Genomic DNA, 50,580 nt, shown 5'->3' on the forward strand with positions numbered 1-50,580 from the left:
TTAATTTATCCTGATGAAGTAATTCCACTTAGTCTCGCTTGCAAAGTGCCCACAGTTGGATGTTGCACCCATGTCAGCTGCAGAATAATTTTTCAGCAGTTTTTCATCAGAAAAACACCACTTTACACAGAACACCATCTGTGGGTCTTACTCTGTTTGCACTCAGTGCCCACAGGCATACATGACACTTTCTGTAACCAGCTTCCCACTTCTACCATCCCTCAGTCAACCACTCATGGGCATCACTGGAAAGAAATTACGTCATCAGAAGGACCTGATAGGAAAAAAACCACTTAGGAAAGAATCAATTAAAATTAAACAAGGACTTCAGCCTCAGGATTGTAAAGAGAGAAACAGGCTTTCAATACAAACGTAAATAATTTTATAACAGCTTTTTTTGTTTTGATTTTTAATGCTAGTGGAAAAAAAGGGTGTTATTTCTGCCAAGATCTCTTCTACTTTGAGCCCTCTGAAGATATTTTAGGAGTCTCCTCCAGCAGGTCCATGCTGTCAGACTGGTGCCACTGGAAACAATCCTTATGGATATATCGCATTCCTTTATCACATTCCCAATTTTTGGAGGTGTCACAAGTGACACGTGAATTTGTGTCAAGCTTTGGGTTTATTCCTTCTTGTGGAAGAGGCTTGGTGAGGTCTCATTGCTGGGTTCAGGCATGACTTGAATCTTTTGGTTTTTGAGGGCAGCTTCCCTCATCTTGTAATACATGAACTCATTCTGCTGGAACATACGCAGCTCCATCTCGGTCTGGACACGCATGACCTGAGGGACACAACATGTTACAAAGCCTGTGATGCAGGGGGATCTTGAAGCAAGTGAATAACGTGCTGCCTGAAAATGGGGCCTGTCCTTCAGGGATGCCCTAGGCTGTGTAATGACTGATGCACCTTGCTCTGGGTGTCCAAGCAGCAGGACCAAAGCTGACTGGACACAGACATCCAGTTACTTCCTCAAACCTGGTTGCCTGTGTACTGTGAAGGTGAAGAACACATCAGCCCTTCCTTCACCCAGTGCCGCAGCACAAGCAAACCAGTAGGCTGCAACAAGGCTTTACTGTTGGTCAGATTCTACTGTCTGTGCTGTATCTCCTTCCTCCAGAGGTCAGACCACACTGCACCTCCTCCATCCAACCACGTAACAGAACCAGGCACAGCTGCACCATGTCTACATCAGCCAACCCACTGCCCCTGAAGCCAGCCCACACCTGTATGTTATCAATGTTAATTAACCCAGCTTCATTCCTCTACAATTCCCTCCTTTTTTTTCTTTTTTTTCTTAACATTTCATACCTTATGTTTTTAACAATCATCACAACCTTTTTACAAATAAATTTTTCATACAGTCCTCTATAATTCCTCTACAACCCAGCTCTTCTGCAGGCTGCTGGGAAGCCTCGTGCTCCCAAACCTGATGCAGGACCTAGAGGTAATGCTGTGCAGAGCCACGGAGCGAGTGTGCTTCCCACCCACAGCCTGGGCCTGACCCTTGGTGTGACTCATCACCAGGATGGGGGTCACCTCATGGGGGAGGAGGCAGGGAGCAGGAGAGGGATGCTCAGCTCCTCTTCAACCACATCACAGTTGCACTCCCTGCACCCCCGGATTCACCACAAGCAGAGTCATTCCTAGTGCTGCATTATAGCAGAGGCTCAGAAGGGATTTTAGAAAATCTTTTTACACCTGTCTGTGTGTTTATTCAACCCTGGTTCAGGAGCACAGAGATAAGCATGTGCCATATATCCATTAATTTCCTCCTAAAGTAAGTGGGAAGGAAAACACAGAAATGGAAGTGTTGGGGTCTCGACCTCTGCTAGGTACTAGGTACTCATTTTTCTGATGATATAAAATTGCGCTAATAAAGGTTATAGCTCTGCTATAGTGAGGACTAAGACATCAATAAAGATTTCATTTGGTATTGTGTAAATGTCTTGGCTAACAAAGGAGAATGCTGTAAAGCCAACAGGTCACATCAAGTGAATTAATGACTAAAGAAATTATAGGCCCCCAGCCACAACTGTAAATAGTTCATTGTATCTGAGTAGATGTAATTCCCTGGGATCTGCAACTCTTGACCCAAAGTTAGCAAAAAAAGTGAGGAAAAAACACATTGCAGTTTAGAGGGACTGGGGAGTGGTAAAGAAGAATGGACACCGATAAAGAAAATAAGTTGGTAAACTGGGAACGTCCGCCTCATGTAATTTGACATAGCCAAATGGTAATACCATCCACCCAAAAGCATGAGATCAGGCTGTTCGAAGAATGGCAGGCTCTGTCCTTGGGCACAGCAGTTTCCAAGAAGATTCAGGGGCTCAAAGGCTATTTTTATTGTCTATCCTGGTGCAGGATAAAAGCTATTTTTCAGTGATGAAATTTCCCATGGGAAGGGACATGCATTTCCCAGGAGACTGTAACATAGAGAAAACCACAACACTAGTAAGAAGCAGTCAGCTTCTTACACCTGTCAGCTGTTACAGATGGGTTGTTTCTACAGCTTGAATGTAATTTTGCCCAGACAGACAGCAAAGACAACACAGGAGACGACACCTACCTCTAGGTCTTTGGTAATTGGGTGGGAAGGTCCATGGGTTATCAGGAGAATGGCATAGGCTTTACAGATCAAGCCATGCCCGGCTTCAATGAGACCAGCATGCCAGTGAGTCACGCCTGCCCGCATCACAGCCATGCCCAGCTGTGCATTGTTAGGATGGTATATTTTCCTGGAAAAACATTGAGTAATTTTAGTTCAGAAAAGATCTGGGTTCCTAAATGTTTGTCAGTGACATAATATGTTTTCCAAAGAGCAGACTGTTTACTCAAGTGAAAAGCCTATTGCGTGCGGTGCCACCGAAATGTGCAGGTCTGCTTGGAGAGGGGCAGGCATGAGTTACACAAGGACATGAGTTATATGAGGACATGAGTTGTTGTGAAAGAGGATGAACAACTTGCAAACAGAAAGTTGCACACCTGGGCTGGAGAATGCCAAGCTCTGTCATTCCACATTATTTTGGCACAAACAAAACCCAGATCTCACCCTACAGCCCAGACAGCACCAACTTAACTTCAGACGCTTGATGCCATGCCTAAATTGAGAATGCAACAGCTTCTCATTCAAAGTGGGGAGAGAAACAGGTGGTTCCAGAAACTCCAGAAATGTTCATCTCATCCCCTGGAGATGCATCCCTGCCTCAGGGGACTGGCAGATCACTCCCCTATGGTCAGTACCTGAGGTGGGAAAAATGAAACCTGGCCTCTACATCCAACTTTAGAAGCTGAGGCAGCTAGAACTTGCTTGGACTTACTCAAAAAGGTGCCTTCAAGAGTTTATTTGGCCTATTGAATTGGCAGACCTCAAAGCAAGGAGGGAAATCACTGCAGTCCTCACCCTGGCCTCAAAAACCGAGAAACGGGGAGGGGAAGCAATTTCCTCCGTGTCATTCGATTAGCTCGGTGACAAGGCTGGGACATGAAGTGGTTTGTCAGGCTTGCAAGCTAGGGAGGTCACAGTCACTCTGCTGAAAAAAAAATAAAATATCGCAGGCTTTTTGGGGTAGAACTGGCCAAAAAGACAAGTAATAGGTATGAGGTGCTCTCAGCAGAAGGGTGACGCAGTGGGCTTTTCTCTCTGCTCTGTGGTTTCCTTTTTTTTTTCTTTTTTTTTTTTTTCTACTTAATACTCATCAGTCCTGTAGTAAAACCTCAGTAGTAATAAAGCACATAATTTTTACTGTGAGGTTTGCCCTGGATCTATGTGAACTAAACCTGAATTTCTTTGTTCTCACAGAGCTTTTACCACAAGACTTGCGTACACTAATCAGCCAATACAAAAATCCATGTGTTATTCAAGAATGAAGGGATATCTTGAGCGACAGCCATTTGACACAGTTTGCCTTTTCTCTGCAACTTCTCCTTCCTGCAGGGTGCAGAGGACCAGACCACTTCCTGCAGCCACAGCCTCTCTGCCCTGCACCCAGGCTGTGCCTTGCTTCCAGGGCAGCCCTGAGATGCTTCTGAAACAAAACCAAAAGCCTAATGAATGATGTACCCTAACCATTTGCCAGTTACAGTTCAGTAAACCAAGGTGTTAGGGAGCTCTTGTGCATTTAAGAAGGGGTGCCTCTGGCTGGTGATATAATCAGGTCCCAATCTGAATGGTGATATATATCAGGTCCCAATGCTGAATGCCAGCACCGCTAAGAATATTATTCTTAAACACACTGCCTAAAGTTGCATAATAACAGAAAGCTGCCAAAAATACAGCACAGACATACAGGTAGCCATCCACCATCTTCTTGGCATAGTCAGCTGCTTCCTCAAACATCTGGAGGTAGGAAAGCACCTCGGAGGCAATGCTGAGGATCCTCAGGAGGTAGATGTTTGTGTCCCCCAGCACAGGCTCCTGTTTCTTCAGGCACTCACGGCACAGCTTCACGACCTGTGCCCGGAGGAAACAGGGAGAGGAAGGGCAAGTCAGGGCACCTTTGGCCCCAAAGCTGCCACACCAAAACCCTGTGAGCTGCATGGTCTGTACCAGTCCTAGAAGCCAAGTGAGCCTCCATGAAAGTTGGGGAAGATAGGATATGCTTTGACTTGTTGGGAAACATCAGCCTAGTAAATGGTTAGTGCTCAAAGCTTTCTCTCCCAGGGTTACTTTCATAAAACTGGTGAGGAAAAAGTGATGTCTACTGTTCAGGAGAAGGAAGACTCCAGGAGGTTGGGTTTTCTCAGATACCAAGTGACTACAGGGCTTTTATACCGCAATGCCATCCAGCCAACCTCCTACAAGCACCTGATGCAACGAATGCTCTTAACGACCCCCTGGGGCTAGAGACATGGAGCTGTACTGTCCCACGTCTGCCTCATACCTGCCTGCACAGCTGTGTCACATCTGCACCTAGCCATGACCTGACCTCCCGATTTCTTCTCGGAGGGGTTTCAGCCTTTCCCAAAGTAAGTTCAAACCCAGAGGCTGTTGCTCAACCTGGAGTGTTTCCCTGAAGCTGTTACACTCTGAAGAGAACAAATATTTCCTGGGTCAGCAAAAGAGGGAGAAAGGAAGAAGTAGCTTGAGCTCTCTCACCCTTTGTCCTTATGGTCTGCTCCAGGCGGGATGTGGGTCTCCCACATCACACCCCCATGCTCAGCACCCGACATGAACAACATGTAGGAGCCAGGAGGTGAAGAGGAGATCAGCACAGGCAAACATAGCCCACAGCGTGATGTGGCAACTCTCCTGACTGTGCCACCCCTCTCCCTGGGACTACCTGAGGCTACTTGGCCAAGCTGACTCATTACACTTGCCCATGTTTTTTGCCAAGGAAGCCCTTGGTTCAACACCTGTGCCAATCAGTGGAAGTCACTTGAATGTCCCTGTATCATCATTATGAAGGAAATCAGTCTGGGATGTTGTCTTAGACAGTGTCATGCTCTACAGAGGCAGAAACCAGTGTCAGACTTTGCCATTTGATCTGCCAAGAGGGCAGAACTCACATGGTGACATTCAGGTTACAGCAGTGGGGGTTTGTTTCATCCTTATACCATTGACATAGAGACTGACAAGACCTGTTTTCCCTGGCAGTGCGTATACAGCAAGAGAGCAAAAGTACTGGGACTCACTTCATGGTAAAGTCCCTCCATGCGGGCCTTGCTGATCTTCTCCAGAGTGTCCTTGGAGAACTGGATTACCTCCTTCACCGTCTCTGCAGAGGGCTGGGGACAAGAGGAAAACCAGTGAGGAAAATGCACTGCTTGACTACATGCCAAAATACCCTGGTTGAAGGGATGCTTGGTCCACAGTCTAGGAACCCAAATCAGCTCAGCAGGATGCTTCCCACATCACCTGCTACCTTCCTACCACTGGCTGTACATACCAGCGTGCCTCTCAGACCTGCCTGAGACTGGCCTGAAATGGCCCTGCTATCAAGCGGAGAAGTGAAGCTCCTCCTGACTTCAGCAGGAGTGTTGCTCATCAGGGTAGCAGCTATGTACATCTGACATGCAAAACTGGGTTCCACGACTCTTCCCCCCACTTCTCTGGATATGGGACAAAATCGACTCTGCAACTGGGAGGTCTCACAAGATGCCAAAGAGGCTGTGAAAGCCACCAGTTGGTGTGTGTCAGGTGCTCATAGCACAGCTGCTTGAGAGAGATGAGGCTCTTGAATGAGAGATGGGTGGAATAAGGATAGGAAAGATCACTAGATTTTACCCACTCTAAGAAATGCTGTTATTAAGTCCAGCCACCATAAGAGGGTTGACGTCAGATTTCAGCCGCATCCAGAGTGTGAAATGGGTTTTCCCACAAACCTCAAAGGAGTTTGGATTTCACTGTGTATTTGAAGCCGTGATGCACGTGTAGGCATGCCTGGCAAAACACTAACCAGCTCACAGTTAGCTGCCTCCTCTTCCTTCATTTAATGCTGAAATATAACATTATGATATCCAGCACCATCATTCATCTTCAGCTTTTCTGAGCCTTTCAAATTTGCATTTTCAAATGACTCTAGCTATCATGACCTTCCTTTTTGTAAATGGGAAATCTAAAATCAGCCCACGATCACGTGGCTCCAGGATCTTGCAGGAAGAGCCTGGTCTGGAGACATACAACAGAGCCAGAGCACGGGCATGTGCCCAGCAGCCAAGAAGGACCTCTGGCTGTGGATCAAAAGCGAAGACCCAATGCCATGAAGTACACAGATACGGAGTTAGGACCACAGGACACTCCCACTGTCTTTCCCACATCTGGTCAATCAGATTTTTGAGGAATCTGTGACATTCAACTAGTTGGGAAAAGCTCTTGAAAGTTTACTATGGAAGGAAAACCAATAATTTTTCAGAGCCATATGATGCCCATCTATTTATGGATATATAAGTATGTCTAATGATTTATTATTCTATATTATTAGACTGAAACTATCATAGCTACTCAGGTTTTGGCAGCTGTTTGAGCAGCACACACGGTGTCCTAGTGTGAAGAGTACATTCAAAGGCCACGTTAACATCACTGCAAATCACATTGTTATGCTGTCTGAGTAAAGACTATCAGAACAGTTACTTTAAACAGCATTTCCACGGTGGCTTTATCTAATAAAAATACTCTCTTGCATTTACTAAATCCCTAAGTCTGTTGCCATTATAAACAATGGGAACTTTGCTACTATTTGGAAGGGGTGAAGGACTGGAGGTCGGAGCAGCTGTTGAGGATGTAAACTGTCAATCTTGCATATATTCATAATGCTTTTTCCACGCAGCTGTGAACGTTACTGCTCTCAGGCAAGTGAGCCTGAATTCAGAAAATGCGATACAGCTGGCAGCAAGCACACGTGCTCTGCTGGTGAGGTCAGTCTGGATACTTATTGTCTGTGGATGGAGTGTATTTTTAATAGCTGAAATCATGCACCTTGCACAGTTGCAGGCTTTTACTATAAAAGCCCTTTGGATTACGGAGGACATTTACCCAAAAGCACATGTCTTCCCACTGTGTGCTGCAGAGCACCTCTAATGCTCACAGAAAGGGGATGGTGTATCCACTGCTCAGTCAAGGCTTGATAGCAAGTGTTGAATGAGAGTTCAGATTTTTTTTATGCTGTCCACTGGAGGAGGTGTTTGAAAATACTTCTACAGAAAGTCAGATAAAAATGCTTCTGCATCAGGGGACTGAGCTCTGGGACAGATTTGTGTCAGAAGTGGTGAGTTTCAGTAGTCAGGATTAGCTTTAAAATGAAGCTTGATAAGTTAGCAATGAGATTATATAGCAGGGTCTTTTGCATTAGGGGAGAACCTGACACAGGTAGATCGATGCCTTGATAATACATTAAATTGCCCTGCCTTGCTTTGCCTTCCCTTATACACTTTGTAAAGCTTGCAGGAGTAAAAATCCCCTAAGCTAACGCTGTCACAGAGGACAAAAAATATGAACAATTATACCATTGGGCAGAAGAACCAAAAAGAAACTCTTAGAGCTACTAGCATGCTCATGAACTGGAGCTGTTGGCCAAGCAGCACATCCTACCGCTGACAGCAAGACACAGCCTTACACCCTCCCACTCATGACTTGTGAGACCTCCAAGGAAAACACAGACTACTTAAAAATGAACAGTCAAATATGTTAATTATTCACAGCCAGTCTGCCCACAGCAAGCATGCACAGATGCCAAGCGATGGTACAAACGCCCTGTGACAGATCTTTGCAAGGAAGGATGGGAAATTCAGGCTTCCTTCATCCCTGGAGCCAGTGGGATGCTACACGCTTTACAAACCATACAGCTTCAGCAGCGCTCCTTAGTCCTGTCACCACAAATCACCTGCAACAACTTTTCCTTTCTGCTGTTCAGAACTTTGATTCCCTCTCAGTTCCTCCAAAAAAACCCCGCAATCTAAATGCCAGCATTTTTCTCAGCTCTAGATCTAATTTTCCAATATTTTAGCATTTTGCCTGAGGATGGACTTTTAGGTTAGAGTTAAAGGCAACTTTTGTGGGCTTTTTGTAATTAAAAACTTCACTTACATTACATAGTGGGGATTAAATTGGCCTTGCATGGTGGGCTTGAATTGGTGGTGTGCTCAATCAAGGTTCAGTTCTGTTCTCATTTTTCACATTGGTCCTAGTCAGGCTTCAGCCAAAATCTGAATCTGTTCTTACTGAGTGTTTGCAGGCTGACAAACCATGGTCACAGAGACACACAGTTGTCGTGGTGGAGGAGATGCAGCCGCCTCTGGGTTTGGACCCAGCAGGACAAACCATACCTTGCTTTCCCCCGCCTTCACTGCCAGCATCAGGTCATCCTTGATCTGTTTCTTGCAGTGTTCACAGGTGCAGTCGAAGTAATACTGCTTCTTCAGCTGCTTCCGCCGCTCCTCACTCAGGTTGAGGAAATCCACGTAGGAAACAGTCAGCTCATCCCCTGGAGAAATCTTGCTCAGTGCCCGCAGCTCAATCCTGAGTGCAAAGGAGATGAGATGTGGACTTGCAAGAAGCAGCAGAAGCAAATGTGCAGCCATAAAGCGATCATCAGGAACAAATCCTGCGACCTGCCCCTGCCTTGCAGAGGTGAGCCCTTGCCCTAAGGTGCTGCTTTAGCTCTTCAGGGAGGTCATACAGAGATGCGCAGCAGCCTGGTTAACTGAATACAGAGAAAAAGCATGGTCACATCAGTTTCTCCTGCCCCTCTGCAAGTCCCTGGTAGGGATATATAGAGTTTGAGCTATAAACAGATTACAGCTCCATTATTTTATCTGGATGGGGGCTGAATCTAGACATAAAATTTTATTATGTTGCAGGAGATGTAGCCAGAAGAAAACCCTGAGATCAGAAATACTCAACTAGCCTTGCAAAATGCTGAGTTTGAACTTTAGGGCTTTTTTTAAGTACTGCTTTGCATGCTACCCGCACATCCTTGGCTAGACTCCCAGATCCTGAGCAGTGCTGCTTTCAGTATCATTTTCACTCAGAAAAGTTAAGATAAATTCCCTCTAGGTGCTGGATAAGAGATGTCCTCACCCTGTTCATGCATCTCTACCTAAAGGCTCAGCAACAATTCTCTGGAAATAGTCTATTTTTTTAATAGTTAATTTGATCTGAGCTATTTTTTAATAGATCATTTATATTAGTAATCTGCCTAATGCTGATATAAACCACAATTCAATTCCCAGGCCTTGATGACAGGCTTTTGGAAAGCCAGACCTTTGCACCTGCCTTTCTCTCATGTCGTTCCCTGCAAAAGGTCTTAGGTAATGCGGGTACTCAAAATTATTCCCTTGCTATTTCACTCTACACGCTAAATCCCACAGTTACTCTGGGCCATCTCTCATTTCCAGGGGCTGGACAAGCACAACTGGCTGAAGAATTTGGCCAGAACGGAAAAAGCTTCATCAAACACCATCTGCGAGGTGGTGCTTCTGTATCCACCTGCTCCCCCACCTACTAGTGACTCTAACCATGGTGAGAAATAATTCACTGCACTTGAGACCAGTGACCTTGGGCTCTCCACTCAGAACAGTTGGTTAAAGATATTTTTGCACCAGCCATACTTACAGGTTATCCCAACGAAGCCAGCCCCATGGTCTGAGCTCCCACCCTGCCACTGCACCGCAGTGTGGTGCATCAGTGCTGGGATTCCCTCACCATGAGCAGCGTGCCTTGATATCCTCCTGCTGAGCTCAAAGGTGTGTTTGATGTAAGTGCCTGCTATGAGATGGACCTGGGGGGGGACGGACACGACGACCTGCTGGCTCCCACCTGAACACAAGGTGCTGTAGATGGGACCCAATGAAGGTCTCACCAAAGGTATAGGTGTCATGGGACTCAAAGGTCTCACCAAGCGCATTAAAAATAAATCTTCTGGGGAGGACACAACTTTTTCTGTGTGATCATATTACTGCAAAGGGAGTGTCATTCTCTTGTAATTCCCTTTTAAATTCCTTGTAATTCCTGCTACAAGCTCTGAGTGCCGAGGGCGTAGCTAAGTATTCTAGCTGTGCCAAAGCTGCTGTGAAAACTACTCTCAGGCTGATCTGGACCTTCTCTGGGTGTTAGATCGTATCAACAATATATATAATACAAAATTCATCACTAAACATGCCATCATCACAAAGGGCAGCTATTAGTTATGTTGCAACCCCAGGACACCACCAGCCAGAGAAAGGTGCAACCTGCTACTCCAGGAAAAAGTGCGTGAAAAAGAGTAATTGCCACCAGAAAGGCCTACATATCTGAACATTCCTGTTCACACTTAATGGGATCCTCATTAAAGTGAGTCATGCAACCAGAGAAGCAAAATCAAGCCTCTGACTTTCATGATGCCCCTGATAGCCTAAGCACCATAGGTATACTTTAAGCAGCCATCCCTTGTGTGGAGGGGATTGATAGCATTTGGGATAAGCCTGGAAACACATGGCTTATTTTAAATGCTATAGTTAAAGAGACACTGTCAGCCAAGTGTACCCACCAAGCTTGTCCCATGCTCTTTCCCCAGTGTCTGCCCCAAGCAGACAGCCCCCAAGGACCGTGAAAGATGCACACACAGGCACAATGAGGGCCTGATACCTCAAAACTCAAATTGCCCCAAAATAGCAACTATTATGAGAAGCGAAACTCATTTGCCCCTTTTTATGGTCCTATCTATAATGTACCAAGGGTCAGTGTTGAAGAAAAGTACTTCAAAAGCATTTCATGTCTTATTTGAGGAGACTGCATGTTTGCTTGAAATTAAAGTTTAAAGACAACAGTGTCCCTTTAACAGGACTGACTATAATATACCAAGTGCAGTGAGCTAAGCAAAGAACTTTTTTTTGGCATATATTTTGGTGATTTCTTTAGTTTGGATCAGGTAACAGTGGCATCATTAACAGGTAAGACATTAATTAGGTATTATGAGAAAAAAGAATGAAACCTACATTTCATGGTACAGCTACTGTAGGCAACACGTTCAACGGGCACTACTTGTTGCAAAAGAAACATGGACTATTTAGTATGTCAGTAACGCAGTCATTTCTCATCTCCTAATACGTAAGGTTTTATTTTGGGCTGCACAAGATTAGTGAGACCTTGTCCTGACTTTCATGCTCTTGCCGTAGTCAGGGGAGGAGAAATGAGAAGTGAAGGAGGGAAATACTGACAGGGAGGAAGCCAAGGTTGGGAAAGCAGAGCGGGAATTTGCTATGGGGGGAGACAGTCACAGTATTACCACTATTGTTTTAATTTACTACAAAATGCAGAGTTAAGTGAGGTGTGGGTTTAGTGGGGCTTTACACGGGAGAGGAGTGGAAGTTCAGAAAATGGGGAAAGTGAAATTTTCTGCAGAGAGAGCCCCTTGGGCTGTCTGCAGCTTTTCCATTAACACCAGGCATGAGGGGTATGGGGCAAGGGGGGAGGATAATGCTTTCAAGACTGACCCACCTCATCTGTGTGTGGAACATTGATCTTACAGCCTCATGACTGAAAGACAAAACAAACATCTGCAGTTTACACAGGTACAAGTACAACCAAAAAAAACCCACATGAGTAGACGGCGTAGGGCATATGGAAGACAAGGGGGTTCCCTGTGGCTGGCACATGTTTCACTGCATGAGAGCTTCACTTTTGCTATGCAGCTGCCATAACCAAATTGCCCATCACTGGGCCAGGGAGAACTTGGCAGAGAACTGTCCTGGCACTGTGATTTTAGGAGCATTCTTGGCTAGGGGGTGTGCAAAACATGTTTGGCAGGCACAAGGGGGCTAGTTGTCCTGCACAGAAATGTCTCCACTGACATCAGTAGCCGTGCTCTCTAAAACACAGTTTGAAATAGAAATCAGACCAGGATATCATCAACGAGGACTGTGCTCTGTATGATGAGTTTAGTGGGTCCTCAAGTCCAGTATTTGCCTTGAGTGGCTTATAGAGAGTTCAGTTCCCACAACAGGGGATTACCATCAGGTTTCCACAGAAAGACAAGAAACCTTTATAATTTTCCTGGCCAGTAACCAGATGGTCAAGTTTAAAGTCAGTAACAGGATACATGTGGGAGCTTTGACAAGCTGCCAGGCAAACAAAATGCCATTCCTCTACTTACCACCCAGAAACTCAGACTTCAGGTTTGCTACCCACTGCTAGTTACCTCCTCCACTTCCCAGGCTGGTTGGAGAGGCTATGGATCTGATCCAGGGCAACTGGATATCAGGGTACAGACTCAAATCTGACTTTGGATCAGACCCTATTTCCCACCAAGGCAATCATTCTAGTGTAGTTTTGTTTTCTGTTTGCTCGTTTACCAGCTGCTTGATAAATGCTGGTATAGTTTTATCAGGTAAAAGCAGCAGCAGTAACTGGAGTGCACAAACAATGCGTTAGTTAAAGAAGGGAGGCTGGGGGTTAACTTGCAGCTCTAAAGTTCGGTGAACACAGGAATTTGTAAAACCTTAGCAGAAAATTTGGATGAAATACGGTGGCTGTGCAGTTTGTGGCAAGCAGTTTCCCACAGTTAATGTCTTGCAGATGATGCAACTTGCTGCATCAGCAGCAGTTCCTATCTGTTCTGGCCTGGAGGCTGGGGAGAGCAGAGCAGCCCTCCTGTGGGCTGCCCCAGGCACTGAGAGCAGCAGCCTCTGCTCCCAGCTCTGTTCAAACAACCCTCCATTTCCCACTTAATCTTTTTCAATTTCACAAGTCCCACAGAAGTTTTTTCTTACAGGATTTGGGTGGGAATGGGGAATGCCCAGCAGCTTAGGGCATCCCGCACTCACACATGACTCAGTTTGCAAATAACAGTCATAATTCTCATTAAGATCCCTTTGCTAAAGAGTTAATTGGTGATTAATAGAGATGGTACACTTCCACAAAATGAGGGTTGTATTAGGAATGGTTATAAACACATCAGCAAATAGTGATATAGGGATGATTGCAAGCTTCTGTTATGAAAAATTTTTGGACTGTGGACTCCGTATAATCTTTAATAATTAACCGCAATTGTTCCTTAACTATTTATAAATAAAGCCTCAATATAAGGGGTGATCTGGGCAGCTGCTTAGTACTTTATCTACACACTTTGAGTCTGGTTTCAAAACTCACAGAAACCAGGGGAAAATTATTTGCTGGTTCACTGGATTTGGGGTCAAATTTGTATATTTGTTTAGTGCATCAGACAACAATTTTTAAAGTAAAAATAATGAGAGAGAAAACAGTTCATTTTTAGAAAGAAAATCCCAATTATTTTTTTTCCTGAGCTAGAGAAGGAAACAAGAATGAGTAGATTTGCTGGGGCAGAGATCTGACACTGTGGGGTTAGCACACTCTGCTGAGTTGCCCATTAAGATGCATCCCCACTGCACCTGAGGAAAGAAATCCACTTACTTGCCGTTGTTGAAGATGACAGTACAGTTGGGCCAGCAGTCATGGTTGGCCTGGCAGAGGTTGGGGAAGATTCCCACACCAACAGCCTGCAGTCCTCTTTGGTCACTGAGGGTAAAGCCATTGCAGCTGATCTAATCCCAAAACAGGCAGGAAGAAGCATTAAAGGAGAAAAAGCTGAACTCGGCTATATTCAGGATTTCTGAATTCCTGCTGATGCTTCAGAAGTGGTGTATCTCCAGCATCCCATCTCCCAGCTTCAAGGAGAAAGGAGTGCCTACATGACCACTGCAGAAGGCAGTTGTAGAAACAACAACTTTAGCTGGGATAAAACATCAGAAGAGAAGCAATGCAGGACTCATGCAGATGGACCAGCCCAGAGCAGAGCTGAGTAAATGTTGCAGATTATTTGCTGTTAATATTCATTTGGGATGTCTAAGATAAATTTGGGTTGACCATACATTGGTTTCCTTTATTTGCTTCCTGCCAGTAATTCAGAAAAAGGTCACAGGAAAATTAATTTGAGGCAATTCAAGCAGAGCATTGGCAGAAAGCAAAGTTCACACATATTAAAACAGGTATAAGATAGAAATTAACCTTGAGAGCTGCACTCAACCTGGTCACATTTTCTGGGTGGCCCACAGAGCTTATAAAAACCAATTGCTATTGTTTGTTATGAGTTCCAAACAAATTTCAGAATGACTACTTTTGCATGACATACATGCCAAGAATTAATTATTACACTTTCCAACACAGTACCTTACTATCACATATGAATGGAACAGGTTTTAGTCACAAATATAAACAAAGGAACTATTTGCAAAGAGAAAATGTGATAGGATATACCAAAGGAAATTATTAACTCAGCTGCTAATTATTTTACCCTGTTAATTGTTTTATTTCCTTTCTTAACTGATTCTGTACTTTATCTGTACTTCCTTACTTCTGCATGGGCAAGCTATGCTGGTCACTAGTATACAGGTCCCCCTGCACCCAGTGGACTGGATTTCCTTTGTGGGGTGGGTACCAAGGGATGCTGTGTCCCCTTCCCATGCTAGGGCTGGCAAAGCCGGCTTCTCTGTGACACCAACCATCTGCAGAGCTAGGAGCAGAGCATGTGTCTCGTCTCAGCTCACCCTGGCCCCTTTGGCAGTGTTGCTAGCTGAGGGGTTAGTGCAGCCCAGGATACTCTGACTTGTACCAGGACTGGTGGCAGAGTAGCTCAGCCTGAACTGGCTTCTGGGAATTTCCCTCTCTGCTACACTGAGAACAAAAATTTGGAGTTAACAAGTTAGTAGATATTATTAAATACATTTAGTATAGTTTACCTATTTTTATTATAGATATACAATATATATATTTATATCATACATGTAAAAATCTAATGCTCATAATATATAATAGGCATTAATGTATATACTAAAACAGATCTGCTATATTCAAATATATTCTACGTATATCTAATAAAATATATTTAACTAGATTTTCTCAGTTCTCCCAAGTGCAGGGAGATGCCCAGTGGGATTTGTGATGACAATGCAGCACCTAAGGTTGAGCAAGCCACTTGCCTGCATGTTTAGACAAGTAAAATGTTTCAGACCTTGCCCTTGCTGTGCCTCAGTTTCCCCATGTCAGTGCAGAAGTGGTGCAGATGGAAATGGGCAATATTCAAACCACCTGCAGCAAATGCTGGTCTCAGCTATCCCAATCGCTACAGCCTCTTAAGAGCAAGAGAGGGATGAACTCAGCCATCCCCAACTCAGGCCAGCTGGAATCTCTCTCTGGGAAGCTGTCATTAAAAGCAGCCCCCCATTTATTCTCCCACCCATCTGACATACCACTCCGAATATGTGGGAGATATTCTGCATGCCAAACTGCTGGCTCTGGGGCGGCCAAAACTCCAGGAAGCTCTCCATGTCAGCACGGAGCTCCTTTTTCTCCTCCTCGCCAAAGCTGTCCACATGGTTCTGCAGGTCATCGATGGAGACCAGGCAGCCCTCTGCCAGCCCACTGCCTTCCCTCTCGATCTTCCACATGATGCGGGCAGCCAGCCTGGCCAGGAGAGAGCCCCAGATGTTAGCACCACCACCACCCGCCACAAGGAGAGGGACCAAAGGGCCATCAAAATTCATTTTATGGGTGGGAAACTGCACAGGCAAACAGACCAAGACAGGCTCAGCATTGGATGGCTGAGGGCTGGTTACTATTCATGGGCTTTTGAAGGAAGGGGAGATGCAGGGCTTTGCCCCAGCATCTACGTTCTCATCTGGAGAAGTTCTACAGACCACCCAGGTCCCCAGCCCTCCACAACAGCTCTCATTTCCCTGGGGATTCCTCTCATTTTCTTATGACAGAGCTGGGATGTGAAGCCAAATCAAAGACAAATTGGGGAAGAGCTCATCTCCTCTTCCACTCTTCCACCTACTCCACACTTTCCCACACCTCCTAAGCTATCCCACATGGGTTTTCCTCACCACGTTCAGTTGCAGAGTTTTTGGAGCCCAGCACCAAAATAACACCAACCAGGAGCACAACTCCCTTGCACCCCAGATGCTCCTCCAGATCCCCATCCCTTCAGCTCAGGAATGCTTCTGGCCTTTCCCAAATGGTCTCCCACTTCCACCCTGCCCAAATCAGGCCATCCAGCTCTTCCTTGCCACCCTCTGGAGGGATGCCTTGTCCTCTCCCACTGTCCCCAGGCTGCCAGCTCAGCCCCTAGGGGTCAGCTCTCACCTGATGTTTTCGGTGGGTGCTTTGCCATGCCTCTTGATGGCAGAGCACTCGTTTTTGTGGTTCAGCCAAGCCGCTCTCTGGCAGGTCCGGTCGCAGTAGTAGGCAAACTTGCACTGGCCACAGCGGTGGAGCCTCTCCTGCCGTTTGAAGCAGGTGTGACAGACAAGGTGCGTCAGGCTGGAAGGACAGAAGGACCCGTTGGCTCATACCTGAGTGAAGGGCCGGCTTCACCCAGCGAGGGTCCTGCCCTCTTCGTGTCCCTTGGCTCCCCCCAGTCACTAAGGATGGACCTCTCAAGATTTTTTGGGAGAATGAAGATATATGCCACCCAGCTTAATCCTCGTGCACTTGTCCGGTGCTGTTACTTTTCTGTTTGGCTACGTCAAAAAGACAAATGTTTTGTTTCAAGAAGGACAGTAATAAAGCATTCCCCAGCTCTTGTCTGCAGCTCATCTGCTCCTCCTCAGCATTGCCACTGTTAATAGGATCTACAGTCTGTTTTCATTTTCTGTCTGGCCAGCGCTGAAACACCAGCCACCCATTTGCTGAGCAGAAAGGAGATGCCTGATGAGTTTGTGGCTCAGGCAAGCATGAAGAAGAATGCGAAGACAAAGAGCCAGCCTGAGAGCTTCCCCTGCCTGCAAAGCCTATGAAGTTGGCTGAAGTGAACACCTCCCTGAGCACTAAGGCTCTCCTGGGCCGCACATGGACTAGGTCACAAAATGGAGCAGCAGCCACCACCATGCCCAAGAGACTTAAGAAAACATTGGGTAAGAGGGACAAAACAGGAGCACAGCTTTGAGCCATCCTAACTGCTCTCCCAAGTTTTCCTTAGGCACAGGCACACTGTAGGGATAAAAACATACATCAGAAATGAAGAACAATAGATTGAAGTGGTTGCATAGGGAAACTCTGTTTTGTGCTGCTTGAAACCAAGATATGTTTCCATGGATTAAAAAGCAGCTTTACTTGTCACTTCTTTTTGCCTCCAGGCTAAATGCGTTGCTGTAATGGAGTCATTACACTTGGCAATTGTGGCATTCTGTTGGAAATGGCATGAAGAAGCCAACAGAACATCCTCCATCGAGGTAGATCTCACCACAGAGTGTTTTACATCTCTTCCTCCTTCCTTCAGTTATGGCACATATCTCATGGCTGTCCACCATCAGCAGACAGCAGCACAGGGCCCCAGGCTGGGTGGTTTTGGGACTATCCTGGTCCCAGTGACTCCAGACAGATGCGCAACATGGATTAGTGAAGGTCTGAGTGACCAGGACAGGCTTCCAGCCACTCAGCAGATCCCCAGGCATGACTGCTGAGGGACAAGTGGATTTTCAGCTACTTGGGGATGGACACCAAACACCAAACAGCTGAACACAGAGGAAAGACAAACTCTCAAGAGCTCACAGGTGCACTGGCCAGGGAGTAATTTAAAATATTACAGGCTGGCTGTAATACCACATTTAGAGAGCAGTACTTGCGTTTATGAACACCATAAGATTTTACTAATAAATCCAGGTGATCTTTTGTCTTCACAAGGCTGTTATGTTGCTGAGCTGAGAACATCAATGATTTAGTGCTGGCCAGTGGTGCAGAATACACCACCGATGGGGGTGTCGTTAAGCATTGAAGATAATAAGCACAGTGCCTAATGTGAGAATGTGCTCTGCTCTCAGGGCATGAAGACCTCCCTGTTTAGTCCTGTGTCAGCTTTAGCAATGTGCTGTTTAGGCCACTTAAAGCTTTCCTGCAGATGGGCTAGTGACACACATTTCACCTCCAGATCCAAAAGTCTGACACGTTTTCCTCTGGTGCGGCAGCAGTAAGTGCTGCTCAGGAGTTATTCCTGCTCCTGGCTCTGCGGTTTAACTAGCTGAGAGGTTACTGTGAGTTAAGTGGTCATGGGATAACTGGGAAACATCTTCCAAAATGGGCAGGTTTCTTCTTTGTGGGGGTCAGAACAGGATTTCCAAGAAGCATCCTACAATTGTATGTATATAACCATAACAAAGGCCAGGGGAGGAATACATCAGAGGATGCTGATTGAAGAAGTCTAACTTCATGTCCCTGCCCTGAGTGCCCAGGGTCCCAGACCAAGGGGAAACCTCCCCCATGTGCCCCTTTCACATGTCCAGCTGCTTGCTCCTAGGACTTCATTCATTGGGAGAGGCTGAGACACTTTGATCTCCTGCCCAAACAACTCTGGGACTTTACCCTTCCTGCTAGAGAAGGATTTTCACTGCCTCATTTGGTGTCCCCAGCTGTCTGATTCTCCAGGCAACGGCCCACTTTACCTCTGCCTCCAGCCAGGCTCGACAGTACAGGAGAATTTAAATTTCCATTGCTTAGACACTGCTGGTCCCAGGAGGAAGGTTCTTCTCATTGCAAAAGCTCACTGACCACAGAGGCATCATTACCAAGGGAACATTATCATTTCCCACAGCTCATAGTGGGGAAATTGAGACACAAGGTAATAAAAAAATTATTGATGATGACATGAGGAAGATGTGCCACAGGCAGGAATCAGACCCACAGCCCCAGAGTCCCCAGACCCAAGACTGTCCTGCCTCTCCACTATACACATATATATATAAACATATGTATGCATATTTATATCTATCACAGTACATTTAAAATGCACTTTCATTCCTCTGGCAGTATTGTATGAGCTGCTGACACAATCCACCCTATGTCTTGGCTCTTGCAGGATGAAAAGGGCCATTGATTTAAAGCAGGACGACCTGCAGCAGCCAAAAACGAGGTTTGGAAAACAACAGTGAGCAGTGCTGGTGCAAGCCTGACACAAGCCAAGAACCTGGGATGGGGCAGGGGGGAGCCTGTGTCCGGGAAGGGGGATTGCATTCAGCTTCATTATATCAAATGAAAGAGCTAGGAGCTGGTGAGAAATGCAAGGCTGTGCTCTGTCAGCTGTCAGGGCAGGGGGGCAGAAAGATTAAACTCCTTGTAAGGCAAAGGAGAGCCAGAGCGCTGATAAAACCTGCACTGTTACATCGTACCAGGAAGCACGGGGAGATTATCTTCCACAGGGAATAGGGCTCCCTCCTGCTGCCTGCAGTTAGACACTTCATTGTAGAGAGGAATGACAGGTCAGAAGGGAATACAGTGCAGCAAAACCCAAATCCTCAAACAGGCGCTTGTCTCCCCTCAGCTTGCTCTCACAACAGAAAAATACTGAAATGGTGGCTTTGCATTTTGCTGTTTATCACATAGGGTGTCCAGAGTTTCCAAAGCAAATCCAGCTAGCAGAACTTACCGACAGCCCTAGAAAGCCCTCATTTCTGAGGAGATGCAGAAATGCACAAAAAAAAAGTTAAACAAGACTTTCCGAGAAAGCAAAGGAACAGTTCATGTGTATTAAAACTGCAGACACAATTACTCATAGGTAATCTGACTGGTAGATATAAAACATACTTCATCTCTCACAAAACCCTCACGGGATCCTTCATGCTCAGAAATGGTTTAAAAGAAGACTGGATTTATTGATTATGTGCATCACCAGGACTGCAGAGGCCTGGGCTCAACTCTTGGTGCAGTAAAGAAATTAGGAGACACAGGTATTTGAGATCTGTTGCCTAAATCTTCAACTAACACTGCCTAGGCACTGTCTCACCCTGCAAGCACCTAAATCCCCCATGTGCTCCTAGGCGGTTGTGCAAACTCTTGCTGTCTCAGAGGAGCTCAGAGCCGGACACCCCGAAAGGGCATGGCAAAGTGGGGCTCTCCCTTGGCCGCAGGGCTGGACCTTACACCAGGCTCTGATACCAACTGTCCTGGAGGTAAACAACACCAAGGACCAAAGGCTTGCAGTGGTCCACAGTGTCCCCTCTCACACGCTCTGCAATCGTTAAGGTCCCCCAAGGAGAGAGGGAGCAGCCTGAGGTTAAACCTCACAGGATAAGCCTGTGGAAATCACTGGTCTATAAAAACTTCTCTGTCTGTCTGAGACAGTGTATAACACAACCCAGAATGGCTCCGGACAGCCCAGACTCCCCCTCCCTGTAGAGACAGCAGCCCATGCCCATGTATCCGGGCACTGCACGGCCAGGCAGCACTGAAAGTTTATGGAACGAAACCTGGGTAGGTACCTTCTGGTGTGGCACCCACCCAGGAGCCCTGGGGGTTTGAACCCTCAGAGACTCATTGCTCAGCTTTCTTCGCTTTAACATGGACAATACTGCTGCTTTCTGCTGTGCCTGCGTGCACCACAGCCTCTGGGGTGATCTCTGGCCACCCATTCACTGCTAAATTCCACAGACAATGTGAACTTCTTTTTTTCACCCTGCCCAAAAGCAGGATCTTCATTAGCACAGTGATGACCTCAGCCTCTTAAAGCCTTGCTAAGTCCGGGATTTAAGACTGACTTGAAGGCGGGTACCAGTGACTGACTTTCTGGGGAGCCTCAGGTTTCCTTGGCCTCTCCAAGTATCAGCAGAGCTGAACTCTCAGCTTCTCATGAGCAGTGATGTTACATAGATGAGATACACAGCTCCTGCTAATCCTGGACGTAGCTACAGTCACAAAAGCAATGATTCAATGTGCCAGCCAACAAATGCAAGAGGTGACAGAGCACTGTCAACTAAACCATGGCTCCCGCAAGCACAGCTCTCAGTGAAAAAAAGAAAGCTCTTGTGACTTCTTGGATTGGATTCAGATGGATTAAGATCTGTTGGACCTGCCAGGACAGAGGGCTGAGCACTGCCCCAGGAAATGTATTAACCTCATCTCTGAGACATGCACAATCCAAATATCTGCCAATCATTTCCCATCCAGCACCCACAGCATCTCATTCACTGATCTGGAAAAGGCACTTGAGATGGCTATAGTGCAAAGGAACAGAGGATTTAATCGAATAGATAATGAACATGGTGAGAAGCTCACAAACTATTTAATGTGAGTGTATTCTATTCTGTACATCATAGATGATACACCCTGGTGACCTAACTTACAGCTAAGTCCACCTGCTTCATTTTTATTGTTTGCTGGCTAGGCATCTCTCTCCTCAACATCCTACAGAGAACAGCATAAGAATAGCCTAAGATGTAGGCAAAGTCTACTTGGCTTTCAAAGCAGAGACTATAACACTTAATTAAATACAACAACCTAATGCACCTATTCTTTCAGCAGTGAAAGGAAAAGGAAGGTATTCAATAGCTGGCTTCTACTGAGGATACCTATAATGGTGAATTATTAGCACAAGAATAGTTTTGGTCCTTTAAAAGGGAGTTGGAGCTTAGTACTTTTATCTTTAAAATGTCAGGGATGACACATCCTAGTTTGCCTGATTTGAGTGGAGGATTTATTTCAGACTAATTTTAGACTATTTTATTTTTAGTCTTTCATTATAAGATTCCTCAGCCCCTTTTTAGAGTTGTGAGTGTGATTTTCTTTTAAAAAGGTAGGTTTTCTCCCAGTTTTATTTAAGCTTTTGAACAAATGAGATAATAATAAAAAAATCAAACCCCAGAAAATTTTAAACAACGAGAATATGATCACATTAGCTCCCAGGTTTTATTGGTATCAACTCAAAGAATTTGTTTCCATAATCTTTTCAGAGTCATACTGTTACAGAAAAATACGTGTTTCTTATATCCCTTGGTTGTCCCAGCTACAATAATGGAGCTCCCCCCATTTCCCTTGGAAAATGTTTAGGGCCTGCTTTATACATCAAAAAGAAGTGCAAAAATTGCATAATCTCAGGTTTTGAGCAATTTGCAGATCACTGATCAAGCAGATTTTCCTGTGATCTTGTCTTTCTACCACACGACACTGCCTTGACTACTGTCTCTCAAACCCCACGGGTTAAAGAGCAAACCTTCTTTTGATGAAGGTTGACAGGGATATATCAGGCATCCCCATGCCCGTAGGAAATGTAAACTCTTACAGGCTTGACAGCCAACTGACATGCCAGAGGAAAATGTCACATACTGTACATAGAGCCCAGGCAATAGGAACGCCATCACCCTGAAGGTGGCAGTGAGGAAAGGAGAACTGGGATTTTCAAGGGAAGAGGGAAGAGAGGATTAAACCCCAGCACGTAAGCAGAGCACTAGAGAAAGCTTCAGTGAGAGGTAAGGTCAACAGGGAATGCACAGGGGCTTTGCAAATCAGAAAACGACCCCAATGAAAGCAAAGAATCCCTTGAGAAGGTCTATTTCCAACCTTCTGCATCTATTTTAGGGCAAAGCAGGCCTGACACTGGTGTTTTCTGAGTGTTATTTCAGCTGATAACAGCAAGGCTGACTCACAGATCAGAGTGTGTCTGTACTTTATCCCAAGAACAAAAAAACAGAGATCATACCGGGTTCTGCACCACTCTTCCATTAGTATTCACTGTCTCTCTGATCAGCTCGCTCTAGTTCAGGTAGAAGTAGCAGGCCTGATGCAGGAGTCAACTCCAGGTAACCACTGTGTTAAGCAAAAGGTCTATATTTGGGTTGGAAGAGACCTTTAAAGGTCAGCTAGTCCAAACCCCCTGCAATAAGCAGGGTTATCTTTGTGAGTCATACCCTGGGCTTAAAATCTAAGAAACCATGAGCCAGCTGATGTCTGTAGGAAGCTTCTCTAGCTTCGCTTTGAGTTCTGTGTACTTCTGGACTAAAAGTCTCTGGCACTGGGTAAGAAACTGCCTCCCAGATGGCTATCATTGGGTTGAAGAGTACAAGCCCTCACCAGCCTTAATGACTTCAGGGACCTTCAGGGTCCCTGTGACCTTCAGGGGCTTCCAGTCTGCAGAATTAGACACCAAGATGTGCTCCTTTGTACTCTCAGTGTCTAAGCAGAGATTCTAACAAAACGGTGGGATCTGGAAAGTCATTCAGCTCACAAAGGTAGATGTCTGTATTCAGTGCTCGTTACTTATAAGGGGCACTTAGGACTTGATTCACTTGCCTGGACATAGGAGCCTAGTGTTATTTTAGACTCTGCAGGGACATGCATCTGTTCTGAGAGGAGCCCTGATTCTCATAAATCCTGTTTTGTACCTGTCAGCCCTAAGAGGATGCCTCAGACACCCTGGGGCATCTCAAATGACACTAAACACCTATGGCAACTGAATCCTGCCCTTAGCGCTACACAGACACTTATACCAGACCTTAGCTTTGGGTATCTTAATTTGCAAGCTGAGTCTCAAAGCATATTGCCAGACAAGCTACCACATCACCCTGTAGGCTGACCCAGTTAAATTAATGGGTCTTACTTGCTCAGAGTATGATGGCTGATTATAGATTTTTGTCAAAGAAAACATTTCTTCTTTTCCTAGCAAAATAAAATTCCCAATGCCTCATCAAACTCATCCTCCTTCTGAAAAACAGCAATTCACACACTGCTGCTGGGTGACAGTGCCTAAAGAAAGGCCTTTGCATCGTTTCAGTCCAAAACGTGGCATATCCACATTCCTGCTGTGAGCACCTAACACCAGGTGCCAAGGTGAGTTGTTCAGGCTCCCTAGGTCCCTGTACAGTTGGGGCAAAGAGGTTTGTTCTGATAGTTTCTCAGTCGGAAAAATAGGTTTCTGCTATGCAACAGCCCTCTGGTGGGGTTTCTCACTTACACGCCTGAAGTTAAACACCTAGAGCAGACAATGCAAATTTTTCATTTCGTAACTATGTTCTTTACTAGGTCGAATGATGATCAGTTTTTATGGGGCTCCCCCCTTTTCTGAACAGTAGGACCTCCCATCTCTTGACAGCTTTGTGCCCAGGCACAAACACAAGCTGCTTTCCATCCTGTAGTACGACCAAACCAACAAAACCATATTGTATCTTTGGAAAGCAGCTCCTACTAATCTGAAAAAGAGACCCTCGCTTCACCTGCTGTGTTGCCATATCACATGCAGTCATGCAGAAGATCGCAGTGTGGCCACTTACAGTACGATTGCTATCCATATACATAACATACAGAACTTGATTTCAACAGCAAAATCAGGGGCAGGATTTCAGGGGCTCAGCATCCACACTGGGCCCAGACTTCCCAAAGGACTGAGCTCTTCGAAGGGCTGCAAGTACAGACCAACTCTGCAATCTAGCGCTTCTATGGTTGCCTTTATAAACAAAGCTGAGCTTTGTGGAAAATCTGGTCACATATTTAATAGGACCTGAGCTAAAAAATTAAACCCACCAATCATTCATACTTGAATCCACTCTCCATAGCACACATATACGCTGCTTTCAGCAAGTGATGAAGATGCTGAGTTGAATTTGGATGAGGGACTCTGGACTTCAGGTTTCCCAATGCAGGGTGAGACCCTTTCTAAGAATGTAGACTCAACACCAATTTTAGGACATACACATATGTGTTTGTGGGCAAGGAAACACAAAAACTTCTTCACTGGACTACATCCACGCAGAGGCAATAGCAGTGTGGATTTGTTCTTGCAGGTTCTACAAGGATCCACGCTACCCTTCTTCGATAACTATCAGTTCAGTGGGGCTTTATACAATTGAATGCTCTGGGATAGTGGTAGAAGGTACCTTCAAAAACAAAGCACTGTGTGTGTAGGAAAAACATCAGGGCAGTTTTCAAAAGAAAAATGTATGTTTCCATTACATCTCAGGCCAGCCAAGCACTAACCAACAAGCATTTAGTTGCCACCACCTGCTTCAGAGATTTTCGGAATGTATTTTTCCAAATGTGTGATGTGTATGAAGTGCTTTGGGGTGAAATCTGTCACGGGAGCATCAGAGTTCATTATCATTGCAAAGCAGCGTGAAGAAGAATCAGAGAAACAAGAATGACTGAAGCCATCCCCGTCCTCTCTGGTCGCAGAGAAGGGATGCATTTATCTTCCGTACTTGCTGCTTAATGTCTGGACCTGCCCTCTGGGACCTAAACAAATCCAGCCTGGGGAGGGAGGGAAGTACATCTCTCCCCATCCGAGTTTTTCCGTTGGAAGCCTAAGCCTAAGACACAGTCTGCAGTCTAAGAGCCAAGTGGTGGTGATAGTTTCTCCCCTTATCTCACATTACACAAATGACATTTGAAAATGCAGTGAAGTTGTAGCTCTTCAACACAGGCAGCTCTACTCTATGCATGATGCTCACAACATTTTACATAGAAGAAAAAATAAATTCTCAACCAGCAAACAAAAGTCAAAATGTTTGCAATGGCTTAAAAGATAATTAGTATTTTTAATAAGGCATATGGGAGAAATAATTGTCCATAGCTAGTTCTGCAGCAAACAGTATTACAGCAAGATTCCAGCTAGTGACACAAGTGAAAGTTAAGTAAGAGCTAAAAGGACATATCAAGGAGAGATGGTTTTGTCACTAGCTACAGTAACTGAGCTCAGGATCAAGAATTCAAGAAATTAAAATTTTAGAATTAAATTACATTTTTAATGTGAGCTTTTGTGATGACATATTAAAATAAAAACTAAAAAGTGTCATTGCTGCTATTGTGAAGACTCATAAACACATTTACCCACTGACAGTATAAGGGCACCGAAAAAGTGAAAGAAAGACACAAAACCCCCTTATTTCCTGCTCTGTCCATTTAATCCCCAATTCTCTGCTATTGCCACATCACACACTAGCACAACAGCTTCAGCTACAAAATGACCAAGATTAAAACAGCAGCATGAGCTCTGCTTGTGTCCCAGGCTTTGTAAAGGGAGCTGATTTGATCAGAGAAAGCTCAGCTAAGCAGAATCACTCACCACCTTATTTAGTGTGCAGAATATTCCCTAAAGTCACTGGCAGTTTGGGGCAAAAAATTCAGTCTCGGGACTCACCATGATGCCGTTGAAGAGTGCTCACAAATTTCCTAAGCCCAGAATGAAACCTTCAGCTGGCATCTAACTCCTCGGTCTAAAGTTATGGGCCAAATTCTGTTCTCAGCACATTGTAAGACTAAAAAAATAATAATCCATTAATATCTGAAGGCTTTCTTCTAGATTTATCCCATAGCAGATTAACATAGAAATTGGTTCTTTATGTCCTTTAGCTATTGGGGTATTTAAGTGAAACTTCCACTGATTTGAAGGGCAGAAGTGGGCACCTACCAGCCTCACTGGTAGCACAAGTTGATCGGATGTTGCTCATCGTTGAAACAAGCAGCAGAAAAGAAAAATGCATTTGCACCAGAATTCAGTTTCTGGCTACATCAGTGTGAACAAAAATTTAAACCCAGTCTCATGCAACAGTGAAAGCTGAAATTCTCCTTCAGTTAACTGTGCTAGCTATAAATACATGATCTCTTTAACAGAGACAGTAGCGCTCGCAGATCCCCACCAGCTTCTAGTTTGAAGGCAGCGGGCAATGAAGCTGTGTGTACAGCTGGGAGGTGGTACACATCAGCAGAGCACAAAGTAACTCACTTTTATCACACATTATACATTGGAGGCTTCGGCAAAGTCAGTTTGAGATTGCTGTACCTTAATTACACTAATTCTTGGCAGTTCATCAGAGTGTAACATGGGTCCAGTATTGTGAGGCATGGAATACACACAACTTTCACCGCATTTGGTGAAAGCTGGCAGCACCGAGCACCTTGCAAGAGCACATCCTGGAAGCAGATTGCACCATATTAAAAGTAAAAAAATGATTTGAGCCCTGGGAAGCACATTCATTGTAAGTTGTGAATGTGTCTTTACAGAAGTGCTTCTGACTTCCCTTCGCACCCTTCTCTGACGTTGTCCAGATGTTTTCAAACTTCTACCCACCCAGCCAGATGAAATTTTGCATCAAGACTACTTCTGGTCTGTGTTTTAAAAGTGCTTTTCTCTTACCTATCAAAAACCACGGCTGCATAGGCTGGCTCTGCAAAGATGACATCCCCAGGCAAGAATTCCTTCCGGGCTTTCAAGCCCCTGCCTTTGCCTTCAGACGTGAACACTTCGACTGACTCCATTTCCCCTTTGGTCATCCCAGGGACCCCAAGGCTTGGGAGGTGGGTATCTCAGAGCGAGCCAAATCTCCCGTCACTCCTGTCAACTTCGACTTGCTGCAAGACCACGCTTATAAAAGGGTTGGCCTCCCTCCACCCCCCGGAGCACTGTTTCCCATAGGAGGGCCAGGGGGTGGGAGCAGGAGAGGCAGGAGGCTCTGCTCGGTATTGCCGACCCATGCAGGGAAGGCACAGGGCTGGGACTTCTGCTTCAGACTCGATGATCTTAAAGGTCTTTTCCAACCTAAATGGTTCTATGATCCTATGGTTAAGAAACTCCACTCCAAAAGGCACTTTTGGAATTGTTTCTCCCAGCCACAAGCAGTTGTATATGTTATGACTTGGATTAATTTATACTCTCCCGCTGGAGAGAGAATGTATTCTTTTTGCAGGGTATTTTTAGCAACCACATGCTTCTGTCTCTCAGGAAGCAACAGCTGAGACAGTGGGACAGGGAAGGCTGGTATGCATATTTCTGACCCCTTCCACTGTCATCTGTTTTTTTCCAGAAATTAAACAATGCTGCTTTATTTTTACCCTCTAGGAGATGGACAGCATATTTAGAGGCAGAGATAACAGTGAAACACATGCCTTGAAATTCTCAGCATCCCCTGTCACCACTGGAGCCTGAAAAACTGGGGTCAGTTCCCAAATGCCAGCAGCAGCGTGTGCACGGAGCAGCATAGGAGGAGTTGGAAGGACAGCACTGGTTCAGCACAGGCTACAGAAGCAAGCAGGACATTTTGGATACTCATACTGTTTTGGATGCACTAAACATCTTTGAAACAGCACTGCATTTGAGGAGAAGATGACAACACAGGACTGCTCAGCATCTTCTGCTAAAAGCTTCTGGCAATATTCCTTGCGTGCTAATGAAGTATGGTATCATGCTTCAGCACAAATATCCTGCGTTATAGTTTGCTCGCGTGTGCCAAGCACAAACAGTATCAATCCACAACTCCATAAATTCAGTGTGATCCAGGTGCTCATGTGATTATGAACAATCTTCCCCAAACAACCAGACACTTCCACTTGTCCTGAAGCAGGCCAGAGCCATCACAGAGCCATCAGCACAAACCTCCCAGTGTTTACACTGCGCAGCATAGAAAAGTCACTACAGGAAATTAGCCTCTGTAGTGGGACCTTATTACAATTTTATTACAATATTACTACTACAATCAATCACAATTTTAATTGCAATGCTCTGCTGCTGTGATCCATGATGTCAGGATGCTCTGATCTCACCTGTTACGCATTAAGTGCCTTTTAGATACATATATTTGCCAGCAGTACTTCAGCACCTCAAAATTAAGTGCTAATTTTTTTAGGAAAAAAAAGACACAATTTGGACTGTCATTAATCACACTAAACACTGTTTCTGATCCCCAGATAACAAAGACTATAGAACAGAATAGGATAACAAATAATGTAATTATAACAAGTATCTCTTTTCCTAGTAGCCAACTAAAACCAACAGATCAAAGTCCTTCTAGGACAGAGTTACAAGAGACCAGGTCTCTGCATGGGCAGGCAGCTGTGGTATACCCACTACAATCCACTCCTCACCCTTTCAGGTCACAAACACACACCCCCCACCCCACCCCCGGCATTTTGGCTGATAAGAGTGTAACAACAGTCTCACTTCTCCCCTTCCAGCCTGGTGGATGCCACAGTGGTGTGTGCTCAGCCGAGCAGCACAGGAGGAGCTGAGCCATCCGACTGCGTATCACATCCCTGGTACCACCGGACCACGGTCTCAGACCCAGCTGTGTGTCAAAATACAGTGGTAAGCCCGTCGATTTGGGAAAAAAAGATAAAACCCCCTGGGAAAGTTGGAAAGGACCAAGAGAGGCTGGGCGAGAGAGATTCCTGCTTTTTAAGTATGTATTTGGAGCAGTAAACCTACTTTCAAACCTCGGGAACACTGAATTTCAAAGCCAGCTGGAGAGGTACCAGTTGTGGAGCGGGGAGCAAGGCTGACCCCGACACAGCAGGCGATTCTGTGCTCGGGGCCTGCCTGGACACTGGGCTGGAAGGGCCGGTGGCCCCATCCTCCGCACAGGAGAACAAACAGCACCCTCTACTGCCCTCTAAATAATTATCCAAAGCAGAATTTAATCAAATTTAATCGCCGCAGCGCTGGACTGTGGGGAGCAGTACTCAGATGAGACGTGAATTAGAGAGAAAAAAGGAAAAGAAGAGTAGTAAGAGCCCTGTCCTAGGCAGGTGCTCCTCAGACTGTCATTATAAATGTTAATTATAATCACCTGCAGGGTGAGGGTGGGCCCTGCCTCCGGATGAAACCCCTTTCTGGGGTGACAGCGGGGAAAATCTGGGGCAAATGGGAGTGTTGGCTCTCCTGGGGGTGGGTGTGAGGGGGGCTGAGGGGAGCTGGGCCCTGGGGAGGGGGGATGTGTGGGGCTGGTTTGTGCTCCAGCAGCAGCGGGGGGGGGGGGGGGGGGGGGGGGGCAGTGCTGGGGCCAGCCAGGGTGAGGGGAGAGGTCTGCAGCTACCGGTAGTTAGCTACTAGGTAGACACAAAGCTGTTACTAGTAGTTACCAGGCAGTTACTACAGTGCTGCTAGGCTCTTCCTAGTAGTTACTGGGCAGTTATTAGGCACCAGCAGTTGCGCAGCAGACCTGTGATGTGGAGCCCTGGAATTGAATCTTAAGGTTGTGGCTGAGAAATGGGAACTTTCCAGGGCCTCTCCTTCCCAGGTAACCTCTCCTGAGAGACATCACGCTCCTGATGTCTGGCAAATAGCACCCAGAAAACCCACTGAGCTAGGGACACCAAGCCATCCAAAATGGGTGTAAAATACTCGCATGTTGAAAAGCTTTGGTCAGTGGTTTGTAAGCATTGACTATTCAGTTGTAGAATTAAAATCATGTTAAAAAAAAAAAAAAGCCCCACACTTGCAATGCATAAACATGGGCTTTTTTCTTAAATATGTGAAACATCCATTAAGGGCAGATTTGCCCATTGTCAATTGCATTTACTAGTATTCTTGAAGAGAAATAACTGGTGGAATTAATGACTTAAAAAAGCTGACAGCTATTTTAAGCAGTCAGCTTAAGATAGCTGTCAACTTTCTGGAGAAAAAAAATATCAACGCAAGTATGTATGTTCTTCAAAGGAATATAGTTGGGGAAAGTTAGGAATGCAGTCTCAATATCTTTAGGTTTAAAATCTGGTTTTCGCATGTATTTCTTGAACTGAATTGGCATGTTCCTGAACTCCAAAATGTGTTTTGGTGCATTAGCAGCAAAGCCTTTAACTTTAGAAGTACTTTGACCCCCTGAGAATTTCAAGGGATTTTAAGGGTCTGAAGTTTGTGTTTCATAAATTCTCAGTGTTCAGATGTAGCTCACATGATTATTTTTAGTACAGAGCTGATACAGGTTTTGTCGTGAGCCAGATGCAGCAAGGATTGCTGGTTATGCTTGTTGATTCATAGCTGTGCCAAGCAGAGCTGTGGAACTGAATATTATGGGTAGTTTCTGGTTCAACAGGCTGTTGAAGGAGGGTATCCTTTATTTAAATACAAAATTAGCAGTACTTTTGCTTTGGAAACTTTCTGTGGCAGTAGTTCTTGGCAGTTGATTCACTCACACACACACACACCTTGGGGTTTGTTGTTTATTTTAGCCTAAGGGAGTTATTTTGACTCAGTGGTAACAAGATAGAAAGCCTTGGTACCTGTAAAGAGTGTAGTTAATCTGTAGTTACAACCATGCATCCTTTTTTCAAGATTATATAGTGCTGTCGTGTTATAAATGACTAATTTCCCCTCCCCCTCCTTTTCTATCCTACATATTTTCTTCACTTACTGGAGGGGGGTAAAAAAAGAGTTGGGTACCAATTCACTGACTATGTTTCTCACCAGCGTTCCACAAGCCTGTCTTAAGTAGCACTGAGAGTAGCCAGAGAAATAACATTGCACAAATTGCTATCATACCATCATGTTTATGTGAAAGCATTTATATGTCAGGAGAGAGCCAGGCAGAAGGGTAAGTAACCTGTCTTAACCTACCTCAGAGGGTTTACAAAGTGGGGACTGGGAGGTGTATTTCTTACGTGTTTTTAAGACACAAGGAGGGCTAAACCATGACAGAGTGAAAGGGGAAAAGGGTCTTTTATCCTAAGGAAATAACTCAATGCCTGGCAAGGAAACTTAACAGCTTATCCTGCAGCGTTTGAGAAGTCTAATGCATTAGATTCTTCTTCAGAAGGAATCAACCACCCAGCACAGATTAAATCAGCCTTCTGTTGCACCCTGTTCACATTTTGCCTGTATGTTTCAAAAAGTAAAGTACAGCTGGATCCAGCTATGCTCAGAGAAATTTAAAAATATCAGACTTGTTTTCTGAAATCCTGAGAAATTTGTTGCAGTAAAAATGATGACACTTCAAAAAAATTTGCAACTTTTTTGCTGGTAAATGCAGAATAGCTGATTCCAGTCTGCTTCAGCTGTGACGGGCTGGCCCAGCTCATCCAGCTAGGATGCAGGGAGCAGAGGTCAGTGTGATGTTAAGCAGAGGCAGGGAAGTGGAAACAAGAGGCCATCAGGGAGAGAAATTAAGAGAATGCAGGAACTGTATTGCAAGAAGTGGACACATTAATTTTATTAGTAGTGATTGATGTATTGTACTTCAGTCTTAGCGCTTTAAAATATTTTCTGTGTCCTGGCTGAGTTCAGCACTAAGAGAGCAGGTGAAGTGTCTTGTTACCTGCTCACCCTGAGCAACAGGGAGGGCATTGTTTCACATCAATTGCAAGCTTCTGCTGTTGTGTGTCAGGGCAGATCACAGATACATCTCGCCATCAGGGCTTTTAGCACTGTTTTGGCTTAGTTTGTGCATTTGAGAAGGTTTGGGCAAGGCTAGGTTTAACCTCTGTTTTGGTAGGGTAGTTGCACACTTCAAAGGCCTCCTGTGTGTGTACAGGCTTAGCCATGTGTCTTAGTCAAATCTGTGATAACATGTGATATTCAAAGATGCATATAAATGCTTGTAAATTAACTTGTTACAGTATTCTGTGGGGAAAAATCTTACAGTTTGAGTGATGAAACTAGTTTATAGAAACATGAAGTGCTGGCACTAACAGCATTTGTTTCCAAAGAACAGGGTCTAGTTTGGCATTTAAATTTTATGATCACCTGAGCTTTGGAAATGAAACAAAACAAAAAAAAATCATTTGAAAAGATACCAGTGACTAAACTCACTAAGAAAGTTAAAATTTAGTGCTACTACAGTATTGTTTCCTTGGAGAAACATCCTTCATCTAACTGCAGATATCAAAATCTGCCTGGTTCAGCCTCCATTCCTCATATGGGAATACAGTGCTGTAATAATACTGCAGTTCAGTATATTTGATAAGGGTTTTAAAGTTTGTTATCTTTGCCTGCCTGTTCTAGATTCAATGTGTATTGATATGTGAGCTTATGTCAAAGGTTGCTTTCTGACTCCTACTGTACAGTGACCGTGCTTTCCTGCTGTACTACAACTAAAAGTTCCTGGATTTCAGTGATGCTGTTTGCCTGCAGGTTTGGACAGCTGATAATCTAAGCATTCAAGCTTTTGTTCATCTTTTATCCTTTTACGGAGTAGGGATATAGTTGCCTGATCACCAGCAATAGAGTTTGCACATCTTGTAAAGCTACAGCCAGTCAGCTGAAATAACTGACTGTGCACAGGCTCCTGCCATTCTTTCTTGCAGAGTATAGCAAATTAATGTAGTGCACGTGATGTAAATTAACCTGTTTTACTTTGCAGCTGGGACAAGCTTCAGCATGCACACTCAGTTACTGTGAGGCTGGCAGGTGGTAACCTGGTAAGATGTGCTAACTCCATGGTTTGTGCAGATGTGCCTTGGAGACAGCCATGTGAAAGGACTTGTAAAATGAGAAAACGTGGGTCAGTATTTGCTCTTGAGAACTTGCAGTTGTTGAACTTGGTTCGTGTATATCCATCTATTTCTCATTAAAATGCTGTTTGCTGTTGGCATTTGAGGGCAGAATTTAGCTATGTCATTTTGTGGGTTTAGTATATTGAACTTGAAAGTTTATGCCTTTGCCTTAAGGGATTTTCTAGCCTAGACTTTTTCTTTACCACATTATTCTGCTTTCTGTCTTCTTTGCCCTCAAGAATTGGGAAAGAAAAATTAATAATAGACTAAAGCTGGGAGCATTTTCTTTTTAATCAAGTGGTAGAAAATCCTGGGCTGAGCAGGCTTTTTAAAATTACCTGGTTTCTGATGCTTTAATTAATGTTAGTATTTTTCCTAGCACATTTATACTGCGCTGAGGGAATACTTTTTTCCTTGGCCTTTCCCACATGGATGCCACTAAGATTCCTCTACAATTAACCTAGCAAAAGTGAGGAAACAGCAAAGGTTTAAAGTTGAAAAGACATCCTCTAACTTTTCTCAAGTAGTAAAATATGCAAGGACAAGAATATTAAAATGTTCCTAAGCTTTCTCACATCAGTGTTTTAATGGCTTTATTGAATTGCTTTCAATTTCAAAATTTATAAAAAAAAAAATAAAATGCTGGGTGCACTTCTAAGGTCATCACTGAGAATCGAGAAGCAGTAAGCAAATCATTGTATCTTTCAGTTCAGACAGTAAGAGCCTGACTTATTAGGTAACCTCTTTGGTTCCAGATTTCAAAATCCACCTCTTGTGTTTTTGTTGTTTTTTTAAAAATGTGTTTAAATTGCTTCAGCTTTCTTGTTAAGAGAGCCTGCAGTTCCCGTTGCCTTCTCAATGTCCCCGTATTTCAGTGTTTGAACATTAAAACAATCAAGTTGATCTTGTTTTAAGAATGTATTCCACATTGCCTCTTGATTGCTTCTCATTGTCTATTGATTTAGGCTGGCTTTATTCTCTATATTGAAAGAATAATTGTATAAAACACATCCCTAGAGAAGTATTTTTGTAAACACTAAATGAATAAGCAAGACTGTAAGTATATTTGATATCACCTGGATATTCAGGTGGTACTTGATGTTGTCTGTCTTCACCAGTGTTAGTCACTGTTATGTCAGACAGCTTTTAACTTCACTTCATATGAAGTTTGTAGCTTCTGTGTCTTCTGAAGGCTCTCAGAAGATGCAAGTCAGAAAATGATACCAATAAAAAGTATGTTGTGTTTTAAGCATATATTTATTGTTATGGTCTAAATCTGCTCTAATAACAGATTTTTCTATTGACTCGGACATTTTTGTAAGTCACCTTGGAGATAAGAATGTGAAGTCATTTTTACAAGAGTTAAAGTGGGTATGTTTAAGAAACCTCTTGCACTGGTCCTTGTAAAGTTTGAGTGGGTTTTGGTAATTAATAACTCTCCAGTGATTCATGGCTTGTCTTAATGGTGGAGGGAGGACTTCTAAGGGTGAGACCAACTCACTAAAACACTAGATTTTAATGAAATTATTAGCTTAAATCTTAATCTTAAACTTAGAAGGTGGCATCATAAAAAAATAGAATTATGAAGCAGAACTCCAAGTGCAACTTAAACAGAACATTGACTTAGAAGGAACAGTAATGCAGCAAATACGCTGACTATTTCTTTGAAGAGGAGTAGAAGACACAAGTGTTTTGGCTTGTGGCTTGCCTCTCCAGCCTTTGCAAACATCTAAAGCTGTACTTTTTTTTTTTTTCTTTCCTGTGGAACTGTATCGCTTTCTTTGATTAGTGGCTATGAATTAAAACTGCATGCTTTTTTGCCCCTTTTGTGTTTGCCATCTGGAATGTGAAGATCATGACTCTTCGCTGGCTGGATTGACCTGTCTTGACTATGTGTGCTCAGGGGTGGCTTGTAAATAGCTCTCTACATGCTGCAGCTCACCAGGCTTGAGGTTCCCATGTACTCTGATCCCTGCAAAGTTGAGCTACTGTTATTAACTTTGACCAGGACCAGTCTGCTGAGGCCACAGCACCATGAGAAAAAGGAAAACTTCCCTCTCTTACACAATTCCCTCTCTTACATGAGTGTGGAGCAGCCATCACAGTGAGAAACTATGGTGGAGTGTTTTATCGGCAATAACTCACTGAGTGCTTTTCAAAAGGTAACTTGTAAAAAGTAACTTGTAAAATGCAGCTGAAGTGGGAAGGAGGCATTGTGTCCTTCTCTGATAGTTACTACTTATTTCATACTTAAATAGCAAGCTGTTGGCATCTGGAGTCACTTACAAAACCATTTGGCTTGAAAAGCTTGGTTTTTAAACCAAGATTGTTCATGCCCTAACAGAAAACAGTAATTTAGAGTGATGCTGTTTATGCCAGTTATGTTGTTTAGGATAATATAGAAAGTGAGGAACATTAAAGTGAGGAACAGTTGAATTAATTTTGGCCCTTCCCTTTGCAGTAGGTAACTAATTTCTCCCATGATACTGTTGCAGAAATCAGATGGACAGAAAGGGAAACCAGAGTTTTCAAGCTTCAGTGCCTAAATACAAACGTACCTGCGTTTGAGAATGTAGGTTTAACGGTGTTGACCAAGTTTAACAAGCAGGCAGCAGAGCTGAGAGTAGACCCAGGATCCCCCAGTCAGGGATAAACGTATGTGTACGCAGGCACATGCATTTCCCTGGCATACAGTGCTTGAAGACAGACAGTGATGCTGCTGTCTGGTTTCAGGTAGGTTTCTCAAACGTTTTCAGTGTGGAAATAACAACCAGTCATTAGCATCTCAAATGAACTTACCTTGTTCCATTTCTCTGGGCAGAGGCATAAGCTATATTTCCAGCCTCGTCCTCTCTTACCTCCTCCCACCTCAGCCTTCCTTCTCTGTTAGGGCTCCATGGTGTCTGCTTGCATTGAATCTGATTGTAAAGCAGACCTTTGTTAAAATGCCCAAGTATCTCAGATGACTACTATAAATTAATAGTGATACAAAACTGACAAGTGATACAGATTGACTTCTGTGTATGTGTGCGTGGTTTGCTTTTTGATTGATAAAAAAAATCTTTTTGGCACCTATTATGTGTCCTAGACTTTAAGGTCTTGAATCATAATAAGAGTCAAAGTAATCACAAGAAATACTATAATGACTGCTGAGAATTAGTAGTCAAAAGAATGAAAAATATTTTATTCCTTTCTTTGAAAAAAAAATATGGAAAACTTCACCTGTTTTTCTAGTTTTCCCTTTGGGAACTATGTTAATTCTAACATGGATCATCACTAAGGATAGTAGTTGTCTCCAAGGTCTGCTTTTTTTTGGCCTTGACAGCCCAACAACAATAATTTTTTCTCTCTTCTTTTTGTGTGCGTATCTGTTTTGGTTTTTTTTTAAGGACAGCCTATAGGTACTACATTCATGGAAGTCTAGACTGTCTTTCATGTTTTCTTCCTGGGCACGCGAGTGAAGTATGATGAAACAGGAAGATGTTGCCTGTTCCATTGCTGGAATTTTGCCCTTTCTGCCTGTGTGGTACTTGAATGCTCATTTCCCATTCTGTCTAATCAACTTTGACAGGTACATTTCTCAACCCAGTTCCCTCTGAAAAGAAATACTTCTTAAAGAGTTTAGGAAGGGTAATGGGACAAAGCAAATGATACAGGTGGGGTAGGTGGTGTGTTGGCGAGCGGATAATTATGTTTGCTTGAACTAAGAAATCTATAAATACACATGGTTAATATCTGCAGCCTCATGTTTCTGTAATTGTTCATTGTCACCCAGGCTGCTTTCCCTTTCAGTGCATCCTTTTGCTGTGGTCAATGCCACCTTAGATCAGTGCAGTAGGTCAGGGGGGTGAGGTTTGTGCTTGCACTATGCCCACTAGAAATGGGCTCTAATCCTTCTTGGTGCTTCTAGACACTTGCAAATCAAGAACTGCACTCTTGTTTTCAGCCCTGTGTGGTCACGTACCTTCATGTAAACAACGCACCCTCAAGACTACCAAAGCCCCAGAGCTAATTATTTTAATCTACCATATGAGACCCTGTGTCTTTTAGTGACAGCCTTACCTGATGTTAACATCTGTAAGCACCAACACATTGTGGATCACCTATGCATTCAGAAGGTATGCTGCTCAGGACTAGTCCTTGCAATCTCATTGTTGTGAGGTGACACTGAAAGAGGGGCCATTACTGAAGAGGTACCAGTCTGGTCTGAAGGATTTCTGAGCCCAGAAGCCAGAGGAAACTGTTAGAGTCTTCCATGCTTCCCATGAACATGGAGTTAAGTCTTTGAGGGATCTTTGCACTTCCTTTATTGGGACCTTATGAGTATCTGAGGTTAATTGGCTGTGCTAAAGTCACTTGCAATGCTCTTAGCATTTCAGTAGGATCAGATTCATCCTTTGATTGCCAGCAGCTCCATACATGTGCTGCTTCACTTTGTGCATCCTTTTACATACGTGAACTGCTGTTAGGATTTGCAGTTGCTATATTATGTCTTTTCTTAGGATGTCAGTGGCCTTCACAAAACATGAAATCTCACAGCATGTCTGTGGCAGTACCAGGCACCGTAGGTTTCATAATACAGCTGAGCAAACTGTGGCAAGGACAAACCATAAGACCTGCTAAGAATCACATGAGAAAATTGCTATTGGGTCATTAGCAAATAGGTGTGGGCTGGATTAATGTCTACAGTCCAGATAGTCAAGAGACCTGGTTTTTCTCCAAAGTATGGGCTGTTGACAAACATTAACAGTTTTTTGGGGACTAGCCTAAAAATAAAGGAAAAGCTGCAGGGAAAATTACTAGTTGACTTCATCATGTGGCATGAATGTTTGTCTTTTATTAAAAAATAAATAATTAATTTCATGTCTTACATTTCTAAAACATTTTTGTCCATATCCTTTTATTAAGGAGCAGTCCCTTTGTGACAAACAGCAGTTGGGTGGTTCTGCAGTGAACCACTTCTTAATGACAGAAAGTAGATTTGTACAATTGCTCCGAATTTGTGATAATGGTACCTTTATTTAAACATAAAAGTTTAAAACATAAAGGCATAAAAATTACAAGGCCAGTATGGCAGTTCTGCAAGGCTACTGCTTTTGATTGATTCTCTGAAAAGTTTCTGATGGCATGGTTGCAAACTGTAAGATAAACTATTTTTAATCTTTTTTCTTAGTTGCCAGGAAAGATACCTTGTGATTATGAGAGCTGAAGACCTCAAATTCAGCTTAATATTTATAAAATTGGTTGCACACAGGCAGCAGTAGCATAGATCTCCCATTTTTGTGCGTCGCAAATGGTCTTGAGGCATAGTTAAAAAGACAAGGGGCAGATTTTTTTGTGAGCACATAACATGTCGCTTGGCAAAGAGGGCTGTTGATGTGTGTGGTTGCTATTGAGAAGAAGCTTGCAGTTGCCCAGACCAAACTGAAGACCATTTACAACTCACTGCCTTGCTAGGATTTAAGTGAGAGATACATCAGTTTATTCCTGAACTTGTCTCCATGCAGTTCGTCGGAAGACCATGTAGAAATACATTATCCAAGGCATATATATTTGCCTAAAAGTCCACTAGGTATACAGAAAATAAAGGAAAAGGCTGTGTTTATATGTACAGGTTTTAACGTTGTTTGAGGCTGAAGTTAGCAGATCAGAGTTTTTAAAGTGGCTACCCAGGGTTTTCAGAATTGTTAGGTAGCTGTGCTCCTGACCGACTTCAGCAGCAGCTGCTGTATCCTTTTTGTGGGTCGGGATGTTCTGGCCTTGTTTGGCTTAAGGAAAGCAGGTGAAGTTGTGCTGTGCTTGGCTGTATCATACTGACAAAGCTGGAGCTGAACTCCCATGCTGTTTGCTAGTGTAGCAGCAGGTGAATGCCAAGAGCTGCGCTAAAGCAGGTTTAGTTACCATGCTCATGGTGCTGGGCTGCGTTCCCCAGCCAGGTTATTGTTTGGGAGCCCTGCCTGTTTCATGTGGTATATGTTAATAGTCATCTTGTGACCATGGCGTAAAACTGACAAGAGCAAATCTTTAAGGTTCTAAAATCAAGGCAAATGTCGTGAACTCTTTACGTGTAGATGCTTCTCTCGTGTGGGAAATCAATTCTTGGGCTTGACAACACTACAAGTTTTAGAGTGAGGTAGGAGATTTCACTGAGATTATTGTAGCTCTGCATTCGTCGTTGCAGAGGGACAACAGTGTTAAAGAGGTGAAAAATGGAAAGACAATGAGAAATAAAAAGACAATGCTATGAAGAGAAAACTAAGATGTGATAAATTTACAAAAAGAATCTTAAGTTCTGTCAACCTCGTTACAATATTGAAGAATGAAAACAGCTGTTGTAACAATGAAAAGCAATATTTAAAACTGTCCCTAGGATATATTTTAGTGCAATTCATCAGTTACTGCAAAATGCTACTGAGGACAAGGACACAACAGGGTTCAGGATGGCTCCAGGAGGCACAATAGAAGTTACTTTGACAACCAGACTTGTGCTCCTGATAATCCAATTTTTCCATTGTAGTGGTCAGCCAAGAAAAAGGTGAACAAAGCTCCATTTTTAATTTTACGTTGTAATGTTTTTAATTTTTCACATTATAATGGTTTTAGGGTGGGTTTTTGGTTTTTTTTGTAGCATGCACTTGATTGGGTTTTGTCTGCCTAGAAGACTGCAATTCACTGTTAAGTCAAGGAAGATGCACTTAGAATACTGTCCTTAACTAATAAAAAGAAGTCTACCTTTGAAACAAAGATATGTTTTCCAGTGAGCAGTTATGCAAATTGAAATAGAGTGGATACTGCCCATGATAGCAGCATTTGATAGACTTGTGCCTAGTTGCATTGCAGTTTGCCTTTTGTTGTGTTTTTAAAATAGAGAATACTGTTCTATTTATCTTTCTCTAGGGAGCTGTTTTTATAGTTCAGTACGCTTGGACAAATTGATGTAATTTTCCTCTGTAAGTTCTGTTACAAACATTGGCAATTTGTGCATTTTGGGTACAAGGTGAGCTTTCATCTAATGGCCAGAACTAAATCATTGGATTTTCTTGTGTGGATCAACTCAAGTTACTGTGTCTGTCTTTCACGCCTCTGCTTGAAGGGGTTAAGCTAAGTGAATCAATAACTGTAGAATATTGAACATTTCTGGATGACTCATACTACACAATAAAAAAGTTCTAAAGGACTCATTACCTGCCCATTGCACCTCATGAAAATAAAGTTTTTATTAGAAAATTAATTGTTATATTGGGGGCTGATGGCAAACCATGCCACAGTGGCATTTTGATACCCAGTCGTTGCAGTCTCAGCCGAAAGTCTCGTCAGAACCAGCTTTATTAACACCTGTATGTTAAACAGGTCAGGACTGCTGCTTTGGGATACTGAAGTGGGGTTAGCCATGCACACAGCCTGAGAAAGATCTGTGCACCTGCCATTCCTCAGGTTTTGTCAGTGTCTGTAGAGCTGCCGACAGATTTTCAGCTGATTGCACATGCTAACGTTGGCTTCTCAAAGCAGTTTGGTGTTCCTTGTTTTCGGGCTTCCACTGGAATTTGTGTGGCTCCTAGGGCTCTCAGATGAGACCTTCAGTAAGCCATGGACACTGGAAACGCATCTGTCTCTACAGGGCTTGAGGCAGGTGCATCACCCAAGAGAAAGAAGGGAATTGCGTTGTCTGCCCACATTGTGCAGAGCTGGGGTTGCACAGAGAATCTGGAGCCTGTGTGATGTCTTACTGAAGGCTGCTGGACTGAGTAAATACAGGTAAGTTCTGAAAAGCGATCATTTAAAAGCAGTTCCATAAGACGCCATTTAGTATCTCTCTTATTGCCTTCAGGCTGCAAGAAAGAATTTTCTGAGCCTTGATGTAGGATCTGAAAGGCATCAAGCTGTTGGTTTGCACCACTCAAACAGAGCTTTTCACTGGGTTCATCTGTTTGTGGAGGCACCTGTGCTGAGCTGCTGCTCTCAGTAAATCTGCCCAACTGAAACTTCCTGTTGTGGGTTGTTTTGGTGTGGAATGAAGTAGAGACCAGGGTCCTGAAGCCTTGAATTCTGTCTGATTTGTCTTAGGTTTAGTTTTGTGTGTTGAAAAGCCGTGAAAATTACTTAGTCTGCTTTATTTTTTAAGGACTTGTGTTTTGTGGTTGATTGCAATCTTGGATTTAGGTTTCTTCCTGCTGCTGCTAAGTTATAAATCTGAGTAGTTAGCATCTGAGCTGTCCAGTAACTTAGTCTATCCTCTGACAGACAAGCTTAACTAGATAAGTTTACTACTAAACAAAGCTGAGCAGGAACATGTTAGGTGCCAATAACATTTCATTAGTCAGGAGTCTCAGGAATCTGAACTCAGAGGTCCATGGGGGTTCAGCTTTAAGTTCAAAGTATACATAGGGTTCTTGTTCTGGTGCCCATCCTTTAATCTCTCCTGGTTTTTGTTTGAGGTCAGTAATGCCTCTGCTTTCTTCAGTGGCTCCTTTTCTTCCCTCAGAAGTTGTATGTCTTTCTATATCTTTCCAAAGACTCCTTCCATGGCTTTCCTTAGCCCTTGCTTGTCACAATTTATAATTAATTAAAATTAATAACTGCTTTTCTCCTTATTTGCTTGGGCAGAGAGTAGGTTCAATCAATTTATTTATGCCAACTGTTGCTGACAGTTATGAGCTGTTGTGAGCTGCCAGCTGCAGGCTGCTTGTATTGTCCTACAGTGTAACTGGGGCAGTTTTCAAGCACTGTCTCCTATATATCCTCTTTGCTTTGAGAATAACATGGGCAGCACTGCAGCTTGTCTCCCATGTAAGACAAAGAATGACTTTCTCTTCTCTCAGGACACCCTAATTTAGCAAACTAGGCATTGTAAGATCTCTGATATTTCTGCCACCCTGTCAAATAGGACCGTGCAAATATGACCAAATATGTACAAATACGTCTTCCACAGTTATTAGCAGCGAACTCTTGCTCCGTGTGGTCACGTATGCCTCCTTCCCTTAGGAAGTTGTTCTAAGAAAGCAATCCAGCTTCCAGCAGATGAAAAGGCCGTGACGTAGTACTTGTACGCAAGAAACAGGCTAATTCAAGGGACTTAAAGTGCCAATTTACTTGTTTTGAAATAAGAATTACATTTTTGGAAGTCAGGAGAAGGAGATGAACAGCTCTGAAAATATGGTAAAAGCATGAGTAGGCAGAACAAGGAGATGGTTTTGGTTTTTTCAGTTACCATTCCCAAATCTCTGCTTGAACTTCATACCCTCCTCACCCACCCACTGGAAACTGGTTGCACAAACTATGTAGAATAGCTCTAAACAAAGTTTCTTGGTATCAAACGTGAAAGATAAGATCCCAAAAGAAGTGTTCTTGCCACATTTTGATTAAAAAATGATAAATCTATTGTGCAGATGCTGCAAAAGTGACATAGCAGATTCTCATCTAGCAGAAGTGACTTAGAGCTCTAATTTAGATAAGTGAGATCCAATTTTCTAAGGTCATAAATAATGATTGTTGTTTGTGTGTTTCCCAATTGCAATGTTCCTAGTCTTTCACATTTGTGCCAATAGTTATCTACACGTTCGCATTTTAAAATACCAGGCACAGAGACTGATGACTTTATTTACCCTTTACTGTAAATATCTTTTTTCACTTCTTAGTAGCAAAGGCATCCACACTGTCTGTAATAACAGCTAATTCTCTTCATTCTGTTCCTTCCATTAAAACTACCAAAACATTACAATTCTGATGTGAGAAACAAAGTCACAGATCTTTCTGTCGCATCTGAGCAGAAGGACTTGCAGATCTGTCTGGAGACCCCTTGGAGTCGATGGTGTTCTATGCAGGTATGAGGGCTCCTCTGTGAAGGCCTAACGGCACTGAATTTGATCTGTCTCCTCTTTCAGTAAACTCATGTGCTGCTTGCCTTTATGAATGAACTGCTGTTATCAAAAAGGCAAGTCAAAACTGTGTCCATGTAGCAGAGCACAAAAACAAGGTTAAAACTGCTGTTAAAAACTAAGCTTCTAATGAAGACTCCTGCATTTCAGTTTTAGCTCTGTCCCTAGTTCATCAGGTTACCCAGATCAAGTATTTAATTCTTCCAAAGTCTCTTTTTTCATGTACAGATGGTGCAGAAAGGGACTCTGGCAGATTTGTCCTGCTCATATTGTGCCCCTGAAGCCAAGTGCCACTGCCAGTTTCCCCTCTTTTCTCCTGAAGGTTACGATCCTTGGGACATCCTTGTGTCCCTGCACCCACTATTCCCATTCACCAGCAAACAGATCGGCTCAAACTCTCCGTAAGGACAGCTGACATTAGAGGGAGGCAAGATCGCCCTTCTGCTGGAGCAGGAATAAAAAGAAATGCCTGAAAGCACTAGAGTTGCTTAACACACTTCATGGAGCCTAGGTACTCACCTCTGAAAGCAGCTGTCGTGTTCAGGTCCTATGAAGAGGGACATAAGTGTGCTGTTCTGCAAAATAGTGTCACTTTTTTTTTATAGTTTGTTTTCCTTTTTATGACTTTATACTTTGGTTTCATGACTAGCTGCAGGATGTGAAAAAATTGTAGTGAGATTCTAGTGTGAGGTCTGCCTGAAAAAGGCCACAACTGAAATGGGCTGTCTCTTTCTGCGTCTTGTGAAGCGAGCAAAAAGTTGTTTTCATGGTGGAAGGTTCTCTGTTGAAATGTTGTCAAAGAGGTGAGAACCACCGAAGCTGCCTTGCGTGCCCTGAACTCAGGCTGTGGTTTCAGCGAGGCACACTGGGAACACTAACAGCTGGCAAGTTAACCCTACCGTTGGCCTATGAGACATATACCCTGGTCATATCTAACCTGCTAACTTGTCCAATGTATTTTTATAAAGATTAAGAAGCATTCAGCTGAAGTCAATGTAAATCGCCTAAATGCAACACCCTGAGTGGCATCTCTATTTTAGCATGTATCTGTGGAATCAGGTAACTGTAAAATGGTTGAGCTGGTTAGAGGACTATTACAGTTTAAGTTATTTTTTTTTCAGGGTGGAGCTGTTGGCCAGCACTGCCATCCAACAGCATGGAAGCTAACAGTGTGCTTAATGGCTGCATTTATCACCCAGAACACCAGGATGAAATCACCAGAGTGAGGACTGGGAGATGTGGATTCTCTTTCCAGCCTTTTCACAAACTTCTCCTGCGATTTACAGCTTGCCAGGAACATGGTGCCAGATGAGCTCTTCCAGCTGCAGCTTTTTTAACCTTAACATGTTATAGCTGCTGGTTCTTCACATCCACTGGTGGAAATGACCTGAGGGGGAGGAGGTTAGAGGCCTGTCAGATCTGCTGGTGTCTTTCCACCTGTACCTGTTTCCTATCCTGCTTATATTGTCAGGGTGAGTTGGTGAGCAGCTAGGCACAGTATCCTTTTAACTCTGACCAGCTGTAGCATTCCCTGACTGTACCCATAAACTGGTGATGTACCACAAAAAATGAGTCACAAAAAATGAATAAATAGGAAACCATAAATAAGTACAGTGCCATAAATCTTGCTGTGAGAAAGCTTTGGAAAAAGAGCAGCAGCGTTCCTCATCTCCAAATAAGCTACTGTCCTTTATTTCGAAGAGCTCAATTTACAGTGGAAGGCAACAAAGTGCTCTTTCAACCAGTTATTTCTGGCAGAGCAAAGGTTTAGGCGTTGATTCCTATTGAACTTTAAGAAAATTCTGTTTTGATTTCAGAGAGCTACAGCAAACTGCCTGTCCAGCTTTGCTGCTAGGTGTGTGCTGACAATCACTCCTACTCCAAGGTGGAAGGCTGGGTGCCTTCAATTTCCACAAGTGACTGACATGTGACATTTCTACAGGTCTTGGACACATACAGGAGACGACCTTGCACAATATGCTGGGTACCACTTGTCTCACAGTTGGGCCGCATTGTAGGATTGATACTTGCCACTGGGCCAAAAGATACCCTCAGGTCACAGACCTGTTGCTCTTGCATTGACAGGCTCAGATCCTTGGTTTTTCTTCACTTGATGCATGAAAGTTTGAAATAAAACCAGAATCTCAGTGAGGGGAGTGTGAAAGAACTGGTACATTGTTGGGGTTTTTTTTTCTGAGAGCTGTGGGGAAAACTGAAAATATCTGTGTGTGGGAGGGAGGAGAGATTTAAAAGAAACATTTAAAATTAAGTAGGATTTCTTAGAATCAACAGTGAAACTGTTCACAGCAATGTTCTGAGCACTAATGTAACAAACAGTTGAAATGCGGTTGTTTTCCCCAAAGCTAAGTTCTAGGTGTTCCCAAACCACCTGCATTATAAATTCAAGCTCCACAGGCTGAACCACATTTATCGATAATGTCATGCCGTAGGAAAAATACTTTGACTATGATACCTCTTGCTGGTAGCTAAGCTTTTTCCCCTAAAAATGTTCCTTTTGGAACTGCACTATATCAGTCACTGTTGATGCTATTTCTGAGCCACAGTGGCAAAACCTTCCCATTTGTAGTCAGCAGAAATGATGATCTCTATTTCTCTTCGCTCCCCTGTGTCAGTGATATGTCAGAGGTGAATAACACACTGGCGTACCATGGTGGGATATGCAGGTTCTCGGAGCGTTAATCAAAACTCTGAAGTCTGTGTACTTACATTCATTTGATTTTGTGCAAATGAAGTCTGCCTCAAGAGCATGACAGGAGAAGCTCTGGGGTCTTTTTTAATTAAATCACTCTGCCTTGCTCAGCTTCACCCCAGTAATGCTCCCTCTCTTGCTTTGTACTCCTCATGTTGCTGCAGCACCAGGAAACCATTTGTGTCTCCAGTCACGAGTCACCTGGTGTGTGACCACTGAAATGTGAGATTTCTCAGCAGCTTGCAAGGTTTGGACTTTTGCCCACTGCTTAGAGGTCAGTAGAAATTTTGGTGCTGTAGCTTCATGCAAGTCCGGATCAAGGGACCATGCAGGACGCACTCAGCTCGCAGGGGTTTTCTCAGACGGCACCTGGGTTTACCTTCAGCAGGAACATCTGTGCATGCACTGAGGTTCCTCGGCCAGGAGGCTTAGGGCCCCTTGGGAAGGCACCAGATTTGAACGTGCATCAGCAGCTCCTTCACACGTGAGCTCCTTCCCTGCTCCATGCTGTCATGCTCAGGGTGGAAGAGGATGCCCAAGAAGCCAATGTGAAATCAAGACTGTGATAGCAAAGTTGCATCCTACAAAGCAACATGGGACATAAACCCTACCCCATCAGGTTTGTATAAAGCCCAGAGTCTGGGAGGTGAGTGGTCAGCAGTTAGTGCTGCTGGTGTTTGTGTCTGTTCAAGCACTTACAGATCTGTGATGTGTTTTGAAAGCTCTCGGGATGAGTCTCTCTTCCCTGCTAAGTCATTTCATGTCACTCTGTGAGGGTATCTTTACTCACAGCCTAAGCAAGCAGATTTACTCATTTCCTTAGAATTGCCCTCAAAATGAGAGGATTGTGTGGAAGAACCTGTGTTTTAAGAAAAAACCCTTTCAAATCAGGCTGAGAAGGTGATGCCAGCTGCTCCACTGCCTGCCTTCCGGTTTGTTTACATCTCTCTTTATTCTTTTTTTTTTTTTTTTTTTTTTTTTTCTAGCTCAGCAAATGAAGACATCAGATGGCCCACACCAGCCATGCTCACTTAGGAGTGCTGCTCGCTGTGCCTGCGGTGAAGGTGCTGGGTCATCCAGGCTGAGCAGAGCTGGCGTGCTGCTGCTGTGCAGCTGCAGACAGGGGCTCGCTGGGCACGGGGTACGTACGCTGGTGCATAGCTTGCCTTTCGTCTTTCCTCTCCACACTCAAACCACCAAGAAGCACCAGCTGGTGAAGGAAAGGAGGTGGAGACAACACTCACAAGCTGGTGTCCATCTCAACCTCCACTGTGTAGCCTTACCAGCTCTCCACCACTCGTCTCATAGCTATGTCATCTTTCGTTATGATTTTACTGCTCTGTATTAGCTCTGGCAACTAACTGGGTTAAGATTATCAGCCACGTTTATGAACAAGCATGAAGGAAGTGAGGTCAGACATAGCACAGCTCTTGTGGCAGCACTTTCTTGTTTATTGGTGGATGTGCTGTCGAGGCAAATAAGTGTTCGGGGTTTTTTCTTTTTTTTAGCAATGTTTTACAGCGTATTCTGATGCTGTTTGCTTAGGCAAACATAGGCAAGCAGGCATCTTTGTAGTGTTACTGCTACATTGGCTAATAGAAAGCAAGGATACTGTGATGGGAGCCTCCCAGTGAGGTGGATTTGTAGTGGTTTTGCTTCAAAATGTGCTCATGTGGCATTTGACAAATAAAGAGACTTCAGAGACCAGCAAAAGGAAGCCTAGGCTGGTGTTGTCTAAGCAGTCTTGAAACTTAATAAATAAGCATCTCTGTCCCCTTGTAGGCATCTGAAAAGGAGGTTTAGTTTTGAGAAAAGCTGACTACCTGCTGCTCAGTAGCACTAAAAATGAAAGATGGTCCAATGAACTGTCTAAAAAGAGATTTGGGTGCCTTGTGTTAGACCTCCAGGTTTGAAACTTACGATCTTTAATCAGTTTAAGGGTGGCTGCGGAAATGCTGCAGTCATTAAACTATCTAATGGCAGTTGCTGTTTGTTTTCTTCCTCAGGAAATCTGTAAAGATTCCCTTGGGAGCAGTTGCTGCATAAGCCATGGGGGCTCGTCACTTTCCCCACTGAAAGACACTTGGCTCTGACAGTGAGGTGAGTCTGCTGCTTTCCTCTGTCCTCAGTAATGCCTGATCATATATGGGTTTCTGAAAATATTTGTGTCAGTCCTTGTATACACAGTGTATTTTCTGTAAGACAGTCATGTTTTGGCTCAGTGCAGAATATATATCCGTGCAAGCCCGTCTGTGTCCTTTGAATGCGTTCGGAAGGATGATACTAGAATAATTTCCTGGAATTGCATGACAAGGCTAAACAAAGGGTTATATTAAAGTACTGACTGCATATTGCCAATAACAGGGAATTTTTACTCCAGATTTCCTTTCTTACTGTGCTGGTATCAGCTAGGACTTCAGTTATCATACTGGATAAACCTTCATCTGTTTGAGGGGTGGAAAGGGGGATATACATACAATGCAGGTGGCTCCAGCCATGACTTTTCTCTCTGCACTGTTGGGGACCATGCGTGGGCCAGTGCAGCATCCATGGGCATACAGGGGACAGCACCCATCTGGGCAGATGGGATGGGAGGGCCAGGCCTGTAAATTTGTGTCCAGCTGCACAAACAAGTAATCAAGAGGCAAAATAGGGCATGATTTTGCTGGCCAGATGTGTACTCTTGTCCCAGGACTGGCGTGAGTAACGTACCTCAGTTTGATGGAGGGAGAAGTGGCTCTGGGCAGACCCTGCAGTACCAGCCTGGGGAGTGCTATTTCCACATGCCGTAAATTCACACCATGGCTCACCTTGTAGGGATGTGCCCTACAGCTGCTTCCTGCTCGCAGATTGGGTCAAATGCCATTGCCACCATCACTCATGCAGATGCCGCCAGCTTCCTGTGCCTCGATGCAGTAAAACCTCACATTACTTCTAGAGATGCTAGGAAGAAAGGGAAATGTAGTTGAAAGTTCAAGAGGGGTGGTTTTCCCTCGTATCTTCTAGCCTGCACTATTCCAAGTAACTTCCTGTCTTTCTGTTCTCTTTCCAGGTACCTGTGATTCTTATCCACTGCTGAAACTGCTGAAAGCAGCTGAAGGAGCAAGGGTGTTTTGATTGCCCCATGCTGTAGAAGGCCTAATTCTTAATTACAGTCTTGTGTTGGCTTTGCCAAACTCAACAGTAGTGCTAATGATAGATCTCTCTCAAAATTGGAAACTGTTTCTATTGTGTTTTATTTTTGAAGAAAAGGAGTGAGCCCATAAGAATGTCCTGCGTTCCCTCTGTGGGATATAACTTCAGTCATTTCACCACTCCTAAGAATAAACTGACTCCCTACTGAGTTATTCATAATGCCTTTTCAGCCAGGCTGATGTATATCAGATCACTTCCTGAGGCTGCTGTGAGGAACACATCAAGCATCTCCCCTCGTGCTGAGTGCTGGCACATCACAGAATTTCTGTGGGACTCTACAAAGAAATAAAAAATAAAAATCAACACAAGCCAGACTCTGTCCCACATCTCAGATGAGCTGCGCAGCTTTTTAGCTCTCAAACCAACTCTAGTCATTGCACCCTCTGATGTTCTTCCTTATTCTGCCTCCTAAAACTCATTTCTTCCATCCTGCCCATATGTAATAAATCATGATCGACCAGGATACAGCAGCTGCAGTACATCACTGGTTGTATCACCCTGTCCCTGGGGCTTTCTCGCTCTTCCCTTTTTACTGCTCTGCTCTACTGGGTCATGTCTACAATAATTTTATAGACTGTAAATAGTTGGGGCTAGTATGCAGCTGCTCTGTGAATCACCTGGTGTGCTCTGGGGTGGAGTAAAATGCTTGGGAGTAAGAGGAACGGGGGAACAGGTTGCCTAGCCACTGAGCAGGGCTGATAGGAGTAAAACTTTTGTTCTCAACCATAAAGGTAACTTACGGAGGAGTTGCAGCCAGAGCACTGCAGCAGGCGGTCCACTGCTGCTTTGAGATTGAACCCTCCAGGGTTATCAATTTGCTTGCTGCTGCTTTTGCTATTACAGGATTCCTCTGATGCACAGTGGCTTACAAAATGCATGAGGTTTGGAGGACATCAGCCTGGAGGGGTTCTAAGGCAGAGGAATCCCCTCTCAGTGAATGTGCACGTACCTTGTAGGTGCTGGGTGAAGGCAGAGAGCCTTGTGATGTCCTGCTCAAAGCAGGGAGTCCTGAATGATGATCTTGAGTGACAGTCATGTTCAAGAAGCAAGAAAACTGGTGTTGAGGAGGGTAGAAAGCGCCTGATGGAGGAAGGGGGTAAGTATTAGAGGTGGGAAGGAGAGAAGAGAGAGAGGGGAAACGTAGAAAAAGGAGAGCCGCAGCCAAGCCTTGAGTCTGGAAGGCTAAGTTCACACCCAAGAGTGACACTGGCCAAAATGCTGATGATGGGTTTAGGGAGGCAGCTCCCAGAGACAGGAATCTGCCAGCCTGGCCATGCCTGAAGAGGTGCAGAATGAACCCTGACAGTTTTCAGAGCCTCAGAGACAGAAGTCCCACAAGAATTCCAAACTCTTTTGAATGTTTTTATGAAAATATAATCATGTTAACCTGTTTGGGACTGGGAAATCAAAGCCTGAGC

At 44.0% G+C, this 50,580-nt stretch overlaps 1 protein-coding gene and 1 long non-coding RNA gene across 9 annotated transcripts; one reads left to right on the top strand and one right to left on the bottom strand.

The window, feature by feature from the left end:
• Positions 1 to 339: 339 nt before the first annotated feature.
• On the bottom strand, positions 340 to 43,900 carry SMYD1 (SET and MYND domain containing 1). 3 transcript variants are annotated; one of them, XM_055796915.1, is made up of 10 exons: positions 43,777 to 43,900; positions 16,574 to 16,750; positions 15,679 to 15,892; positions 13,844 to 13,974; positions 11,912 to 11,950; positions 8,761 to 8,953; positions 5,632 to 5,724; positions 4,287 to 4,450; positions 2,567 to 2,735; positions 340 to 781 (listed from the first exon to the last, which is right to left on the bottom strand). In XM_055796915.1, the coding sequence occupies exons 1-10, from the start codon at positions 43,818 to 43,820 to the stop codon at positions 623 to 625; spliced, it is 1,383 nt and encodes a 460-aa protein (XP_055652890.1). In that variant the 5' UTR covers positions 43,821 to 43,900; the 3' UTR covers positions 340 to 622. The 3 variants fall into 3 exon arrangements, with proteins under 3 accessions (XP_055652890.1, XP_005229908.1, XP_005229909.1); XM_005229851.3 differs by lacking the exon at positions 43,777 to 43,900 and adding an exon at positions 27,318 to 27,566; XM_005229852.2 differs by lacking the exons at positions 11,912 to 11,950; positions 43,777 to 43,900 and adding an exon at positions 27,318 to 27,565.
• On the top strand, positions 29,101 to 49,476 carry LOC114012890 (uncharacterized). 6 transcript variants are annotated; one of them, XR_008745961.1, is made up of 6 exons: positions 29,101 to 29,261; positions 41,001 to 43,203; positions 44,379 to 46,586; positions 46,954 to 47,108; positions 47,974 to 48,067; positions 49,020 to 49,476. It is a non-coding gene; the product is annotated as an uncharacterized LOC114012890 (long non-coding RNA). The 6 variants fall into 6 exon arrangements; XR_008745962.1 differs by having other exon boundaries at positions 41,001 to 41,137; XR_008745959.1 differs by having other exon boundaries at positions 41,001 to 46,586.
• The last annotated feature ends 1,104 nt before the right edge of the window (positions 49,477 to 50,580 follow it).

This window comes from Falco peregrinus, chromosome 2 (assembly GCF_023634155.1).
Source record: "Falco peregrinus isolate bFalPer1 chromosome 2, bFalPer1.pri, whole genome shotgun sequence".
Taxonomy (NCBI): Eukaryota; Metazoa; Chordata; class Aves; order Falconiformes; family Falconidae; genus Falco; species Falco peregrinus.

What these genes read in the sequence shown, in the direction of transcription:
- SMYD1 (XM_005229851.3), bottom strand. Translation starts at nt 27,454, where the DNA reads ATGACCAAAGGGGAAATGGAGTCAGTCGAAGTGTTCACGTCTGAAGGC. An exon ending in TCTCCCACATATTCGGAGTG is followed by an intron (nt 13,975 to 15,678) that starts GTATGTCAGATG and finishes TTTTGGGATTAG; the next exon opens with ATCAGCTGCAATGGCTTTAC. An exon ending in TGAAGGCGGGGGAAAGCAAG is followed by an intron (nt 5,725 to 8,760) that starts GTATGGTTTGTC and finishes TCTTGTCCCCAG; the next exon opens with CCCTCTGCAGAGACGGTGAA.